Source organism: Elaeis guineensis, chromosome 1, assembly GCF_000442705.2.
Source record: "Elaeis guineensis isolate ETL-2024a chromosome 1, EG11, whole genome shotgun sequence".
In the NCBI taxonomy this organism is placed as follows: Eukaryota; Viridiplantae; Streptophyta; class Magnoliopsida; order Arecales; family Arecaceae; genus Elaeis; species Elaeis guineensis.
The window spans coordinates 14,050,019-14,122,107 of NC_025993.2; the positions used below are offsets into that span (position 1 = coordinate 14,050,019).

Genomic DNA, 72,089 nt, shown 5'->3' on the forward strand with positions numbered 1-72,089 from the left:
AAAGCAAACTAATTACAAATTTTTACCTTTTCTGGGATTGGAAGCTTCCAGTTTATGACTCCAAATACTGAGTGTATCCCACCATTGCTAAGGACTGTACCAAGAATATGGTTTTGTTACTCCATTTCCATAAAACTGAGTCCTCGTCCGAGGATAGAGATATTGAGTCCACGATGTTTTGCTACTCAGAAAGTTCTGCATAGATTCTTGAGTTGAGACAGTGATTGCTCATTATATCGGTTTGTGCCTCTTCAAGATAACTTGCTACTGAGAGCGTTGGATGCTTGGAGAAGAGGAATGCCAGAAGGAACCTTTCTTTAAGAGGATGGTCCCTGACCCACATATCATACCAAAATGCCACCTGACCACCCTTGCCGAGGTTAAAATGGCTGCTTACGTGTTTTCATGACACTTCTCCAGTAAGGTGAGGCAAATTTCAAAGACTTGTTACTTGGTTGACTGGGTGGTGCACCGGCATATTTACTTAATTTGTCACTTGTCTTTTGTGTTCTGCCCGTGCTAACTTTCTTGCGGCCTTACCATCCAATATTCACCCACCTGTATATATTTTATGGCTTAAGATATAATGGAGGGCTTGGCAAGTTTCATGCACCACTAATTATTTGGATTTATAAGCATGGGATGCCCTGAGAGCCCAGATGTTTTTTTTTTTTTTTTTTTTTGGCATGAACTTTTTTGATGGCACCTAAGTACTTATATGGTCCATGTCTATTTATATTCACATGCGATAATTTGTCATAAAATGGGTATGATCTGTTAGAGCCACTGGATTTGATCCATGACTTCATTTTATCAAGATCGCTAATTGTTATAGCCCAAAGCCCAAGCCCATCTAGCAAGACCCAAGTCCAAAAAAAAAAAACAGAGAGAAACACGGGATCGGGAAGAAGACCCCCGGTAGGAGTCTTCTTCTCCGATCAAATCTCGGAGATCGGAGTCCTAGGACTACCAGGAGTCCTAGGGCTCTCTATAAAAAGACCCTCTCCCTCCTTAGAAGCCGATCATCGGTCCTTTTTCCCTCTCTTTCTCCCTGATTTCCCGATTGGAGCCGCGGACACTCGTTTTGTTCTCGCCGTGATTGCTCACCGACGAGGTCACCGGAGGCCGAAGTAAGCCTTCCTTCCCTTCCTCTCTTCTTTCCCCTTCTTCTCGTGCCTTTGTGTGCGACTGCCGGCGACGGGTGTCGCCGATTCTTGATCGGAAAAGAAACCCCTGTTTTGGCCTCTTCTTCCCTTGGATTTTTCGACGCCGGCGATCACAACCGACTGCCGGCCTTGCCTCTCCGAACTCGAGAGAGTGACCCCCCTCTGCCATCGGGTCTGCCATGCCGGCCGTGGCCTGAACGGCCGATCAAGGCAGGAGACCCGCCGGTCCCCTGTTTCGGCCATGAAGGAGCCCGAGAGAAAAAAAAAGAAAAAGAAGAAAAAGAAGAAAAAAAAAGAAAAAGAAGAAAAGAAAAGAAAAGAAAAAAAAAAGAAGAGAGAGAAAAAGAAAAGGAAGAGAGAAACTTTCTTTCTCTACTCTCTCTCTCTTAGATTTTTAGGATTTATAGAATTAAAAAATAAATAAATAAATAAATAAATAATAAAATATAAGAAGAGTTTCCATGGATCAGTCCGAAAATTTTGGACGCTGTCGTCTAGTTAATCCATGTGGGGACATTGGATTTTAATAAATTTTAATTATTTCGATGAAATTTTGATCAAAAAAATATGATATTTGACGTACCAGGTCCAGAGAAGGATTTTCAAGATTTCTAGAATTCCTAGTTTGGATTTTCTTTTGAGGTAAGTAGTGTTTACTTTTATTGAATTTATCTGATAAATTATAAATTTTGAATTAAATAAATTTATGGTATGCTTGTAATTGAAAATATTTATTAAAAATAATTGTTGAAATTATTTATGATTGAAGTTAATTGTAGAAATTATATATGATTGAAGTTATTTGTTGAACAATTATTATGTTGATGTATGATCATAAAGAATGATATGATTGATTCGACTCGAATATCAATTATTTATATTATTTTTAAAAATAATATATGAATTGGAAGACAATATGAAATTGACAACCTGACTGTGTAAAGGACCCCGCCAATGGGGGCATATACGTTGGCAATTGATTATCCTGAGGATTTATGTCGCCAGCGAGACCAGCGACGTCGCCAGAGAGACCAGCGACAAACTACCAGCGAGATCAGCGATTCCAAAGGACTTGGCTGCCAGATGATTCGTGGCCTACCGCAAGCAGATACGCAGTATTTATGACCCGCCATAGGAAAAATATGGTCATAGTCATGGTTAGTAAGAAGAACTTAAGAAATTGATGAAATTAAGATGATAAGCATAATTTGAAATTATGATGAATTAAATTTTATATATGATTGATAGTATGATTATGATTTCATAAATTATATATTGATTTTGTTATTATCAGTAAATCGATATGTATAGTATTATTTATCTGATTTATTCAGTTAAAAGTATACACTGCTTACTGAGCTATTTAGCTCATGATAAGTTTTATGTTTTTCTTACAGATCCAGAAAATTAGCATGATGCGGGATTTCAGTTGGGAGAGCGATTAGAGATGGAGTTAGCTCATTTGATTTAGAATTTTTTTAGAATTGATTCAAGACTTTTATTTTAAGTATTGACTTTGTCAGACAGTTATTTTCTTTTGGACACTGAGTTTTTGATTTATTATTTGAACCAAGATTTGATTATTAAAAATTATTTAACTTTATGTATAAATATCATGATGAGATGCCTTGCATGCTTATGAAAAAAAAAAATTTTTATGAGTATGCGGTGGTTGCCATGACCCTCGATTCAAATCTCGGGTCGGGGGCGTAACAATTAATATGGTATCAGAGCATAAGTAGATAGATAAAGACATGTAGAATAGAGTGAGCGAGTGATGGGTAAATATTAGGAAATTGAAAGATTAGTTATGATGATTATGATTTGACCTGTCACAAGTAAGTTATAACCTTATTAAGGATAAATTATTACCTCAATTTATCATAGGTCAATATGCCTCCACGACGAACGAAGAATACTCAAGGAGCGGTAGGAGGGACATCAAATCCACTTGGCGATAACACTCCCCAATTAAATAGCGGCACAACTCAGTAGGAGGAAATCTTTGATCCTACCAAAAATACTCCGACAGTACAGGAGGAGCCGAACATGACTCAACTAATGCAAACTCTGATCGGAGTAGTTCAAACACAACAATAGTTACTTTAACAATAACATGCACAGCCACGTCAGCATTTTCCACCAACACCTGGACATAGAGAACATCCAATGTAGAGAAACAATATTATCGAGTTTAAAAAGCTAGCCCCTCCAGCCTTCAAAGGGACCATCGAGCCACTGGAAGCAGATAACTAGATTATGAAAATGGAGAAGGCATTCGCCGTGCTAGAATGCCACGATGAAGAGAAGATCCGCTACACAGCCTATTTGTTACAAGGCGAGGCATACAACTGGTGGCGTATACTTGAACAAAAATATGAACACGATAGGATACCACTCACTTGGGAGAGATTCTGAGATGAATTCTTTGACAAATACTTCCCTCGAAGTGACAGAATATAAAAAGAGCAGGAGTTCATTCATCTGAAACAGGAGAACAGATCTGTTGCAGAATATGAAGCTAAATTTATGGAGTTAGCCAAGTTTGTTCCAAGATTAGTTGAGATTGAGCAAGACAGAGTACACAAATTTGAAATGGGACTGAAGACAGAAATTAGAAGACAAGTTGTACCTTATGAGTTAACTACTTATGCCTCAGTTGTGAATAAAGCTCTAATAATTGAGAGGAAAGTTAATGAAGCACATGCGAAGAGAGAAAGGAATCAGAAGAAGAGAAATAAGTTTAGTGAAACTCAAGGACGAAATCAGAACAATAAGGGTCCAGCAAAGAAGCCAGCAATTGATAAGAATCGTGAGAATGAGACAGCTAGATGTTCGAGATGTGGCCGAAGAAAGCATGAGTCTTCTAATTGCCCATGGAATACTGGTTCTTATTTTAGATGTGGACAGAAAGGACACAAGATTGCAGATTGCCCCCAGAGGGATGAGAATAGACCCACACAAACAAATAACGGAGGTCAAAAGTCGAAAACTCAAGGAAGGATCTATGCACTCACACAACAGGATGCTCAGGCCTCTAATACTGTGGTGACAGGTATCATTCCTGTATCTGGTATTCATGCTTCAGTTTTGTTTGATTCTGGTGCTACACACTCCTTTATATCCACTACTTTTATTAGACAACATGATATAGTATGTGAACCTATGAAAATCAAATTATATGTTGAGACACCAGTAGGTGGTATTTTAAGTACCGAAAGTATGTGCAAGTCATGTAATATCAGAATAGGAGAAAGAGAATTACCGACAGATTTGGTGGTCCTAGATATGTATGATTTCGATGTCATTCTAGGAATGGATTGGCTTGCTACTTACCATACCTTTGTGGATTGTTATGGAAAGAGAGTGAACTTTCACATACCGAAAAAATTAACATTCATTTTGATGAAAGTACAGGAACCACCCCTCCACGTATTATTTCATTTGTGCAAGCTAGACAGATGCTAAGAAAGGGATGTAGAGGTTACCTAGTATTAATAAAAAATAAAGAACATGATGAATTAAAGTTACAGGATATTTCTATCGTAAATAATTTTCGGATGTATTCATTGATGATTTAACCGGACTACCATCAGATAGAGAAATTGAATTTACCATTGAGTTGGCACCCAATACCAGTCCGATTTCTAAAGCTCCTTACCGAATGGCCCCTATGGAGTTGAAGGAGTTAAAAGATCAATTACAGGATTTGTTGGATAAAAGTTTTATAAGGCCTAGTGTATCTCCTTGGGGAGCTCCAGTCTTATTTGTGAAGAAGAATGATGGTAGTATGAGACTTTGTATCGACTATAGAGAGTTGAATAAGAACACTATCAGAAATAAGTATCCTCTATCTTGAATCGATGATTTGTTTGATCAGCTGCAAGGTGCACAAGTTTTTTTCTAAAATTGATCTTCGTTCAGGATATCATCAGTTAAAAATCAAAACTGAAGACATACCAAAGACTGTATTTAGAACTCGTTATGGACATTATGAATTTCTTGTCATGCCATTTGGGTTAACCAATGCTCCAGCGGTCTTTATGGATTTAATGAACAGAATATTCAGATCCTATCTTGATAAGTTTGTTATCGTATTTATTGATGATATCTTGATATATTCAAGGAGCAGATTGGAACATGAAGAATATTTACGGTGTGTACTACAAATATTGAGGAAGGAAAAGCTTTATGCCAAATTTAAGAAGTGTGATTTTGGTTGGACAAAATAGTCTTTTTAGGACACATCGTGTCTAAAGATGGAATTTCTGTGGATCCAACAAAAGTGAAACTGTGATGCAGTGGAATAGACCTACAAATATCTCCGAGATTCGAAGCTTTCTGGAAATGCAGGATATTACAGACGATTTGTAGAAGGATTCTCCAGTATAGCTGCACCTTTGACTTGTCTTACTCAAAAAGAGATTAAATTCGAGTAGACCGAAGATTGTGAACAGAGTTTTCAAGAGTTAAAATAACGATTAGTTTCAGCCCTATCCTTACTATACCAACAGGGGATGAAGGATTCACAATATATAGTGATGCATCTAAAAAGGGACTAGGCTGTGTATTGATGCAACATAGTAAGGTAGTGGCCTACGCCTCAAGATAATTGAAACCATATGAATAGAATTATCTGACACATGATTTGGAATTAGCTGCAGTGATTTTTGCTCTAAAAATTTGGAGACATCACTTATACGGTGTGCAGTGTGAAGTGTTTACTGATCATAAGAGTTTGAAGTATATTTTTACGCAGAAGAAATTAAACATGAGACAGAGAAGGTGGTTAGAACTGTTGAAAGATTATGATTTAACAATCCATTATCATCCCGGAAAAGCTAATGTCGTTACTGATGCCCTTAGTAGAAAATTCGTGAAAAATTTGATAGTTTTAATCACACATCAAAGTCAATTATTGGAGGATATAAGAAAACTGAAATTAGACATCTGAATATATGACTCAACAGTATGATTAGCCAACATGAGGGTTCAGCCAACACTCATTGAAAGAATTACAGTTGCCCAGAATGATGATCCACAACTAATGAAAATAAGGAATTCAGTGGAAGCTGGTGTTCAATCTGAATTCAAGATACATGATGATGGTTCGTTGAGGTTCGAAAATAGAATTTGCGTACCCAATGATTCAATACTCAAGCATGAAATACTTCAGGAAGCACATCAGACCGGTTATACAGTTATCCGGGAGGTACTAAGATGTATAGAGACTTAAAGAAATGTACTGGTGGAATAATATGAAGAGAGAGATCGCTCAATTCATGGCTCAATGTTTGATATGTCAATAAGTTAAAGCTGAACATCAGAGATCTGCGGGACTACTTCAACTCTTGATATTCCAGTATGGAAGTGGGAACATATCACTATGGACTTTGTAACTGGACTACCGAAGACTCCCAGTAAAAATGATACAGCCTGGGTGATTGTGGATCGATTGACAAAGTCTGCACACTTTCTACCAATTAGAGTGGGATTTACTTTGGAAAGACTAGCAAAATTATATATGAAAGAAATTGTAAGGCTACATAAAATTTCAGTGACCATCGTATCGGATCGAGATACCAGATTTGTATCACAGTTTTGGAAGAGCTTACACAAGGTATTAGGAACAAAATTGAACTTCAGTACAGCTTTTCATCCACAGACTGATGGTCAGTCAGAGAGAACCATTCAGATCTTAGAAGATATGTTGAGAACTTGTATTTTGGATATGAAAAGTTCATGGGATGAGCATCTACCTTTGATTGAGTTCGCTTACAATAACAGTTATCAGGCCAGCATTGGTATGGCACCTTATGAAGTATTATATGGTAGAAGATGTCGATCACCGATTCACTGGGATGATGTTGGTGAGCGGAGAATATTGGGTTCCGAACTTGTTCAACAAGCAGTCGAGAAGATTCAATTAATTAAAGAATGACTTTGGACAGCATAAAGCAGACAGAAAGTTATGCAGATAACAGGAGATGAAAATTAGAATTTTAAATTGGTGACCATGTATTTCTCAAGGTATCTTCTTCAAAAGGAATCTCAAGATTTGGCATTCGTGGCAAATTAAATCCTAGATATGTGGGTCCGTTTGAGATTTTGGAAAGAATTGGTGAGATGGCTTATAGACTTGCCTTACCACCTTCACTTGCAGGAGTACATAATATTTTTCATGTTTCTATGTTAAAAAAATATTTACCAGACTCAAGTCACATCGTGGAACTTGAACCAGTGCAAGCCAGAAAAGATCTATCATATGAAGAATATCCGATACGAATCGTGGACCATAAAGAACAAGTGCTAAGATGTCGCAACATTCCTTATGTCAAGGTACAGTGGAGTCGACATTCGGAAAGAGAAGCTACTTGGGAACTAGAGGAAGAAATGAAGCAAAAATATCCCCAGCTCTTCGAGACTACAGGTATGAAAAATTTCGAGGACGAAATTTTTTTTAGGGGTGAAGATTGTTATAGCCCAAAGCCCAAGCCCATCTAGCAAGACCCAAGCCCAAAAAAAAAAATAGAGAGAAACAGGGGATCGGAAAGAAGACTCTCGGTAGGAGTCTTCTTCTCCGATCAAATCTCGGAGATCGGAGTCCTAGGACTATCAGGAGTCCTAGGCTCTCTATAAAAAGACCCTCCCCCTCCTTAGAAGCCGATCATCGATCCTTTTTCCCTCTCTTTCTCCCTGATTTTTCGATTGGAGCCGCGGACACTCGTTTTGTTCTCGCCGTGATTGCTCACCGACGAGGTCACCGGAGGTCGAAGTAAGCCTTCCTTCCCTTCCTCTCTTCTTTCTCCTTCTTTCCGTGCCTTTGTGCGCGACTGCCGGCGATGGGTGTCGTCGATTCTTGGTCGAAAAAAGACCCCTGTTTTGGCCTCTTCTTCCCTTGGATTTTTCGACGTCGCGATCACAACCGACCGCCGGCCTTACCTCTCCGAACTCGGAGAGTGGTCCCCCTCTGCCGTCGGATCTGCCATGTCGGTCGTGGCCTGAACGGCGATCAAGGCAGCAGACCCGTCGGTCCCCTGTCTCGGCCATGAAGGAGCCCGAGAGAAAAAAAAAGAAAAAGAAGAAAAAAAGGAAAAAAAAGAAAAAGAAGAAAAAAAAGAAAAGAAAAGAAAAAAAAGAAGAGAGAGAAAAAAAAAGGAGAGAGAAACTTTCTCTCTCTCTCTCTCTCTTAGATTTTTAGGATTTATAGAATTAAAATAAATAAATAAATAAATAAATAATAAAATATAAGAAGAGTTTTCATAGATCAGTCCGAAAATCCTGGATGCTGTCGTCTAGTTAATCCATGTGGGGACATTAGATTTTAATAAATTTTAATTATTTCGATGAAATTTTGATCAAAAAAATATGATATTTGACGTACCAGGTCCGGAGAAGGATTTTCAAGATTTCTAGAATTCTAGTTTGGATTTTCTTTTAAGGTAAGTAGTGTTTACTTTTATTGAATTTATCTGATAAATTATAAATTTTAAATTAAATAAATTCATGGCATGCTTGTGATTGAAAATATTTATTGAAAATAATTGTTGAAATTGTTTATGATTGAAGTTAATTGTAGAAATTATATATGATTGAAGTTATTTGTTGAACAATTATTATGTTGATGTATGATCATAAAGAATGATATGATTGATTCGACTCGAATATCAATTATTTATATTATTTTTAAAAAAATATATAATTGGAAGACAATATGAAATTGACAACCTGACTGTGTAAAGGACTCCGTCAATGGGGGCAATACGTTGGTAATTGATTGTCCTGAGGATTTATGTCGCCAGCGAGACCAGCGACATGTCGCCAGAGAGACGAGTGACAAACCGCCAGCGAGACCAGCGGTTCCAAAGGACTTGGCTGCTAGATGATTCGCGGTCTACCGCAAGCAGATATGCGGTATTTATGATCCTGCCACAGGAAAAATGTGGTCATAGTCATGGTTAGTAAGAAGAACTTAAGAAATTGATGAAATTAAGATGATAAGCATAATTTGAAATTATGATGAATTAAATTTTATATATAATTGATAGTATGATTATGATTTCATGAAATTATATATTATTTTGTTATTATCAGTAAATCGATATGTATAGTATTATTTATCTGATTTATTCAGTTAAAGGTATACACTGCTTACTGGGCTATTTAGCTCATGATGAGTTTTATGTTTTTCTTACAGATCCAGAAAATTAGCATGATGCGGGATTTCGGTTGGGAGAGCGATTAGAGATGGAGTTAGTCATTTGATTTAGGACTTTTTTAGAATTGATTCAAGACTTTTATTTTAAGTGTTGACTTTGTCAGACAGTTATTTTTTTTGGACACTGAGTTTTTGATTTGTTATTTGAATCAAGATTTGATTATTAAAATTATTTAACTTTATGTGTAAGATATCATGATGAGATGCCTTGCATGCTTATGAAAAAAAAAAAATTTTATGAGTATGCGGCGGTTGCCATGACCTCGATTCAAATTTCGGATCGGGGCGTGACACTAATCTATAATCTATACAATGGTGCATTACTTCTATACTTCATGCTTGAGAAAAGAATGGATTCAAAGTTCTCCTATTAAAATCCTACAAGTAGTAGCAAACAATTTTTACTTCTTCATGGCAAATTACAGCACAGTGCAAACTGTTTTTGGTTTACCAGCAAGCACCTAATAATAAGTATTTATTATCAGATTGGAGGATTCTTATGTTATAGTCCTCATAATCCCCACAAAAAAATTAAAATCGAGATTTATTTAGTTCGACAAAAAAATTCTTGGTTCAAGGACTGTGCACCTGTATTTTTAAATGATTTATGCATTTCCATGGTTTTACATTGCATCATCCATCCTTCGAGATGCATCATCCATCTTCAACCAGCTAACCAGCTACTAAAATCATTTACAGTTTAATTGATGATCCTATGATTAGTCTAATAAACTTATGAAAAAAGTGTAAAAAAAAGGTAAAAAGAGAAATAAATCTGCAGGTTTGTTAACTTTATCTTATCCTTCTCCTCAAATGAAATTATCTGGATTAAGAATTCCATATCTTTAACCCAACAAAATCATTCATCAACTTTTTTGGATGGTTTTTTGCTGGTTAAACAAACTACTCTCCTTTACCTTTTACTTGGCAGCATCCAAGCCCCTCCACCTGATATGTACTTGGCACATCTTATTTTTGAAATGGAATCTGAGCAAATCTAATCTTGTTAATTAACCCTCTTCGGTACTTTATTTTGATAAGCACAGGGAGGAGCCAGTTTGTACCTGCCAAGATAGTGTATTTAAGAATTAAGAATCCTCATAAATTATTACTTCCTCACTTAAATAAAAAAAAAAGAAAAAAAAAATCCAAAAAGAAGGGGACTGTCTCTGGGGTATGAAGCCGGGAACCAAGGAATTATTGCCACTGGCCATCTGGTCCGGGTATCCTTTGCGCAAACCAACGATTATCTTCAATCGCAACATAGAACGTTGGATCGATTCTTGCACCGATCGCAAAGCATCCACACAATCCTGTTGCATGATCCAACGGTGGATTCTTGCGAAGGAAGGTAAATCTTTCATTCGGGTGAAAGATACAACCACTGTCCTTGCTCTTGGCTGGATCCCACCCTATTAAAAACCTCCCTTTTTTTTTTTTTTTTCAGTTGCGTAACAGGCCGGTATAGCCCCGATTAAACCACCGAGGGCAAGAGAGAGAAATAAAAATAGAGGGAGAGAGGAGAGAGAGGAGAGAGTATTCTCCCTTCTTTTTTTCTTCTGAAAAGACCCTGTTTTACACCTCACTCTACCTCAGCTTTCAACAGCCTTCGATCGAATATCGAAGCCAAGAAAAACAAAGAAAAAGGGGAGGAGGGAAGAAAAGGGGGGAAAAAATCATTTCGTTCTCAACTTATTTCAGAAGGGAAGACCAAAAAGCGCTGCAAAATCTAACCTTTAATATCTTTTCCTGCTGCTTTTGTCATCGATTTCGAGGGCTCGAGGAGGATGAGCGAGTTCGATGTCTTCGATTCCCTTCCGGCGTAGTCGCAGTGGGTTTGGTTCTTCATGGCACAACGAGTCTATCAAGTTTGGAAGGGAAGCAATGTAAGATTTCGGCCTTTCTCCCCTTTTTTTCGTCTTGTTTTTGGTGTATTTATCGGTGTTTGGATTGTTTTTGGGTCGATTTAGAGGGGTTTTCGTTAATTTGGCGAGTATTGGTCGATTTGGGGTTTTGGGGAGATTTGGGTATTGGGTGTGGTGGGATTGTGCTGGAATATGGTGGACTTCGATTGGGGTTGTTGTCGTGTCATTGGTAATTGAATTGGGTTTTGATGGATTTTTGTGATTTTGGTGGGTTTCATTGCTCGAAAGGGTGAATAAAAATCGATTATTGTGGGTACTCAGAATTTAATTTGCTCGATGCCATGGTGTAGGAGTAGGATGTGTAAAATATTGAGGTTGTTTAGTTTGAGCGTTGGTGAAATTCTAAATGCTTAGTGTCAGCTTGACTAATAGTTGTGTACGGGGTTGTTGGCCGTTTGATGCGTTGGAGGAACAACGGGTTTCCCCTTTACTTGATTCTGTGTAACAAATGATTGGACCTTGGTTTGCTTGTAACAAATGTAGTAACTTTATACTGGTTTGAATATCTGTTGAAGTCAGTCAAGCATGTGTACTCAGCTATAAATGACATCTTATTCAAACTTATTTGCCATTGGATTTATTTTTCCGACAGTGCCACAAGTTCCTATCACATGTCTCGTTCTTCAGAATAATGTGCTCCTAATCCTGCCTGTGCTACTTCCATTCATTTTTTTTTTACACTTTCCTATCCTGCATACGTGACAGCCTTCTTATCAGGCTTCTAAGGTCTAGATTCTACATTGCTTCCTGATCAACGTTGGTTCGTTAGTTTATCATTTTGTTGTTGCTTCTCTTGAGCTTCCTACAGTATACTCAACCAGTCCTAGGATATCCGGTGCTCCCTGGATACTTGCATGGTTCTCGTAGAATCCATGATGGATACATATCTGAAATCAGTTACATGTGAGATATTCAGATGCTCATCAAATGCTTTTGCCGCAGTTTGTGAATTGGTATAGTTGGATTCTTCCGGCAACGAGTTTAACATCACTATGATAGTGTTAGAAAAGGCAGGTTTTTGTTATTTTTCGAGAACAAAAGTCATTATTTCTGAAGTCATTAAGCTAATTTGAGAGTTTGGTCAAAAACATGCATGCTGAAAGACCTTAACAAATAATATCTTTTAATATTTTTAATAATAATATATTTGTACAATATTTGAATATACTAGTTGAAATTATTCCTTTTTTCAACATATTCCAGCATCTTTCTCTTCCTGTTGCTGAATTAGATGCTTGGATATGTGTCTGAATCCAATTCTCATATTCGTGTCACTAGTTTTTGGTATCTGCTACATCCATCGTATAAATGTGTTTTCTTAATGAGTAATGGTATTGTTAAAAATGTCGAAATCTACTGTTCTAAGGCATATCACAATGGTCTTGTTGATATATGAACCTAGTGTTCTAAGCGATATGCACCTTCTCTTATGGTTTTATGCATTATTCTTTGACAAAGCTGCCTAGGCTACCAGATAGTCCCACTTTAGGTGATTTGGCAGCCCAACTACATTGGCACATGCTGTTTTCATAAACTTTAGGAAGGGCAGCTTCCCAAGTGCCTAGATTGGGATTGAAGTGGACAATTATGCACAAAGGCTGCTTAGTATTCAAGTTATTGCTTTGTCTATAGCTCACCACCTAAAGGCAGCTGTACCAAAATTTGTTCTTTCAATTTTCAAATATTGGTAAAGAGACCTTCCCTTTGCCACCTCTTGATTTTCTCCATATGATGTTTGAGATAGAGATGCAAGAAAAGTACATAAAAGAAAATGTTAACTATTTTTCCACACCTACTTGGTTAATAGGATTGCAGCCATCTATTACACACTCAGTCTCCTTTTCCTCCTCAAAATGCGGAAGATATTGCTGTGGAATTTAAAAGTAAATTGGTATACTACACTATCTGTCAAAGTCTAATGAGTTTTGCAATCTTAGCTTCATGCATCTGCCTTGCCACCTAAATACTTGGCCTAGACTATGAGGGTCAATTTGTAGGGCACTTGAAGTTTTTGCTACTTTTTAACAGTTTAATATTCCCAAATCCTGTCTCCCCCATTAGTATCATTGTTTCAATTCAATATTGGGTCTGTCCTTTGGGTCTTCTATTCATGTTATATAATGGATGTGAACATGTTACTTTACTCAGGAGATCCTTTCACTGTCTAGGAACATCGTTCATTCACACATATGGGACCATATATATAATTTTTTAACAAGTTGAGGTAAGATTTTGATTGTCCAATTCATTTTTTGATTTTTTTAATCGCTGAAGCAAGGAATGTTTTAGCGTCTTTTGACATGCAATGAATTTTTTTTGCCAACTTTGGTCCTTTCTTTACTAATTGAGCTTTACAGTAGTCTTTTAGTATTGAAACTTACTATTTCTTTCAATTATTCTTAAGATTCTTTACATTTTTGGAATTCATGATTGAGTTATTTTTCAATTTTGTTTTCCAATCTTCTGAGTTCTAACAGTTAGGGCTTTTGAAGGGTTTACCTTGAGATTTGTATGTTAGTTCAGAATTTTAATTTTTTCTGGAAGCTTTTAGTATAAAGGACCTAGACCATTGTTGAAATTGTTGATGAAGATAAATTCCTACTTCTAATCTCAAATAGCTGGAGAATCGCTTGACTATTATGTTTAATATAATTCTAACCGAGTTTCTTGATGAGATGATTCTTTTGGATTTTTTTTAAATTTAAAAACAGATATGCTATCGATAGAGTTACTGAGCTCCTAGTCTTTTGACTTGAAGCTAGGGTCTATTTATTTATTTATTTATTTATTTCATCTCAAATAACAAATCTTGGTTATCTATGTCTATGGTACATATTGATTTTGCTGTGAGATGTGATATGCAACATAATGGCTAGAAGGCTAAAGGTAGTAATAACAAAAAGGTTGATTAGTGTAAAGGTTATTGTTCTAGAGAAACCCTTTGCATCAAGGTTTGCTGTCTCGGATACCGTTCCTCATGTGTTACCATCCTATTACAGTATCGGTATATAATACAGTATGAGACGACAAGACGTACCGAACGTCGGTATAGTACGAGATGCATACTGATTTGGTACCGGTACGGTACTTCTGATATTGGCAAACCTTGCTTTGTGTCCCTTTTCAAGCTTGAAAAAAGGAAACATAATGTTTGTTGGCAACCACTATGATACTAAAAGTGCTTAAGAAGAAAGGCAACAAGACCTCTACTTTTTGTTTATTCTAATAGGTATGAAAAGAGAAATATTGTAGACCTTTTTAGCCTTGCTCAGTTACCAATTAGGGGTGTAACAGAGCCAGGCTTGATTGAGCTTGGGCTTGATCAAGCTTGGTTTGAAATTAATTTTGATCTTAAATTTTGAAATCATGCTTGATTTGTTTATGGGCATTTCAAGCTCAATTCAATCTTGATTTCAAACTGAGCTGAAAAAGAGCCTAATTGACCAGCTTGGTAATCCAAAAATTAGCTGAAATCAAATTGATTCAAGCTTGAATCATGATTAGTTCGAAGGATAAGCAAAATACCTAGGTTTCAAAATAAGGTATTTCGGGTGGTATTGGATTTTAGTCAGACCGGCATGGTGCCAATGGAATCGCTGCCAGTTTTCTGTTTTTTAAAACTGAACTGAAATGATGCTTTTGTTTTGTCTTAAATTTATTAAACATATTTGGAATGAATGATTGTTTCAAAATTATAAACATCAATTCTATAAGCGGTAGTTTTTGTGGCAGGGGCAGTGATGATGGAGGCGGTGGTGATGATGGTGGTTGGGGTCAAACAAAGCATGTTTCTCTTTTAAAAAAAAAAGTGAATCCACTTTTAATAGCTTTCACTTTTTTTAAAATACCAGGCAAGAGTTTTCTAAAAACAAAAAAAATGAAAATTACTATACCAAATAGGTTTCTATCTGGATTTTCATGTTTTAGTTCTTAAAAACTGAAAACTAGAAATTGCAGTAAGACTAGCCAAGGCCTAAGTTGAATTTGTTATTGACATAGTCAACAATACCGAGACAACTGTTTGATGAAGTTCTTATGATTTTGTGTTGAAGAAAATTTAAAGGATAGCAATTTTTTCTAATGCTTTTTATATACTATATTCTAAGATGGAGGAATATGCTGTCTATAATATTCCATCTATCAAATTCTGTGACTAAAGTATTCTTAGTATTTATTGAGAGAAAAAAATACAATGTAGGTTTAATTAATATTTCTTTCATGCACGCACAGTTTGAAGTCCAAATTTATATTCAAATTTTTTATTATGATCAAGTTTTGTTTTCAGAATGGAGACATACATTAGCTGGACTCTTAAAAAAAAAAAAAACTCAACTGAACGTCTCAACTTTTATCACACAAGACACTCAAATTAGATGGAACCCTAAACAAAAAAACTCTTGCGCTGTCTCTCTCTATCTCTCTCATTTCCCATCTAAATTCCTGTAAAAAAAAAAAAAAATCTCCCAACCCACTCCTCTTTTCTCTCTCTTCCTCCTTTCCCAACCTGTGCCCTCCCCCCTCTCTCTCTCCCCGCCTCTTTCTCGCCCACTCTTCATGTGCAGAAGTTATGTGAGAACTAAGAAATTGAACATCAGTTTTCAAAAAACTATTATTTGATTTTTCTATTTTTTATATTTCTTGTGCATTCAATTTATTTATTTTTGTTTTCAATAATTCAAGACATAAAATGTGTCATTTCTTTATTAGTTTCTCGAGATATGCATTGCACGTGCCTTAATTTTTTTATTATAAATTTTGTCTTTTAGATTTATTTTAATTTTATATCTGTTTATATTTTAAATAGAATTCAATAACTTATAACCGTATTTTCATTTTTATTAGTTCCTTTTACACGTGCAATGCATGTGCCCATATTGCTAGTTGTTTGTAAAGGTCATAGGAGCAGTTTCATTATGGTGCTGCCATACTGCAGTGTTCTAGAGCAATGATGAAGACAAGATACCTTCACTAAATGCTACTTCAAATTAACAAAGAAGGGTATCTTTTGGTTTGTAGAAATCATCTTCCGCATTTCAATCTAAACTAAAGTTAAAGATGGTTCTTATTTACATCAATTATTAGAGGGATTTTTCCTCTCTAGTTCTCTCTTAGACACACAAATAGATAGGATTATGAGGAGTTCTTGAGATATTGAAGTAGATTTGTAGCTTTTCTAGGATCCATCATAGAGCTAAAAATGTATTCACAGGCTGTAGCTGTTGCAGCTTTTTCTTCTAACCTCTAAAATTTTTGTGGGTTTATAGTTGATTTTTTCTTGGGTTAGAAGTCACAATTTAGTCTAAATTACATTCCAGACTGTAGGCTTTTACTTGAGTTATGAGAGTTCCTCTTAATAATATCTTTTTAGGTAGCTCGAATTGATTTGTAGTTCGGCTTACTGAAAGATTTCATTCCGCAATATATTTCAGATATTAAACAATCTAAGACTAGATGAAGATGTAGATATCGTGATCTTTTTTCGAGAGATATTCGCACTTTATATTGTTCTGATTGGTTTATTTGAGCCTATGATTTGTATTGCTTCCAATGCAAGTCACCGTAAGCCATATGTAGTCACGACATTTGTTGTCATTATATCATACTGTTGTCTGAAAGCTTTCTTCTTAGGTTGGACTGTGCCTTCAACTCCCAGTGGATCACCATGCCACATGTATGGATGCTGATTGTACTTCATTCTGCTTTTCTGCATATCGTTCTGTCTCACTTTCTCCCACATTCTGTTAGTAGAATGTCATGTTCACAATTTATATGCATCCATCATTTTTGGTGTTTTTTGTTATTTGTGAACCTCTTAATGATCTTGCCTGCAAGCACTACCTTAACTCATCTTTTAAATCAAGGTCTTGGCTCTCTCATCTAGGCATTTGTCATACCTGTGCCATGTTAGCAGGGGCAGAGCCATGTTGGCAGCTTGGCGCTTGGTTTTTTGTTTTCCTTTTTTTTCTTTTTTTTTGTGGGCGGGGGGTTCCTAAGTCCAGAAATTTCTAATAATTTTTTTCTCATCGTATTGCTTGGCCCTTCCATTCTATAACATGTGGCCCCTAAAATTTCAAAAGATCTCCATTTCTCAACCTGCACAACTCTAGAAACACCCTAAAATTATAAAAGATTTGCTTTGAAAAGGAAAAGAACTTCCCATAGTGAGTTCCAGTACCACTTGGAGATTGTTTTCCATTAGAGCTCCATGAAAATAGGGCATTCATATATACTGGGAATTTTTTTTTTAAATTTTTCAGAAAGCAATTACTTAAAGCTATCTATGTCACTGAGGACTCTTGAAAGATTTGTCTAAATGTCAAATAAACATCCCAAAAAAATCAATTTTGTTGAATACATAAATATCTGCTGGAAAGAAATTTAAATATGAAGTGGCTTTCATAGTTTACCATCACAGCAATTTTTTCTCTCGAATTTGCACCTCTCTCCATTTCCCTTGCTGCCCTTATTGTGAGGCTAGTCTCCCTTCCTATATAGAGAACCCATGGGATCAGCATTCCCAGAGCTTCAAATTGCACTCTAAAGGTGCAAAATCCATCCTCCTCCTCCTCTTCTGTCTTGGGGTTGTGCTGTGAAGAAACCTGTCTTGTTTGTTATCGTAAGAATATGAGACCATTTTGTTTTCATTTTCATAGTTTTAAGTCAGCCTATAAAGTTTTTATTTGTAATAGATGATATGCGCATTTTAGTCCTTGATTGGATATTCTGATTTATGGAATACCTTCATAAAAAAAAATATATATGTGTGTTGTTGATGTTATTTGCACAACAATGGTATTTTTCTTTTAACATATGATATTGCCAGAATTATTGAAATGTTGGTAGCACTGCATAGGGGAAATCAAATACAAAAGACTCAATGTTTTTTAGTCAATTGTAACAATAATGACTTTTTTTTTTTTTTTCACGAATACTTGGCCCCCTCTAAAATTGAATCCTTGCTCTGCCCCTGCATGTTAATACATTTGTTTACTTTCCCTTTTCGACAATGGATCTATGATGTTCCTCGTGATGAGTCCATCTTTCTTGGGCAAATGACACACTAACTTGAGGACTTTTTTATAAATAATTGTCTCCGGTGCATATATTACATTTTAGACATGCCATATATCCTTGAGGTGCTTGCCACTTGTATACAGTCTTGTTGTTTATATAGGTTTGAGCATAGACTGCAAGTACATGTCAGCTCTATGCTCGAGTTCTTTGTACATCATGGAGATGATATTATTTATTTATTTATTCATTATAAGGGGGCACCAACATTAATGAATAAATCATAAAATCCATGAATAAATTGTGAATAATTAAATAGTTACCAATTAGTTTGGTTATCAAGAATAATTTAGGGAACCATTCAACATTGGGAATAGTTGAAAAGTTTTCAATAATTCAGATGACATTGATCAATATTTACCTTATAAACTTAAATAATTGCCAACAGTTCACCCCCAAAAAAGAAAAAAGTGGCCTTCTTCACATGTGGACATGGTATCGCATCTGGTTTAGCATGGTGGCTCAGTCTCTGGGATGTGAGTCCTTGGTATTTGTATATACTTAGCTTTTGAATTGTCTACAAGTGCATTATGTTCTTATAATTTTTATTGCATATGTGGTTACTATTATGAATTAAGCTCTGAAAAATTATCTTGTTGATGTGTTTCAAATTGTTTCATTTAGCCTATAGATGTTTGCTTTTATATTTGAACCACAAAATGGACATATTTCTGTATATTTTTTCCTTTTATGATCTAATAAACGACACATTTAACTGGCTCCTTTTTTTCTGAAAGTTGACCATGCATCATATCTGTGACTTTTAATCCTTTTAAACAGTAAAGCTGTTTCATTTAAGTGGTGCTTGTTATATGCAGGAGTTTTAATATTAAAGTTGCCTTCTATGCTTCATCATTTTTCTACCTGACATGTTATTGCGATTATCTTGGCCTTTCATGCTCTGCCACATCTAACACTGTAACATCTAGCAACGTCTGCCTAATTGCTTTTCTATCATGTCTTGAACTTTTGGTGCAATGCTGTATTTTGGAGTCTTGGTTGTCATGATTTTAGCATGCTAGAGGGTTGAGCATGAAATATGATGGTTGCTATTTTGAAATCACTACTTGATGTATCACTTGTTCCCCTCCTTATATTATGATTTCAAAATGTCATGCATTTATTTGGAAATGATATTTGAAATGCATTAGTATAGTATAGAATAGCTAATGATGTAAAAGATTTAATAACAGATTATTTCATGACCCATAAAAAGAGTTACAGTGACCTTTTTATCCTTAATTACTATGAGATGTTTAACTTGTATGTTTGTCTTCTGCAGATATTCATCTTTGGTGGAAGGTTGATATTTGGTCCTGATGCTAGGTCACTGTTTGTCACTGTTTCACTCATCGTTGTTCCTGTTGTTATCTTCTGCGTATTTGTTGCAAGACATCTGCTCCACAGGTTTCATCCTCACAATGCAGGATATGCAGTCTTGGTGGTTGCAATAGCCTTTACAATCTACGTTAGTACTCTTTTTGCCTGTTTGAAACCTGGAACTTTAAGCCATTGCTTTCTTTGTAAAGCTTTATAGCCAGTTGCCTTATAATGCCGATAACCAGTATCAATAAAATAAACAAATTATTTTCTTATCTTTGTTGAACAAGATGTTTGTGTTTTTCTTATTACAAAGTGTGCGGACCATTACTTTTTCTTTTTCTTTTCCGTCTGATGATTAAGATTGTGCTAATTTACCAAACTGATGGGATGCCTCTTGTTGTTTATTGGTTTTGGTTACTGTTTGTCATTCTTTCTTGTTGAGAGATTAATAAAATCTTGCATGAGTACAAGCATGTTCATGAGTAAGCAGTTTCTGCCAAGGTCATGGTGTTGTCATGTTGCAGCTAAGCATCAAATATGAGCAGCATCTTTAAATTTCAGTTTAACAGCATTGTCCCCCTTATTGTCTTTTTTAATGTGAATGGAAAAAAATAAGAGAATCATGTTGTTAAATCTATCTAATTATGAAGTGAATTTTGCATAAAAAAATCCACTTATTATTCTGTCGCAATAAAAAGTTGGATTAATATTTTTTGCAGAGGGATACACTTTTATATGCATGTACTGCATGTCTGAAACCCAATTACTAGACACATGATACATGTATTTTAAGTATCTGGCGCACATTTATTTCGACTACTGTCTAGCACCTACTTAGAACCATGGACCAAATCATCTGGGGATGCCTATAGAAAAATAATAAACCTTTTCTAGCAAAATCAATAATTAAGTGGGTTTTTTATGCAAAATCCACAATTATGAATCTTTTTCTTTGATCTGTGAATTATTTGAATTGTTGAATTGCATTTTGCAGTCCTGTAACCTCAACAATTCATTTCTCAAGTACTGCAAAAAGATTTCTCTTTGTATGGTTTATTATTAAAATTTCTTCATTTCACTATCAATAATGGCTTGCAGCCTTCATTTGTAGCCTCATTTGCATACTCAATAGCTATTCTGATTTTGCAAAATTAATTTTATAGCCAGTATCATTTGGTCTTCAGCTAGTTCTTGTATGCATTATGCTTGATTTGTGAATCTTCCTGGTCATGAGACAACTTCATTAGTTCTTTATAGATTTTTCATTTTTAATAGCTTTTTCATCTGTTGACACATATATGCATGCCTTACTGGTGCTTTTTAAGAATTTTAGCTACAATTTCCATCATAAAATATATTTTTTAGATAGAGTATCAGAAATAGAATGCCTTTTAGTAGAACTAGCATGGCATCTTTTTTCAAACTCTAACATTGATAGTGGGAACAAATCCTCCATATTATTGCACACATAATATTAAATTTGAACTTTTGTGGTAAACTCTACGCATACACGCAAAATCATATCGTGACATTGTGCCAAATTCTGTCTTCTAGGTTCTGTTACTGCTACTGGTGACTTCAGCTCGAGATCCGGGTATTGTACCACGTGCTTCACATCCTCCAGAAGAAGAATTCTCTTATGATACTTCTGAGATTGGTGGGAGGCATACACCCAGTCTCCAATTTCCCCGCATTAAAGAAGTAATGGTTCATGGAATTCCCGTGAAAGTAAAATATTGCGAGACCTGTATGGTCTATCGTCCTCCCCGTTGTTCTCACTGCTCCATATGCAATAATTGTGTGGAACGCTTTGATCACCACTGCCCCTGGGTGGGACAATGCATCGGACAGGTGTGTTACATGACTTTATGAATTTAACTTTTTAAATCATGAAAACGTACAAAACACTTGCTTTAGTTCTTTGGCTATTGAAACAAGTGAAAATATGGTATTTGCTACAAGTGCATCATATTGATCAAGTTGATTGCTTCTTATGATACCTTTAACACCTAATGGAACATTTTTCTTTCACAAAAATATGTTTACAGTTGTTTCGAATGTTCAGTTAGTTTGATGGACAATTAGTATTATTACCAAAAATGCATGATACGCATTGTAGATACACTTTGTAGATTGTGAGATTCCACTTCAACAGTTATTTCAACTTTTTAAGGGAGCTTTTCTCAAAGCATATCCTAGAAGTTATTGCATTTTGCTGGGTTTTGATATATGCATTAATGTTGTTTTAATATTGCAATATGTATGACTACTGTAATAAAACTACAAAATGATAATTGTAACCCGAACCATCGTGCCCCAGCTCAACAAGTTTGCTGGGTTTCGAGCCCCCCAACCCAAAAGACAGGTGCTTTCAAGCCCTCCCCCCCCCTCATTCCCTCCCTTCCTATTCCTATCCCTCCCCTCCCTCCTCTCTCTGGTTCTACCGTCCCCCTCTCACTCCTGCTTTTTGTTTCGGAATAGGGGAGAGTGGTTTCGAACCCTTTCTTTCTTTTATTTTATTTTATTTTATTTTTCAGATTTTTGGTTGAAACTGGCACATCCTTTGGCGACTTCAGTTCAAAATCTGAAAATAAAAAAGATAAAGACAAAAACACCCTGGCACGGGTCCTGATATTGGTTCTGGGAAATTTGTTCTAGGGTTTTGTAATATATTTATTCCAGTATTATCTTTTGATTTCTAGTTCGGTTGTGTATACTGGTATTTGTCTCCTTCACGATTCTTGCACTTAAGCAACTTTTCTGTCCTTATCTTCTCATGCTTTTTAGTGGTGCATAACTTTACATATACTCAAATCTATCAAATTCTTATTTATAAGTCTGCTAATCTTGTGGGTTATCTATGTGCAGCGCAATTACCGATACTTTTTCCTTTTTGTTTCTTCGTCAACTCTTCTCTGCATCTATGTGTTTGCAATGTGTGCACTGTACATCAAGTTCCTGATGGATGAGGATCATACTACAGTATGGAAAGCAATCAAAAAGTCTCCTGCATCTGTGATACTGATGATCTATTGCTTCATTTCCCTATGGTTTGTTGGTGGTCTCACTGGATTTCATTTATACCTCATTGGTACTAACCAGGTAAGTCCTTTTCTTCCTGCTTGCTTGGGTTCATTGCATGTTATTTATTTATTTATTGTTTATCTAGGATGTCTGCAGTTTGTTTGATAAGTACAGATATTGGAATTTTGATTGTGATATGCAGGCCATATGATGCACCATTAAGATATTAACATGGGTAGAAAGTTCTAGTAGAATTATGATAAGGTGGTACATAAAACCATTAGGATTATAAAATTTGTTGAGGCATGATATCTCTGTTAACTGAGAGCTTCATTTATTTAAAATTATTTTAAGAAAAGAGAACAGATCAATTGATGTGGGAATCGTGAAAATGCATAATGTTGGTTTTAACAATACACGTTTTGCCATATTGCATCTTGGACAACTTCACATAATTTTTACATTGTAAACAATTATTCTCTTGTACAGTGGATGCGTAGTGATTTTTCTGTCTGCATTGCATTGTGCCTTTTGCCAGCTTAAAATGTATATTAAGCAGTTTTCTATTCTGCAGACAACCTATGAGAATTTCCGATACAGAGCAGACAGCAGGTCCAATGTCTATAACCGGGGTTGTCTGAATAACTTCTTAGAAGTATTCTGCACAAAGATAAAACCATCTAGAAACAAATTTCGAGCCTATGTACGGGAGGAAGTTGCAAGACCTCCCACAATCAGCCGTGCTAGGGAGGTAGAAGATGAACCAGCTGGTGGCCCACGTGCAAAAGTTGAAGATGATCTTGAGTTAGGTGGGGATCTATTGAAGATCTCCCAGCGGCGTAATTATGAAGAGGTAGATGAGGAGATGGGTGGCAGAAACAGCAATGGGATCCACAGTGTTCTGTCAGAATCTGAACTCGTGATAGATCCGGACACACAAGTTCCAGTTATTAGAAGGAGGTGAGGGACTCGAGCTTGGGTAGGACAAGCAGGAACTGGGACATCTTACCAGAGGTTCTGGCAACCAGTTCTTCAGCCACTGAAGGCGGATTGCCATTACAAAAGGATGCACGGTAGTCAATCATACACCTATTTATACTGTGAAAACCTGGGATACTACCAGATGCTCATATCCTTTAAAAGGAGGAAAAAGAAAAAAAAAATGAAGGGAAAGAAAGATAAGGCAGGAGGGCTTCTGCACTTTGACCGGTCTTTCAGGTGTAACAAGCTTCATTTGTTCTTGCAGTAGGGCATGTATGTTTGATGTTTAGTTCAGTTGAAGAAGTGAAGGAATTTGAAAACCCTAGCTGGCTTTTTTTTTTCATTTTGCTGTTTATGTTATACTTGGATCTGTGGATTTTCTGAATTGTGGCATATTCTTTCTGTAAAGCACTGTCGTAGGATGTCCGATGTTATCCATATTTTTTACCTCCTTTCTCCAAAATTAAAGTATAGGTGGTCTACGGATACCAAGAAATTCCATTTGTTGGTTTCTTCTTACCCTTTGACAGTGTCCTTTGCTTCAAGGATGCAGGATATCTCAAATTTGCAAGTTGCTGGTCTGTGTTGTAGAGGCCAGTTTCATTTGTCTGAGATAAATGACAGATCGCGTTGCATCCATGACGCTATAATTTTGCTTGCATCAGGGGGATTTGAAGTTTGTTTATCATATTGTTACGGTATTCTTGGAAGTATTTAACTGTTCTCTGAATTCAGTTCTTGTATGCCGAATGACATCTGATGCTTTATTCCTGCATGCGCTGGTTTGCAGATGACAATTTTATATTTCCACAGTTTATACTAATGATTCTGAATTCAAACAAAATGATTTGACCTTAGGACCGTAAGAAAACAATTTACTCAAAATGTAGGGCAAACAGTGAATCGGATGATGGTTAAGCTTGTGCCGCGTGCTAATGGACTTTGTTTTCCTACTAAAATTGATACAGTCCTGAGGGTGCCAACTGGTGCTGTTTGTAAGGACACTTTCTCATCTTGTTCTCAGTGAAAACCAAAAAAAAAAAAAAGGCCTTGGCATGCAGCTACCCCCCGCTACCCACCTAAGGATTGCAAGAATAACCATGCATGATGTATGGAAGACTACCTTGATATTGAAAGCAACAGTGAATGATGATTGTAGCAGTAACAGCATTCTGCAAGCAGGAGCAATGGAAGTAATTTCTCACAATCACCTCTTTTAAATCTTTGGTTGTTGCAACTGTGTTTAAATTTAATGAATCACATTGGCTAGACCTGTGAAGTTTTAAATTTACAGTTTCAGTTTTCAAAAAAAAAAAAAACTAAAAAAAACTAATCAATCCCACCACCACCAAAGTCTATTTCTTTGTCATTATGTCCCCATCTGAAGATGGCAAGAATATGAAGATGACATTACCAAAGTTCGTTATTGGCAATGTTAGATTGCAATGGAGTCTAATTCTCACCTATTAGTAAATGAATTGGAAGAGCCAATTTTCCCACCACAACCACCCATAATGATAACAACCGTGATTGGATGAGCCCTACTAACATAATGCCCCATGCGTAGGGTTGAAAGTGGGTCGGGCAAGATCGGATCAGACTTCTGCTTGAGTCTAGTCTAAAATTTTTTATCAGCTTTCCGATTGGACTTAAGCTCGAAACTTTTTGAAAGATCCAGATCCTAGTCCGATCCAAACTTAGCCCGAACCGATTGGAACAGCCCACCGCCCACATCACCTCTCTTCCTAGTTCCCTCTTAAAAATTAAAAAAAAAAAAATCTAAAGCCCTAACCCGATTGCGTTGCTCTCTAGCTCCCGCACCGCCACCGTCGGCATGGCGTTCCTGACAGTGTCGCTCCTATTGAACACCACTGGGATCTGATCTAGTGGAAACAATGCCGCAGAACCATAGCACCTCCGACATCAGTGGCCCCGTCTGCTGCCTCCGCCATCGCCATCGGAGGTTGTTTGACTTTTAGAGCCAATCGAGCATGGGGGGCGAAGAGCTAGGCGACGAGAACTAAGCAGCAGCAAGTGACCAGCAGCAGGTCTTGCCGACATCACCGAAAAGCTCGTCGGATTGGTTGAGGAGACAGCTATGTTTCGTAGACTGGACAACAGCGAATGCCGGTACAGTGTTGGTGGCCGTCCTTCTACACCAAGGTGAGCGGGAGGCGGGAGCCCTTCGAGAGGTTAGGGAACAGTTGGGGCTCGGGGTTGGGGGCAGTCAAGAGAGAAGTTTTAGGGCAAATCCCATATGCACGATGGATAGTGAGTAATTGGGAATTGGCAAAATTGAAGGGGTAGCGTTGCGTGTTATCTACCATGGGATTTGATACGCTGCAGGTGAACCAGGGCAAATCATGGAGCATAAGCACGGTGGATAGCGCGTAATCGGGAATTGATGAAATATAAGGGTAGCATGGCGCATTATGCATCATGAAATTAAAATATTGATGGGTCTAAATTGGATTGGACTTTGAGCTGAATTTTGGATTCGGATCCGAACCGGACTAAAGGTATACTCAAGTCCGACCCAGAAGATAAATGGACTCTCTAATTAAATCCAAACTCAGTCTGAACTATTTCAGACTTAGTCCGAAGCTCGATCTGAAGTCGGATCGGATGGAGCCCAGTTTCAACCCTACCCATGCATGATATGTGGCCCATCTAATCACTTATGAACCACAGGAGATCCGCACTCATTGCAGTTAGGCGAGTGTGGTGGTGCATCTTCAATCAAGAGATGATCACTCCAAGTGTATCACTCCTCCTACGGTGGTTGCCTAAGCTTTGAGTGAATCCGAAATAAGCCATAGACTTGGATCTACCAAATGATAAGAATGTCTTTGAGATTCAATCATAAACCACTTTGGCTATACGTTCGACGATTCGAAAGAAGCCCCCAACCAAGCCCTAGGGAGGCGAGAAGAACCACAAGCAAAATGTGTCGGAGTATTCCTGAAGAGTTGGGTGCCTGCCCATAGAAGAAAGGGCCAATTCAGTGATCAAAGATCGGCCCATTGGATGGAATCAACGCTCAACCGAAAAAAATAGCTAGGCTGGCATCCCTGAGATCTTGATTTTTGCCATTTCGTAGACGAACTGAATGTAAAAAATATTCTGTAAAGTATTCAGTATTGCCAATCAGCTTCTCGAATAAATTTTGTTGTGCCGTTTGAAAAGAGCGCCTCTTCACATTAAAGTATGTTATTAATGCATAATATTATTATATTTTTATAATTAAAATCTATTTATATAAATATCTTAAGAATTTAAATAAATATTATTTTATTATTTATATATATTTTTTAATCTTATCAAATTTATAAAAAAAATTATTTTTTTATATCCGACTCCGTGCAAAGCGTGTTTCGATTAGTTAGTACTTTAAAAGACAGCAAGTCACTTGAAACATCCATATGAAGCTTGTAAATAACGGACTCAACAATTATTTAGGATCTATTCAGGAACGTATAGGTAAGTTTACATTTAATATTTTTCCCCTTCTCGAGCACACGTCACTAATAAATGGACGGAAGATCCTCACGCGCCCAGGCGCCAAAATTTCAGAAGCTTCTCCCGGAAGAAACCCGCCGTCCACCAAACCACACCCTAGTTTTAAATCTCCCCCTCAACTCCATTTAAAGCACCCTTCCACCCACTCTCCTCTTGATACGATCGCTTCCTCTTCCCTCCTGCGTTCCCGTTTATCTGTTCGTGGGAATTTCCCACTGAGGAGAAAACCTAATCCAAAACCCCTCCTAGTGTTCTATCGTCGGAGGATTCGAGATGTATGTGGTGAAGAGGGATGGGCGGCGGGAGGCCGTCCACTTCGACAAGATCACGGCGAGGCTCAAGAAGCTGAGCTACGGCCTGAGCCCTGAGCACTGCGACCCCGTGCTCGTGGCCCAGAAGGTCTGCGCCGGGGTCTACAAGGGCGTCACCACGAGCCAGCTTGACGAGCTTGCTGCCGAGACTGCTGCCGCCATGACTGCTAGCCACCCTGACTACGCCTCGGTATTCCCTTCTTGTCCCATCTATTCAATGATGTAGGATGTATTACTGTTTGATCTTTTTGTTCCGATTGCCAAGATTAATTTTTGTTTTTACTTTTATTTTTTTGTGTAGCTTGCTGCTAGGATTGCAGTCTCGAATCTTCACAAGAACACGAAGAAGTCGTTCTCAGAGACGTAATGGTCTATCCCTTTTTTGGCTGTTTAATTTTGCTTTCTTTTGTTTTCCAAATTTCTTGGATTTTGGGTTTTGATGATAAAGGTGGTTTCAGGGTCAAGGTGATGTACAATCATATCAACGAGAGATCTGGGCAGAAGGCCCCTTTGATTGCTGATGATGTTTATGAGATCATCATGAAGGTGATCTGGCCTAGGTTGTTTTGTTGATTTTCATATCCTGTAATAATACAACTAGTAGTCTTTAACCAGTGCAAATATTTTGTTTTATTAAGTCACCTTCTTAAAGCCAAAGATTTAAAGCTTGTTGGTGGTTGGTATAGTTATCATTAGTTGCAATTAATATGTGCCGCCTTCATAGCCGCACTGTCTATGCTCTGATATTCAGTTTTAATAATCCTGTGTGATGGCATAATTGTCATTCATGATTCTAGCTTAGCATGTCTTGGTCTCTTTGAATTAATTGATGATTTTGTATGACTTGGATTCTAGACATTTCTCTTCTTATATTTAATTACATATGCTTGAGTGTTTAGAGTTTTCAATGATTTCCAGCAGTTATCATGTTATTCAAACAGAGTTCCACACTCTCTCTCTCTCTCTCTCTCTCTCTCTCTCTCTCTCTCTCTCTCTCGGGGGGTGTGTGTGTGTGTGAGAGAGAGAGAGCAATATCAAGTATGAACTTGACCTACAGTATGATCAAAATGCACTCTGCTGCAAAATGTTACATGTGATTATTCATCATCCAAATGCTTACCAGTTACATTTCTATTAGCTATTGTAAAAATCTATGATATAGGTTGGAGTAATTTCTTGTAATTGTATCGCTTTCAGAATGCTGCTCGTTTGGACAGTGAGATAATTTATGACCGAGATTTCGATTATGACTACTTTGGTTTTAAAACTCTCGAGAGGTCCTATCTCCTAAAAGCTTCTGGAAAAGCAGTAGAAAGGCCGCAGCACATGCTGATGAGAGTTGCTGTTGGAATCCACAAGGATGATATTGACTCTGCAATCAGAACATATCATTTGATGTCTCAGCGGTGGTTCACTCATGCATCTCCCACCTTGTTTAATTCAGGGACTCCTAGGCCACAAGTATTTTAAGCTAAACTGATATTTCCACAAATTAAATCCTGCTGTAATTTGTTTATTTATATATCTTGATGAAAATTTTCAGTTAAGTAGCTGCTTCTTGGTTTGCATGAAAGATGATAGCATTGAGGGCATATATGATACTTTAAAGGAGTGTGCTGTTATAAGCAAATCTGCTGGAGGAGTTGGCATATCTGCTCACAATATTCGTGCAACTGGTAGTTATATCCGTGGGACAAATGGGACATCCAATGGCATCGTTCCAATGTTGAGGGTTTTTAATGATACTGCTCGTTATGTTGATCAAGGGGGCGGCAAGAGAAAAGGTAATTTGGTTACAAGTCAGTAAAGGACTTTCACTTAGCTTGTAGTTCGGTATGATTTTAGATTGCTGAACTTCATTTCACGCCTAGGTGCATTTGCGGTGTATTTGGAGCCTTGGCATGCTGATATTTTTGAATTCCTTGATCTTAGAAAGAATCATGGAAAGGTATTGTTCGCAGCTTCTCAAATACCATTTTTTGTTCATCCAACTTTTTACAGTATTTTTTGTTTTTGGAATTCAGTTAATCTTTCTTCCTTCTATTTTAACAATATTTTGATACTTATCCATTACATGAGATTGTAGATGGAAGATGAAAGGTGGCTGATACTCTTTAACTCATGGCTTCATGTAGTGTCTATCCATGTTTATTCATGAAACAAATTTTGTGTTTCCTACACACGAAAACTTGCATAGGTTCCTCTTTTCCCTTTAGGTCTGTTCTGAGGCAATGGATCGTAGTGATTGAGAATCCTCATCTTTCTGAAAAAAAATGGTATTGTGCGTCAATTCTCATGCTCTGGTTCAAAATATTAACACTATTGATGAAGAATATTAATGAAATCAGGGTTGTTCTGGTTAGAAGAAAACTTAATGTTGTTGGAGGGTCTTTAATAGTATTTTTCCATTGTAATCGGGTCATTAGTTAAGTTCGAATCAAATCCAATTGCTTCACCCAACCAGTTAGTTAACTAGCAAGTTAACTTGGATTTTTCCTGTTGCTTCTTGTTTAGCACAACCAAACATAATTTTTCCTGAGCTTGGATGCATAAATAGTTCAAGTTGCACACCCTTGACATATCTAGTACACATTGGATAAAGGTACTTGTTAGGTACAACTAGGATAGGTGTCAAATGTTAAGAATCCTGATGCTAAAACAAATACAAAAAGGATTTGCATGTTTTCTAGGTAGATATAAAATACTGCTTGGATATGTACAGGTATGAGAGGGCAGGTTTCTTTTCTTTTCTTTTTGTTCTTTCTTGCTTTTGTTTCCTGATGAGTATTAACCATTTAAAGATGAATGAAATGGATAGGTAATTTTAGACTATGAGCTTTTCATGTTATTGATGGATATGGAGGATATTGATGTTATCCTATGAAGAATAGATTATGTTTGCTTAATGGATGTGTATTACATATGTGCACATATATTCTTCTCAAAAGAATATAAGTATGTACTGTTGTATCGTCGTTGTATCATCCTCTGTGTGTGTGTGTGTGTGTGTGTGTGTGTGTCTACTTCAAGATTTGTCTTATACATGTTATATCCCTGTCTCATATTTGTCTCCATCTTCATAATCAAGTTTGAATGCATTGAATGTATTTGTTAAATCTCATTTTGCAAAGAATACAAAGATCCCTAGAATATGGTGATGAATAACCGCATAGGGATGCATGATGTCTTTGCTTGAACTGTATTAGACAATGAAAATATTGAGATTCTTTTAAGATGTTTTTTCTTTTTAATGATCTTTATTTCTTCCCTTGTTATATTTGTCAGAAAGGTTATTGATTTGGTAATATTGCATTCTTCTAATTGAATCTTTTGTAGCATAATGCGCCTTGAGAAGTCACGGTGAAGATAAGGGTCTATGTTCCAAAACACATGTTGTAATTCATTCAATCAGCCAAAAACTTTATTACATCCATATGATTAAAACTTGTTTAGTGTTTAGTGCTTCATGGACATACTTTCCGGGCATTAACTTCTTTAAAAATCGTTGATGCTCGTGATAAAATGTTCTAGTTTGATATCTTATTAAATGAATAACATCTTTTCCAAAAAATATGCTATTGCTGCTTAGAGTTACATGAAGCAGTAAACCAGCTCTTATCATGCATATGTGATGTGGCTCCATAAAAGATAGCCTGTAATTTCCACCTGTGATCTGTGACTTAATTTCTAGTATTTCTTGTAGGAAGAGCACAGAGCTCGAGATCTGTTTTATGCCCTCTGGATTCCTGATTTGTTCATGACAAGGGTCCAAAGTAATGGACAATGGTGTTTATTTTGCCCTAATGAAGCTCCAGGATTAGCTGATTGTTGGGGTGATGAATTTGAAAAGCTGTATGCAAAGTACGAGAGTGAGGTAATTGGTCTTCCATGTCTTAGATTTAAATATAAATTTAGATTAAGGCACTAAGCACTTCTTCCTGCATTATGAGCTCCAGGGCAAGGCCAAGAAGGTTGTTGCAGCACAGAACCTCTGGTTTGAAATCTTGAAGTCTCAGATAGAAACTGGAACACCATACATGCTTTTCAAGGTATTTAATGAAATTAAGTCTGATACTCTGTCTAACAAAAATTAGTTTCCTGGGTAGTGCAGTTGACCTTGGTGTTATCCTGTAGGACACATGTAATAGAAAAAGTAATCAACAGAATTTGGGTACCATCAAATCTTCAAACTTATGCACCGAGATTATTGAGTTCACAAGTCCTACTGAAACTGCAGTATGCAATCTGGCATCCATTGCTCTACCTCGTTTTGTCAGGGAGAAGGTTTGTTCTCCGGATCTTTCCTCGTGGTTTCAGTGAAAAAAGTAGCATGGCTTTTCACGATCATACTGCATTCTAAAAAGAAATTGAATAATCCATTTGTAGGGGGTTTCTATAGAGTCACATCCATCAAAACTGGTTGGCAGCAGTGGATCAAGGAATAGATATTTTGATTTTGACAAGCTTGCGGAGGTGAGTTTTGATTGCTTGCATCCATGAAAGACAGGCTTGAGACAATAATTTATCTATGACTATGCTTGAATGATTTAATGTGCTTGTCATCACAGGTTACTGCGATAGTTACAGCCAATCTGAACAAAATAATTGATATTAATTATTACCCAGTTGAATCTGCACGGATATCAAATCTACGACACAGGCCAATGGGCATAGGGGTTCAGGGTTTGGCAGATACATTCATCTTACTTGGCATGCCTTTTGATTCACCTGAGGTGATTGTGAAGATTTAAGTGTTTCCCTATGAACTTTGTTTTTTTTTTTTTTTTTTACATAGTGACTTTACTTCATGACTAATTAACCATTACTACAGGCTCAGAAGCTGAACAAGGACATATTTGAGACGATCTATTACAATGCTTTGAAAGCTTCTTCAGAACTTGCTGCAAAAGAAGGCCCTTATGAAACTTATCAAGGAAGTCCAATCAGCAAGGTTTTTGTTCTACCACATGTTACTGCCCTCGAATATTTATATGCTGCACATTTGCTTTGAGCCACTGATTTCCAGTTAAGCTTGTGCATGGCATGGGGATGAGGGCGCATGCATATCTTTGCATTTGCATATGTTTTTCATGTCTGCACATGCATGCATTTATGTTTACTTTCATCAGTTGTTGAGTAGATAAAGTGCATGCCAATATAGTCTTTGGATTAAGAATCTGAAAAAATAACCTCAGTATGTTAAGTGATTTTTAAACTGAAGTCATTCAATGTACCTGCTGATGTTATACAAATGTTAATTAAGGACATTTCTAAATACAAAGCACGTACTATATTCATGAGCTTGCTGTTTATGCTGATATGCAGGGAATTATTCAACCTGATATGTGGAATGTTACTCCATCTGACCAATGGGATTGGCCTATGTTAAGAGACATGATTTCCAAGAATGGAGTGAGGAACTCTCTTCTTGTTGCTCCTATGCCCACTGCTTCAACCAGCCACATTCTTGGCAACAATGAGTGTTTTGAGCCATACACATCCAACATCTACAGTCGAAGAGTTCTAAGGTATGTCCTTTTCCTTTTTTTTCCATGTTCGTGGTCAGCACTGGCATTTCGAGACAATATGAAACCCTGCCATGATAATGCTTCATTTTTCAGTGGAGAATTTGTTGTAGTGAACAAACATCTCCTGCATGACTTGACTGAAATGGGTCTGTGGTCACCTGCCCTTAAAAACAAAATAATTTATGAGGATGGTTCAGTTCTCCAGATTCCAGAAATTCCAGATCATCTGAAAGCAATTTACAAGTAAGATACTTTGCACAAATTAGCTCTCTCAATATCTAAGATATTTTTTCCTATATGTTAATGTTAATGTTTCTACATCAGAACTGTGTGGGAGATCAAGCAAAGAACACTAGTTGACATGGCCCTTGATCGTGGATGCTACATTGATCAAAGCCAGAGCCTGAATATCCACATGGATCAACCCAACTTTGGGAAACTGACTTCCTTACATTTCTATGCTTGGTCAAAGGTGTGTCAACTTTTTATTTTTCATTAATTTTGCACCTTTAATATTTGAAGAATGTAATTAATTTTTAGATCAGAAAATGTGTTATGGAGTCTCAGTTGTAAATTTTCAAACTTTTTGATGGAAGGGTCTAAAAACTGGGATGTATTATTTGCGCACACGTGCTGCTGCTGATGCGATCAAGTTCACTGTGGATATCTCCCTGCTCAAGGTAAAGTTCTTGCCTTTCCAAATTCAAGTTTCAAATTGTTCCTTTTTACCATGGTCACTCTTTTCCTCAGTGGGATAATTTTTCTGTTGTTTGTATTGCTATATGAGGCAGAAACCCAAGCCGGTGGATGATGATCGGGAAGCCAAAATGGCACAAGTTGTTTGCTCCTTGGATAATAGAGAAGAGTGCATGGCATGTGGAAGTTGAAACTCTTGTTAGTATTAAGATAATTTTTTGTGTGATTGCATCCCCTGCATGCTCCCTTGTAAAAAGTTATGGTGTCTGTTTTTTATCTTTGGGCTCTTGTGGTGTCTTCTTGGCTTTTCTTCAATGAAGAACCACGAAAGCTTCAAGAGATGTAGCATATCCCTTGCAGTGCTGCGTCGGCTTATGTGGTGCCGTGATGCCAAATGTACTTGCATATGGTATCATAGTTGTATATCTGACTCTGTATAAATATTGTGATGATTTACATATATATTGATCCTTTTTTTTTTTTTTTTCATTTTATCAACTCACTATCTCGCTTATTTGGATGAGACAATTCAACTGCGGTCCATATGTTAAAAATCTCGATGAACTCCAGATTATGTTGACTTCATTATGCCATTATGTAAAACTACCTGCAATCTGGCCCAGAAGGTGTCCTTGTTTTCATGGAAAGACTGGTTTTTGATATTATTGCGTGACTTAAAGAGTCCCTCCTGTCCCTGTGTGATGTTACTACCAAATGCGGTTGTATTTAGTTTGGATGATTTAGCGGACTTTTGCTATAGAGTACAATTTAACTTTTCAAATCTGAAGCCTACATTTGGGCCGTCTTTCAGCACGTTAAACACAATTGCAATACTTGACATTCTTTGGTTCTTACATCAGTCTTCTGGTTTGTTCAACCTATATGATGCACTAGTTTCTGATGATTGCAGATATTCTCTCTTGTGATCTCTTGGATTGTTCTGATGCTGGCCCTCAGTAAAAGGATAACTTGCTATCAACTTTGTGAATTGTGACACAGTCAATTGGAGTGCTGCAATCATGGTTGAATGTTTGTTCTATGAAAAGCTTCCAGAAAATTAGTAAAAGATGAACATGCTTCAAAACTGCAGCTGTTTCTCATCTCTGATCCAGTAATGCTTCAACTGCTCAGACTTCAAAATCTAACTACTTAAATTAGTTTTTGCTCCATACAACTTATAGTCACCAATAAATGACTTCATTTGTCATTCTAATTATTTAGTTACTTGACTTGCTATCTAATTGAGTTAGCTAAATGAAATTGGGAAGTAACAAACTATGAGGTCTACATGGAATAGCAGTTCGAATACTGTCGCTGAGATACTCAAGCTTACATGAACTTAACATTTCAAATCAGACATGTCATAAATATCTTTATCAACATGGTTTGAAAACAAACAGGATCGCAGGATAGACATCAATGAGAAGCTAACCAGCTTATGAAGCTAATGAAACCTTGATGCTGGTCTTGCTAAAGAATTTATGACCGACAGCTCTGCCATTGTAAAAAGCAATGAGCCCGAGGTTGTGTTCGCATGTAATCGACTAACGCAGACCACAATTTTTTAGCACAATGTTTCCGTGTTCTTTGATCAGTGTCAACTAAATTGTCAACAATGATCAGTCATTGACATTGGATCAATGGACTTCTTTTTCGCAGCCTCCATTTTTGATACCTTTCATTGCTAAAAACCAATCATAACAAAAGTTTTTTTATGTCAATGGTCTATGAGGTTGATTTGTTAGTCCGGGTTGTTCCAGAGACCGATGACCATTTAAGGCCAACTAACCAAATATAGCAGTTATCAATTTGTTCTTCATTCAACATCCTAGCATTGCTAAAAAAAAATCGAACAACTCTACGGCATCTAGATTCATTTAAGAGGAATGTTAACTGTACAGTGTTGGAATAGCCATTTTAATGTGGCATAAAAGCAACACTTGCTATGTTGCTGCCAAATGCCAAGGTCTTCTCTCTCATTTGTTCGGATAAAGACAGCTTCTTGGACCCACCCCCACCAATTCCTTGACCCTCTGGAGCAATGTTGCGAGTCAGAGTGGACCTTGTTTCTTGCCAAACCCAGAAGAGTTTCGCTGGCAAAGGTGTTTATCTGATAATACGGTATTATGGACTCCTTTAGGAAATAATTGAGTTGGACTGCACAAAATTTTCTTACATGGACTGGCTTGGGACTGGCTATGTCCCAAACATAGATCGACGGTCTACCATTGAACCATAGGGGCAATGTTAGAAAAGAAAAGATGTGATATAGAAAGCATGTGATAGAGTTCCTAGGAAAGTTTTATCATATAAGTTAGAAAAGAAAGGAGTTTCTATAATTTATTAATGTGATTGAGGATTTTACTGGGAGAACTATGGGTGGTAATACGAGTGAATTTTCAGTCACAATAAGTTTACTCGAAAAGATCTAGTTTAACTCTTTACCTTTTGCACTATTTATGTATGAGCTTACTAGATATAGGATGATATAGTTATGTATAAACTATATTCCTTGGTACATGCTACTTGCAGATGATATAGTTTTGGTAGATGAAATTAAGATTGAAATTAATCATAAATTAGAATTTTGAAGGAATGTATTAGAATCTAAAGGTTTCAGGTTAAGTAGGATCAAGATGGAATTTACATAATATAGTTTTAGTAAAATTGAAAATAAAAATGAAGGTGGAACAAAAATTGAAAATGTTGAAGTTATTAAGAGGGATTTTTTTTTTTTCAGTATTTAGAATCGATTATTCATAAGAATGGAAGATTGAAGAGGATATTATCTATATAATTAAAAATGGAGAAGTGCAATTAGGATATCATACAATCATAAGTTATCTATTAAGTTGAAGGACATTATAGAACAATCATATAGCCAACTATATTTTATGGTACAAAATATCAGACAGCTAAAAAACAATATATGCACATGATATAAGAAAAAATAAAATAAGAAATGAAGTTATTTATAAAAAATTTGAGGTAGCATTTATTTAGGATAAATTAAGATAAAGATGACTTAAAATAGTTTGGATAAATACAATGTAAGTTAAGAGCTGTACCAATAAAAAGGAGAGATTTGATATATATAGAAAAAGGAGGGGGTTGAAGTAGACCGAAAATCATGAGAGATAAAATAGTTAGGAAGCACTTGATATGGCTACATTTTTCAAAAAATATGGCCCTAAATGAAGTGGAATGGAGGAAAAGGAGTCATGTAATTAATCCCAATTAATTTGGAATTAAGGCTTAGTTGAGTTGTGTTGAGTTGCATTACGTAATATTTGTTTCTCAGAGGTGGTAATCCAAAGAGGGGGATGAATTGAGTTTCTTAAAAATTATTTGAAGTAGTTATATCCAACAACAAATTTAAAAATATTTGTGCAGAGCTTGACAGTAAATAAAAGAGTAGTAGAAGAATAAAAGTAAATGCAATCATACAACCACAAACATAAAAAATTCATCATGGTTCGGTGTTCAACTCAGTATCTACGTTCACTCCTCAAGTCAACCAACTTGAAAATTTCAAGTATAATTCCACAAGAGTATAGTTCGATTATTTTCATAGATTCATAATCCAATCCGGTTGATTTTTTCTGACTCACCAATCAAAATCTTACAACCGATTATTTTTTTGGGCTCACAATCAACCTAATTGATTTTCATTGGCTCATTAACCAAAATCCTACAACATTCAATTTATGGTTTGGACCAATGCTCAAAAATTTAAGTTTCTTTTCTAAGAAACTTATCATAATAGTAAAAGAAGGATATACAATAATTTAAAACACTAATAATGAAATTTTTAAACTCTTGAAGAAGGCGGAGTAGTTGAGCTCTTGAATTGCTTTGACTTCGTCTTTGAATACTTAAAAGAGGATTGATAGAGACTTGAATGCTCTTACTCGGTGGTTGCTGGATCAATTAAGTGTGTACTTTGTTTCTTTTGAGTTGAGTAAATATAGAAAGATGAGAAATGAAAGCACTTTGAATATCCTTCCTCTCTCTTTTTGTTCTCACTTAAAATAATTTGAATATTTTTTTCAATTAATTCAATAGTCTTCAAGCCTTAGTTTTCAATTTAAATTCTTCACTTTTATGGCCTAAAAAATATTTTTAATTAATATTCTAACCATTGGAAGCTTGAAAATAGTTGTTAAAATATGGTCATGTGAAATAATCTGAAAAATTAACCATTATTCTGTCAGAAATCTGGGAGTCGGCTCATCCAAGCTCTTAATTGGCTAACTTAAAGTATTGAGTGTTGAGTCGCTAAGTGAAACTCTGAGATGGCTCGAAAACAGACGTAAATTTTTCTGCTTTCTATCTATTCTATTTGCTTGAGATTGGGTTGGCTCAGATATCCTCTTAGTCGATTAATTTTATGATTTGGTTGGCTATAATTGATTTTCTAGATCAGTTCAGAAGACTTGTAAGCTTTTACTGCTTTCTGTCTTCTTCTGCTTTTGAGGCTAAGTTAACAATCTCATTTATGTGAGTCGCTAAGTTTCTATCTTGATCGGTTATGTTGTTTTCAAGGTCAGCTTAGGAGAACAATTGAAATCTTCAATCTAAGTCTGAGATCGAGTTGGCTATGATCTTATCTCGATCGGCTCAGATAAAAACTTGATCAGTCAAAAAAACTTTGAATTTTACATCTTTTTGTCTTTTTCTTTAAACTAACACTAGGTCAATTGAGCTTGTTTCTTGGTCGCCTCAAGAAGTATGTCAGGTATGTCAAAAATAATTTTCTCTATTCTTGAATAGCTTTCTTTGTTCAAAGATATTCTATGCTAGACTTACATTCTCAAAATAATTTTTGAATAGATAGACTTGTTGAGAAGTCTTCCTCGACTCCACTTTTCTTTTTCAAATTTCTTTCATACCAAATTAGTTTCTTTGCTTTCAAAATTTGAAACTTGAAATTTGAAAACATGAGATTACTTAAATTTTGAGAGGACTTCTTCTTGAATGAAATCAAGCTTTGAGCATTATAGAAAATCCTACAATCACTCTCACAGGCATCATTGGTAGCTATAATTTATACTCAAATTTTTTTGACATCATCAAAATCAATTTTAGGGCTAACAATATTTTATATAACACTCTTGTAAGCACAATATTTTTTCATAGAATGCTATAATACCAAGTGCTAATAAATACAATATATTTTAAATCTTAGCTATTATTATCACCACTATTGTAAAGAGATAGTGTCATGCCCTGATCTGATGGTCTAAGCCGGACACATGACAGATGGTCGAACGCCTATGAGGTTTAACCCTTTAGACATGCAAAGTTTTTCTTCATTTTCAAAATATCAACAGACCATACTTAGGCAATAGTAGTAAAAGTAAATTTTTAATTTTATTGATTCAAATAAAAATAGTTCACAATAACTCATAAGGTTCATTAACATAAATCAAAATCAATATTTATTCAAAAAGTAAATATCCTCTAAGATCTTAAGCACCTCACTGCTCGATCTAAGTCCCCATATGCTCTTCTAAATCTGAAAAAAGAAAAGAAAGAATGAACTTTATGGGCTTAGTAAGTTATCAATATCTTTGAGGGATCAAGCATGATTAAATTCTTTTTCAAATATAGTAATTGATAATAATAGATATATAAATTAATATAATTTTAATTTTTAACATATATCATGTATAACAATAAATTTAAAATCTTCTCTCAATCTTCAATGACTATGGCCATAATCAACTTGGTGTAAGGTCCAGAAGAGACTAACTCCTGAATATAGAATATGCAATCCATCAGTGTGTATCGATAATTAGCCTCACTAGTTAGGTCTAGAAGAGAACTAGCTCCAATTCACATCCATGATTAGTCCGTGATAGGATAAAAAGATTAGTCTTAAAAATAAACACATGATGTATCAGCATATATCAGCAATCAATCCTAACTTGTTAGATTCAGGAGAAATTAGTTTTTAATTATGTGGCCAACGATCAGTCCCATTGGTTGGATCCAGATCATCGTCTAACTACAGAATTTTTCTCATAACCAACATATTCATTTTTATATTATAAATATTTATATTTTATTTTTAAAAATAAAATAATATTTTTACTTCAAAAATTCATGTAAGTATAAAATCATGCAATATAAAAGAGTCCTCATATTTAAAATTTACAATCAAGCCAAGTTAACACTATGCTTGATCCATAATTTTGAATGTCATAAGATACATATTTTTCCAAACTTTCAATTTCTCTAAATACCATAATTTTATATAATTTTTAAATTAGAAAATATAAGAAATATGTTAAGTAAAATCCCAAAGATAAATAAAAATTACAGTCGATCGGATATGAAATTCTACAATATTCACAACCTGATGTATAGATCATGTGCTTCTTCGATGATGAAGGGTCCAGTGCAAGCAATTTATAAATTTTATTAGCCTTCAATTCAAGAAAAAATTAAGATGAATAGAAAGAGACTCTTAGTTTAGCCCTGATCTAGGTCATGGTTTAGATCGATTCATGAGTCATATTAATACGATTTGAATTTACCTAAACTCAATTGAATTGGGGTCTAATCCATGAGATAGGTTCATCAAAAAGGCTAAATTCTTTTCTTCCCTTCTCTCTCTCTCTCTTCCTCTCTCTCTCTCTCTTTCTTCCTTCTCTCCATCTTTATTTTTTTCTCTCTCTCTCTCTCTATTTTTCTTTCTCTCTCTCTCTCTCTCTATGTGCCTTTCTTTCTTTCTTCCTTAGCCGAATCAGGGACAAAGCTTCCATGAGAGAGTAGAGTGGAGAATACCAAAGGAGGGGTGGGATCGGCGGTGGTCAGTTGTGGTGGAGCGGTGATGGCTAGAGGTGGCAGTCCAGTCGATGGCAATAGGATAGTTGAGAGAAAAAAAAGGGCACTCTCTCTTGTGCCATGGTGGCAACACCTTGGACCAAGAAGAAAAGAAAGGGAAGAGGGCTTATTGGAGATGGTGGCGACAGTGAGATTTGACTGGACGAGATAGATTATGGTAGGTATAACACCTGAAAGCTTCCTGAACAAAAGAGAAAAGAAGATTAGGCAGGAAGGAGGGTTTTTGGATAACAGCAACTTAATTATGGCAGTTTGGTGCCTATTGGAGGTGAGAGAGAAGGGAGAGAGAGGGATTTCAATGATGGATTAGCCGAGTGGATGTGGGTTTAAGAAGAAGAGGATGGAAAGGGATAAACTTATTTCATACATGGATAAAACCAGCCTTCACTAGCATAACCAATCCAAATGATCTTCGACCATTTCTTATCGATGTACAATGCTCATCCGGCCGCTCTCACAGCCTTATTTTCTCCCATGGTAGGGGATCGAGCAGGGGATAAGATTCCTCTATTCCGATCCAAAAAAAGAATTTGAATATTTTATGATGAAGTCGGCAAGCCTATCGACTTCATTCCAAATCGAGTCAGCTTGCCAACTTTATGCCAAACCGAGCCCAATTAGATTAGTTCTTAGATTCTCGTCCGTAAAAAATTTTATCCTAAAAATTAATATACTTGAGTTGAGAAATAGTTGAGGACACTTGGCTCGCATTTCTTTCTTTAATTCTCAAATTGCTTTTCGCTCTGTATGATTGCTCCATTAGACTTTGATATAAGGAATGGTGTGTTGCCTCAAAACTCGATCCTTTCTGTCAACAACTCTTACTGGTCATTTCTCATAAGATATATCTTCTTTAAGCTGAAGTAGTCCAAACTTTACCATATGGCTAGGATTTGGTACATATTTTCTTAACACGTATGCATGAAAAATATTATGTACTCCGATAAGAGAGGACGGTAAAGCAAGACGTAAGCTACCATTCTAATGCTCTTCAAGATTTTAAAAGGATCCACGTATCTAGGGTTTAGCTTACCATGAACTTCAAATCTCATCATTCCCTTAGTGGGAGACATTTTGAGGAATACATAATCTCCCACTTAGAATTCTAGTTCTCTTCTCCTATTATTAGCATAGCTCTTCTATTGACTTTAAGCTGAATGAAGCTGCATCCTAATGAGCTGGATCTTATCCATGATTTGTTGAAAATATTTAATCCTAATAGCCTTCTCTTTCCTACATCATCTCAACATATAGGAGTCCTACATTTTCTTCTATACAAATCTTCAAAGGGAGCCATTTCGATAGTAGCATGATAGCTGTTATTATATGCAAACTCCACTAGTGCTAAATGTTCATCATAGGATTCCTTTAAGTCTAATACGCATACTCTTAACATATCTTTTAATGTTAGAATTATTCTCTCTACTTTGCCATTTGTCTTAGGGTGAAAGGCTTACTGAACTTCAATTTAGTCTTCATGGCTTGATACAAGCTTGTCCAAAATTGAAGACAAATCTCATGTCCTTATTAGATACAATAGATATTGGAGTACTATGAAGTCTTGCAATTTATATATATACAACTTGGCTAATCTTTTTAAAGAGAATCTGACTTTGATAGGTAAGAAGTGTACTGATTTTGTCAGCCGGTCTATAATCACTCAAATAGCATCATATCCTCTAAGAGTCCTTAGTAACCCTGAGATAAAATCCATTGTTATGTGCTCCTGCTTCCACACTAGAATTGCAAGGGTTTGAAATGGTCTTGTATGCCTCTGATGCTCGACTTTTACCAACTGATAAGTTAAACATGATGCTACAGACCCAACTATTTTCTTTTTCATACCACTTCACTAGAAATTTTCTTTGAGATCCCTATATATTTTCTTACTCTTAGGATGTATAGTGTAGGTGGAGTTGTGAGCTTCCAACATTATTTTTCTTTTCATTTCTACATCATTTGGAATACATAATCTATGGCTAAACCTCAAAGATCCATCATCATAAATTCTAAACTTAGATGCTATATCAAATTGTACTTTTTTTTTATCCTTTATAATCTTGGATCATCTACTTGAGATGCTTTGGTTCTATCAATTAAGATAGGTTGCATACTAAGAGCAGTGGTAGGACTTTAGAATTGTATAGCTATACCTCGATGTCTAGTTTTTTTAGATCATAAAAAATTTTCACCTGTGAAGTAATTAAAGCTACTACACTACCTATAGACTTCTTGCTTAAAGCATCTACTACTATATTTGTTTATCCAGGATGGTAATTAATGATCAAATCATAATCTTTGATCAGCTCTAATCACCTTCTCTTCCTCAAATTTGGCTCCTTTTATATAAATATATACTTAAGACTTTGATGATCTATAAAAATTTTATATGACACTCCATATAGATAGCATCTCCAAATCTTCAAAGCAAAACTACTGCACCTAGCTCCAAATCATGGGCATCATAGTTCTATTTATATGGTTTAAGCTCTTTGGAGACATATGCTACTACATTCCTATTTTGCATAAGAGTGCATCCTAACCCCTTTCTAGATCTATCACTATAGATAGTAAAATCCTCACTTCTAGATGGTAGGGTAAGGAAGCTCTTATCGCATTCTTCTATCCAATTAAATTTGGTTTCACTTGTGGGTCAGCTAGGTCAAAAATACTACTATGCGAGAGATCCTTCCATAAATCTCTTATAATAACCAACTAGTCTGAGGAAACAATGGACTTCCATCACATTAGTCGGTTGGTACCAATTTACAATTGCTTCAATCTTTGTCAGATCAATAGATATGCCTTCTTTAGAGATTATGTGTCCGACGAAGGAGATGCTCTTAAGCCAAAATTGACACTTTTTTGCTTCGTATATAATTTCTGCTCTCTTAATGTTTATAATACTATCCTTAAATATCTTTCACGATCTTCCTGACTCTTGAAATACACCAAAATATTATTTATAAATACAACCACATACTAATCCAAATAAGATCTAAAAAGTCTATTTATTATATCCATAAAGGCCATGGAAGCATTTATTAATCCATATGGCATGATCAAAAATTCATACTATCCATATCAATTTCAGAGCCTTTTTTAGGTATATCATCAGCTTTGATTTTTAATTGATGATATCCAGACTGAAGATTAATTTTGGAAAGGACTTGGGCACCTTGAAGTTGATCAACAAGATCATCAATCCATAGTGGAGGATATTTATTCAAAATTGTCCGCTTATTCAACTCCTTATAGTCAATGCACAACCTCATACTCCCATCCATCTTTTTGATAAAAAATACTGGAGCACCCCATGGAGAGACATTGGGCCTAATGAAGTCTTTATCAAAGAGTTCTTAAAGTTGCTCCTTAAGCTCTTTCAATTTAGCTAAAGCCATCTGATAGAGAGCTTTAGAGATAGGTTAAGCACTTAGTACCAGATTAATTGAGAATTTTCTCTCTATCCAAAGAAGTGCTGATAGATCCTCTGAAAATATGTCAGAAAATACTCTCACTATCAGAATACTTTCTAACTTTAACTCTTCCTGCTGAGTATTTACAACACTAGCCAAGTACCTTGCACAATCTTTTCTTAACATTCTATAAGCTTGCAAAGATGATATATTTGATAGGAATATTATTCTATTGCCAGAGAAGCTAAACGGTGCCTATCTTGAAATCTGGATGGTCATCCTCTTCTTGAAGCAGTCCACCATGGCATGGTATGAGGCAAGCTAGTCTATCCTTAGGATGACATCAAAGTCCTTCATCTCTAGAATTATCAAATCAGATACAGAATCATAATCTCTAATGCTCCAAGTACAAGATGGACAAATCATGCTAACCACCATAGTAATCCCATTTGGATTAGAGACACAACTCATCCTCCAAGGGCATAGGAATAATGCTAGCCTTTCTAGCAAATTCGGATGAAATAAAAGAGTGGATAGCCCCAGGATCAAATAAAATACCAACATGTGTAGATACTACTTTGATAAAACCTATCATGAATTAAAGTTCTACTATTACTATCAATCATAATATTGAACACATAAGATTGTGTAATTAAACTAAGTTTGAAGGAGTCATGAGATACTTGATACTATAGCATTTGATGCCTTTGTATCCCACTAAGTCATTGTGTAAACATAGGCTTGGGTTTTCTATTTTGGATGTCCTCCTTGCCTTTGCTCTAAGGGTTTATCCGAATAGAAGGTTCATACTCCTAAAGCAGTTTGAGCAGGGGATAGTCTGGTTGCATTTAGGGAGGGCTACTGATATCTAGAGTTTTGGCAGTAAGGATAGTCCACAACATTGTGGCCTTACTAACCATAACCAAAATAGGCTCCAGAGAACTAGCAATAGTTTTGCTCCAAATGAAAACCCCCACATCTATCACATCGAGGTTCTTTCTTTGGATGGTCCCCATTACACTTTTGCTATTTTTCTTGGTGCTTTGATTGATGGCCAGAGTAACCACCAGATCTGGACATCTTTTTCTATTGTTGCTCTCTCTCCTACTGCATATTATCAACCTCCTACTTTATTATTTTGGCTAAGTTAACAATATCCTGATAAGAGACCAACTACATCGATCTCACTCCAGCATGGATCATGGGCTTTGGCCCTTTCTCAAATCTCTAGGTCTTGATGCCGTAAGTTGCCATGAGATCTGAGCCAAGTGAGACAATTTTGTAAATTTGATTTCATATTGGGCCACCATCATGTTCCTCTAAATCAGTCTTGTAAATTCATTTTTCTTCTCGATTCTAAGGTTATCTAGGAAATACATATCCATAAATTCCTTACAGAAGGTGTCCTAAGTGATTGGCCCATCAATCCCCTACTATCACTTGATAGCTTTCCACCATTCGAATGCTTTTTTTTGTAATTGATAAATAGTAAAGGACCTTTTCTTGATCAGTGCACTCCATGCTGGCAAATGCCTTCTCCATCTCCTTGAGTCACTTTAATGACTCGATGGGATTAGTGGATCCTTCAAAGACAGGTGGTGCCAATATCTTAAATTCTTATATTCTTCGTTTCAACCTTGAAGATGGACCATCTTTATTTTCTCGCTACTCCAAATGCTGTACAAGCCCACTTAGGGCTTGCATAAGGTTTGCCATCAAACCATTAGAACTGACCATCTCGTGATTATTGTTTGGGGCATCATCCTGCTAGCAAGAAGGGTTAGCTACTCAATTTTTGCCCTGCTCTGGTGATGGGCTGCAAGCTGACCTAGATACATTGGCTGCTTAAGAGGCACCAAGAGTTCGAGAAGTATAACCAACATTTCAAGAGGTGTCATCAGCTTGGGAAGCATCAGCTATCCGAGGGGCACCATGATTTGGAAGGCATCACGAGTTTGGGATGCACAACCATTTTGATAAGTATGGTACATAGTTGCCATATGAGAATCCTCTGTAGTGTTGGATAGCCATTTAGATCGAGTTTGAGACACTACAAGAAAATTAATTATTAGTGATGGTTAAATATCATCACTAATGATTAAAAAGCCATCGCTAATACTATTAGTGACTAAACACTATCGCCAATAAACTATTGAAAAAAATTGGACATTAAAAATATTATTAATGATGATGGAAAAAATCATCACTAATAAATTTATTTTTAGATTATTAACGACGGTAAGTCCATTGCTTATAATAATTTTTAGATTATTTTTTAATTTAAATTAAAAAAATAAAAAATATATTAGCAACTGCTGTAATCCCTCATTAATAAGCTATAGCTATCACTGATAGTTAGCGATGATATTAGCGATGGATTTAGTTATTGCTAATAATAGATTTTTTTTTAAAAAAAATTTAGTAAATATATTTACTAAAATCTACTATGATTAAATTAACAACCAACATATATTTACAGACACTATAACAATTAACAATTAACTATCACCATCATAAATAAAAAACTAATAATATATAAAAAATATAAATTATCCAATTGTACAAGATAACATTGTTCAAATATCAAAATTAAATATATTATATCAAAACTAAAAATAATCAACGAAGATCCTCCTCCTCTTGTACGTCATCTACAACAGCAGATGGATGAGAGCCAGATATCTCTATATTTTGTAATAAAAAAATAAAATATTATTAATAACTCTAGAATTAAATTAATTAAAACTGTAAAACTAAAGTAATTGATGCACCTCAAGCCTCAACCTTTACGGAGGGATATATTTTGATATATTTCTTCGATTCTTGAACGGATTGTTTCTAATATTCTATTAAGTGATATAGAGCTATAGACATCTTCGATCAATCTATCAGATGGTTAGATTAAATTTTAACTCTCTAGATACCTCCTCCTTCCCATTTAAGTCTAAATCGATACGAAGTTGTATATTTCGATATACTCTTTCGATTTTCGAACAGATTATTTTTATATATTTTATTCGATGATACAGAGCTATAGATACCATCAATCTATCAATCAGATGGTTAGATTTAATTTTGACCCCTTGGATATCCTTTATTTCGCTTGAAGCCTAAATCGATGCAGAAAAGTATATTTCGATATACTCCTTTGATTCTTAAATGGATTAGTCCTACAAATCTTATTCGATGATATGGATGTATCTACACCTTGACCCACTCATGGGATGGATAGATTGACTTTTGATCTTTAGATCTCCTTCCTCTGACTCAAGCTTAACTATGTAAAACTTCTAAATATAAAAATTTAAAATAAGTAAAAAAAATTATTAATATTACTTGACTTATCTACTGTGATGGTTATGACAACGAGCTCAGCTGATCATACAAATGTAAGTTTTAGAGAATCTTAACAACCATCTCACAGACAGTGTCTTAGAAGCTCTGAGGTCGCTGGCAAAAAAGTCTCTGTATGACCTTCTCGACATATACATCACCTCACATCTGGATCATCGAGGCTTGAGAGAAGGATGTCAAAGACCAACGAGCTGCTAGAGAGTCGAAGCTATGTCTGAACCCTATGATCTGACTCCTACTCACCCCTTCGATGGCCCTGAGCCATCCTTCGAGGTCAAGAAGGGGCTAAGAGGATGGGTCTTCACTGTGCCGCGCTATGAGGTACTTCACATAATCTGCCTATACAATTTAAAAATTCATTAGTGCTATTATACATATCAGTATATACAAAAATTTAATAAATAATATTTTAAATTATCACGATCCATCTGGACCTAGAATCTAAGTAATCATCAATCTTCCTAGACTGATGTGTAGCCTCCCACAATTGTAGTTGTCTTGGTACATGACCTATCTGCCGTACCTATAATAAGTAAATAATAAAATTAAGTTAACAAAAATTATATATGATCAACTAAATATGAGATTAATATAAGTTTAGAATTTTTACTAATCTATCTGCTATAATATGTGTGCCAACGGAGCTGTTGGTGTGCTTGATTGGATCTACTGGACAGTCTGATTTTATTAGGCTCTCTATTATCTATCAGAGTAGTCCTCACTGCTCCACTGGTCATAAAGAGCCTCCCATACATCCTCCCATATCCAGTGATCCGTGAAAGACTTTCAGTTCAATGGTAATTTGAAACTGGAGAACTCAATAGCAGACTGCTTAAGGTTGTATAGCCCATCCTGGAATCTACTTGTGGCGACCTCCTTGAAGGTCCGACGGTCAGCCTCCTTATCTTGAGGAGTCTTAAATCATAGTATTTCTATAATTAGAAGCAATCATGTATTAATAAATAAAATATAAATATATTTTAAATTTAAAAATTAAACATCTTTGACTTACCATGAACATCTCTCACGTAGCGTCACGAGCCCCCGACAGCCAACTAGAGAACTCGTTCATCGACCCCGACATCAATCGTCAAATGATCTCGATAACCACATGTGACATCCTAGGCTCCCTAAATGTCTTGCAAAATTAATTTTGAACAATAAATATTGATTCTTAAATAGCTAAACTTTAAACATATTCTTCGAAGATCTAGTACTTACGAGTATCTCTGATGTAGACGAGCTCTCTATCCTCTGATCGAGTTAGAGATACCGTGAGCCGGACGGGTCCTCTATCATGATATTGAGACTGAGAGCAGGCCACTGTGTCGTGTAACTATGGGGTCAATAGTGACCCCATGTTGTTCGAATCTGAGAGTAAGAAAACATCATAAAGAATATTATATTAAATAATAAAAAATAAAATAATCTAAAAGAGAATTTTTAAAGTGTTAGAGTTTATCGAGTAGTGTAGGTACTACAGAACTGTACGAGTTGGCACCATCAGAGCTCTCTCTCAAGAGCTCTGTCCTTTGGAGCTCTCTTCTTGACTAGCGCGGTTCCATTTTCTAGAAATAGTCATCATGTAATCTCTGAAAATAAAAATAAATAGATTCATAGATTAATTATATAATTATGGCAAGCAATGTAAGAATTGAAATGATACAAGATAAGTATGTAAAATAAATAAAATAAGTACACCATAAAGACAAAGAAAACTAGTCGTTATGCTGTCTCTGAGCTTAGGATTGACTCCAATTTCTTAGGGGTTGACTCTATCTGCTCAGGAGTCACTCTAATTATTCAGGATTCGCACCAGGGACTTCTTCCAAGGCAGTCGGATCACGCATCCCATACCGATGGGCCGCATCAGGGCATCCATGGAGGTGGCACCCCTTACCACCCCAGCAGAGCATCCAGACAAATCCCACCCCATGAGTTTCAAAGTACCAAGCAGCATTGCAAATGGAGAGGGTCAGGATGCATTTTTCATACAAAATTAAATTCAAACATCATTAATTTAAATAAACATCATAAATTTAAATTCATACATCAAAATTAGAAGAGGAGAGAACGGCATGTGACGACAGCTCTATCGCCGTCATCGCTATTGTCGCTAATACTCATCATGGGATGGGAAGAAGAGGAGGGAATGATGAGGGAGGACGGCGAGGGTGCGAGGACAATGGATCTGGCATGGGGTTGGCAATGCAGGGATTGGGGCACGGAGATGGGAGCTCTGATAAGGTTCCAACGGTGCGGTGGGGGAAGAAGAGGGGAGGCGAGGCCATGGGAATGGCAGATCCGATGCAGGGACAATGGATCCGATGCAGGGACAACGAATCTGATGCGAGGACAGTGGTGCGGGGATGAAGGCTTCAGTAGGGTTCTAGCGGTGCAGTGGGGGAAGAAAGGGGAGGCAGGGAAAGAAGGGAGGAGGTGAGGGCACAGGGATGGAGGATTTGGTGTGGGGATGGTGGTGTGGGGATTGGGGCATAGGGATGGGGCTCCGATAGAGTTTTGACGACACGATGAGGAAAGAAGGGAGCGGGGGCGTGGGGATGGTGGATCTAGTGCAAGGACTGGGGCACAAGACTGGGGCTCCGACAGAGTTTTGACAGTGTGGTGGGGGAAAGGGGGGACTGGAGGTGGGTTCACAGTGAAAAATAATCGATAAAAAATGGAGGATTTTAGGACACTGTATTAGCGACGGCGAAAGTTGCATTGCTAAAACCATCGATAATAATTAATTAAATTTAAAATAATTAAAATAAATAATAATTAAAATTTAAGAATTATAGCGACGACATAAAAAAATTCTCTATTGCTAATAGATCTTTAACGACGGTTTTCTTTTCCGTCATAATAAGTCATCAATAAATATCACCATTAGCGATGCCTTGTTAGTCATCACTAATAGCCATTACTAATAAAGAATTTCTTGTAGCGACACATCACAATCTATTTAACCGATAGAAATCAATTTTAGTATAATTATCGATTAATTTATTACTATTAGTGATTAGTATCATTCAATCATATCCTAAATTCTATCCCGTTCTCACTAACTTATACTATAGGATCTTTTAACCAAGGTTTTGATACCACTTAATCTATCGTGACCCAATCCAATAGTCCAAGTCAGAAATATGACAGATGGCCATACGCCCCTAGGATTTAACCCCGGAGACATACAAGGCCTATCTTCACTTTCAAAATATCATAATAAACCATACTTAGGCAATGGTAGTAAAAGCAAATTTCTAATTTTCTTGATTCAAATAAAAATAGTTTACTAATAACTCATAAGATTCATTAATATAAAATAAGATCAATATTTCTTCAAAAAATAAATATTTTTTAAGATCTTAAGCTCCTCAGTGCTCAGTCCCAATTCCCATATACTCTTTTGGATCTAAAAAAATTGAAAAGAAAGAATGAGCTTTACAGACTCAGTAAGCTATCAATATCTTTGAGGGATCAAGCATGCTTAAATTTTTTTCAAACATAACAATTAATAATAATAGAAACATAAACCAACATAATTTTAATTTTTAAAACATGCCATGCGTAATAATAAAATTTAAAATCCTCTCTGTCTTCGATGACTATAGCCACGATCAGCCTTGTGACAAGGCCCATAAGAGATTAGTTCTTGAATATAGAACACACTATCCATCAGCATGTACCTATTGATCAGCACAACTGATTAGGCCTAGAAGGAGCTAGCTCTGATTCACATGAGCATGATTAGCCCTATGATAGGGCAATGATTTTAGTCCTAAAAATAAATATATGATGTATCAGCTTGTGCTAGTGATCAATCTTAACTGGCTAGATTTAGAATAACTTACTCTATCAATGATCAATTTCAACTAGTTAGATCCAAAAAAAAATTAGTTTCTAATCATGTGGCCAATGATCAATTCCATTGGCTAGGCTCAGATCATAGTTTAACTAGAGAGTTTTTCTCATAACCAACATTCTCATTTCCATATCATAAATTTTTATATTTTATTTTTAAAAATAAAAAAAATATTTTTGTATTCAAAAACTCATACAAGCATAAAATCATGCAACATAGAGGAGTCCTTATATTTAAAATTTATAAACAAGTCAGGTTAACATTATGCTTGATCCATGATTTTGAATTTCATAAGATACATATTTTTTCAAACTTTCAATTTTTCTAAATTCTATAATTTTATATAATTTCTAAATTGAAAATGTAAGAAATATGTTAAGCAAAATCCTATAGATAAATGGAACTTACGGTCGATCAGATCTAAAATTCTACAATCTTCATAGTCTGATATTTAAATCCAATGCTTCTCCAATGATGAAGGCTCTAGTACAAGTAATTCATAAATTTTATTAGCCTTCAATTAGAAGAAAAATTAAGATGAATAAAAAGACTCTCAGTCTAGCCTTGGTTAAGGTCATGGTTTGGGTCAGTTCACAAGTCAAATTCATATGGTTCAGGTTGACCTAAACTCAATCAGATTGAGATCCAATCCACAAGGTGGGTTCATCGAAAAGGCTAAATTCTTTTCTTTTCCCTCTCTCTCTTACTCTCTTTCTTCCTCTCTTTCTCTTCCTCTCTCTCTCTATTTTTCTTTCTTTCTTTCTTTCTCTCTTTCTCTTCCTTAGCCTAACCAGGGATAGAGCTTCTATAGGAGAGAGTAGAGTGGAGGAGTAGTGGGATCGGTGGTGGCCGACGGTGGTGGCACGATGATGGCTAAAGGTGGTGATCTGGTTGGTGGCAACAAGACAACTAAGAGAAAAAGAAAAAAAAAAGATACTCCCCCTTGTGCCATGGCGGTGACACCCATGATCAAGAAGAAAAGAAAGGGAGGAGGGCTTACCAGAGATGGTGGTGGTGGTGAGGCTTAGCGGGATAAGGTAGATTTCAGTGGGTATAACATTCGAAAGCTCCCAAAATAGAGGAGATAGAGAAGATTTAAGAGGAAGAAGAGTTTTGGGCAATGACAACTTGATTGCAGCAGTTCGACGGTTGCCAGAGGTGAGGAAGAAGGGAGAGGGAGGGGTTTCAGTGATGGATTAGCTGTTAGAGGTGGGTTTAAGAAGAAGAGGATGGGAAGGGGTTAAACTCGATTTATCCATGAATAAAATCGGCCTTTGCTGCTGTAATCAATCCAAACGACCTTAGGCTGTCCCTTATCGGTGTACGATGCTCATCTGGCCACTCTGGCAGCCTTATCCTCTCCCATGAGAGGGGATTGCGTAGGGGATAAGGTTCCTCTATTCCAATCCAAAAAAATCTGAATGTTTTATGATGACTTGCCGACTTCATCCCAAACTAAGTTCAATTGGGCCAGTTCTCATAGATATATTCTATGATATCAGCTTATTTTATATTAATATATGGATCGAGATTTTTTACACTTTCTTACTCCTTAAATAATTATCAATAAAAAATTAAAATTAACATCTAAATTGGTCATACAATCTTGATTTTATTTTAACAACTGAGATATTAGACTATTTTGTTTCTTTTTAAAATCCCCCACCTTCCATCTCTACTAAGATGGATTAAGATCTTGATCCATCCAAGTATTGGTCGTCCAACTAGATAATTGATGTCTTAGATTTTGAAAACCATGCCTTTAGTTTCTAGTCACTTTTTTTGATTATTTGATTTACTTCTAGCAATATAAAAATATTAATTATTTTAGATTTAGAAGGATGAAAAATTTTATCATTATACAACCTGGCCCGGATATTATATAATAAACAATAGATGACACCAGAAAATTTTCAACAACTACAAATAAATATGCTCCACCACAACATTGCAGCTCCTTTTCTGTTGATACATAGGATATGTCTCAAGTTACAATCAAGCATCGAAGCAGTCCATAAGATCTTGCAAAACTTGAGATAATAAGTTGGCATTTAGATGGGATCCACAATTTGTTAAATTAATAGAGTTTTGCTTCAATTTATTTTTTATACATAATACACACACACACACACACACACACACATACATACATACATACATACATACATACATACATACATACATACATAATATATATATATATATATATATATATATATATAGAGAGAGAGAGAGAGAGAGGCTAGATCACATCCACTGAATTAAAGATAAAATTGTTTTTTAGCCTCTTGACCTATTCAAGAGATTAGGATTCTACAGTTTTAAATAATCTTGCAGAGTACTAGGATTTATTGTAAGAATTTTGACTAAACCATAACATACTATTCCATGAAAATCTGAACACCATAAATGGGGCACACAAGCTAGCTTAAGGAGAAGCTCCTTTAGAGAGGTATGTCCACTTATAAACTGGTTTGGAAGGGAGATATCAACCATGCTTTTCTGAAAAAAGGGACTATTATGGAAAGAAAATGTACATGGACTTTGTGAAGCAAGGAATTTTGCAACCATGTCTTCTTTTTGAAAATATTGAGATTGTGTTGGTGTTTTTTTTTTTAAAAATAATTTTTTTTATTTTTTTTTTAAGGAGAACAATTGAGAAGATTATTTAAAATAGAAATATTGCTATTGTATTTTAATAATAAAAATTGAAAATAAGAAAAAGGTGACAAGATCCATTGTTTATGGAAAACTGAAAATTAGAACCTCCTAGCCACCACTTTGAGGATTCATAAAGTCCTTGGGAGTATATCCCTTTATTGATTGATCAATAAGGTTTTCACAATTTACAAACTTCTAAGAATATAAAAAAATGAAATAAACAAACTAGTAGTTGTCTTCTATAATATACTCCTAGTATTAAAAAGAGTAAACATAATTTGCTTCTCAAACAACAATAGGGGCTTCTCATAATAGCAAGTTGGAAACTCTAATAAGATGCTGCTTCATCTATGTATGTTCTTCAATTTGGCTTTTCTTGAGATAACTAGAATTATACAACCTTGTTCATCACCACACATAATAATCATTCTCCACATTTTTTTATTGGTTAAGGCCAAGGTGCTCTACATTCTTTGAATCTTTTCTGAGAGAAACTGTATTGTTCAACCTTCAAATTTGTTGGATACGTCGAACCTATACATTCATCCTTCAGACCTTCAAATTTGTTGGATACGTCGAACCTATACATTCATCCTTCAGATTTTTGTTTTAGAATTAGTTTTAGATAAGGAGCTTCTATTGTTGTTTTTCAAATGCAAATAGGACATTTCCTGCAGCAATCTTTTGGCATGGACATCTCTGAATATAATTATAGTACCCTGAGATCAAGGGGCGATGCATGCTCAAAACTAGACCAAACTCAGAAAATGTCAAAAAGAGATGCGGCATGTGGGCTTTGAGAATGAGCTTTTTTGTCTGGGGGTCCAAATTCCATTAAAGAACAGTGAATTTTTTTCATAACATTGAATTTTTTTCATCTCTGAATATAATAATGTGCAATGTATGTTTAAAACTAGACCAAACCTGCAAAATGTCAAAAAGGGATGCAGCATGTTGGCTTTAAGCATGAGCCTTTTTGTTTGGAGGTCCAAATTCTACTATAGAACATCTATTTTTTTTTTTATTCTCTGAGTATAATAATAATACCCGAGATCAAGGGGCAATGCATGCTTAAAATTAGACCAAACCTGGAAAATATCAAACAGAGATGCAGCATGTTGGCTTTGAGCATAAGCCTTTTTGTTAGGAGGTTCAAATTCTGCAGGAGAACATTGAACTTTGTTGTTGAGTTTTAATTATTTTTTATAACTAAAATTCCTTTGATCCACTAACATCTCATTCCACTTTTTCCACCCAAACTCTTCTTCAAGCTGACATCAAATCCTCCCGGACCATAAACTATGACTCTGACTTTGTCTTAATGTGATGCAAAGTTCCAAAGAACCTCCTTCTTTTAAAGCTTACATATTGATTCAGTTGGTGTGATAGTAGTATTCAGTCTTCGCTTTGCTTTTTCATATATTTTAATCTATGAAAGCACCCTAGAGTATTTTTGATGATATGAACCCCTCTAGTTATCATTGCAGGGAAACTTGATTCCCATTCCAATCATCATCATCGCGAGGAAACTAGCTTGGCAATTGAGACATATTTTATTTTCTTTGAAAGTGGACAAGAAAATATTTTTCAGTAATTTTGAAGCTTCTCATAGAAATGAATTTGTCATTACAATTGGGAAAAAAATGAAGTAAATAAATAGAAAAGTTGTTGCTAACTTTAACATGTATAGAACTATGTTGTTATATTATGTTCCTGACCAATCTTTAATTTTGGTTATGGAATTATCTTGCACTTTATATCGACACTTGCACTAGTTTCCTGCAAAGGACTTCATATGTTGATGTTTTAGCTATTTTGGTGAGTGATTTAAATTAAGGTGTACTAACATTTTGTAATGATCAAGATATACATCAAAGTATCACTCATAGTAAATGATGATGATGTCAAAGCTAGGGGTGTAAATGAGCCAAGTTTAATTGGGTATGCATCTACTTGAGCTTGGTTTGAAATCATTTATAGCTTTAAAGTTGAGATCAAGCTCGATTTATTGATTGTTTAGTTGAGATTAATACTTGCCAAATTGCAAAAGGAACTAACGTGAGCTTATTTCAATCAGCTTGATAATATTTATTGAGGATATGAACAGAAAAAATATTGATTTACTCATAGGGATTGAAAAGCTTGATAACACATCAACTATATCCATTAGAGCTTTTATATAAAATTGTACTTGCAACATGCAAGGTTAAGTTCTTTTAGAGGCAGTAAATGTCAATGAAGTCAAAGCTAGGGGTTTGACCGAGCCAAAGTTTTGATTATGCTTGCATCTAATCTAGCTAGGTTTGAAATTAATTTCTAGTTTGAAAATTGAGATCAAGCTTGATTCATTAGTTTTTTAATCGAGCCTAATTTAAGAATTTCAAATTAAATGAAACTCAAGCTTATTCCAAAGTGGCTTCGTAAAAATTATTAAGTTTTGGCCATCTTTGACCTTTGTGTCGGCTTCTTGAGAATTGCCCGTAAAATTTGATGAAAGATGGATCTTGAGTTGTGCTTGGGTTATTTGTCCAAAACATAGAAGTCCTTATTCCACATTAGTTCCATAAGCTTCAAGATTTTCTCATTTCCATTCTATCCTTATTTCTGCTTTGGTCTTTATTTCTACAAATCAAAATGGTGCTATTATTGCAGTTAAGCTACAAATATAGATTCGGTTTCTCTAGAACCACAAATGTAATCTCACCCAAGTGACCAAGATTTGTTGGATCTTTCAGAGCCATTAAGAGAAGAGGTTTGAGCAACTGAAATAAAGATTGTTGATGGTATCAGCTTTCAAATCTTCTAGTCCAAGGAGGATGAACAAAGATCAAAGTGCAGTAAAAAGACCTCAAGCTTCACAAAAAGTGTCACAACCACTGCAACTAGATGAGATTGAGTCATCTTAAAAATCAATATGAAGTTATCCTGCATTTAAATGCCAAATACTAAATATGCAAATGCTGTTTATGTTTAAGAAGTGTCCTTTTTGTGTTGTGACATCTCACAAAATTGTAAGATGAGGTAGCTCGATTCTTTTTGAAAAACAAAAAGATCATATCCTTGAGATGTTGGATACCATTTTGTGCCCAATAAGAGTGAGACCTATCTTCTGCAAATGAGTTTTCCAGGCAAAGCATTTGGCAATTGACTATAAAAATCAAGGTCGGTACTCACCCAATTTTTTCTCAAAAAAAAAAAAAAAAAGAAAGAAAAATCAAGTAGATTTTTAATCCTGCAATAAAAATCAGACATGTATGCTTATTGGTTTGTTGCAAGTTTGGTTTTTTTTTTTTTTTTTATTGGTTTGTTGCAAGTTTAGGAGTGGTACTTTTGTCAAATGTTCAATGTATGTGAAGCATTTTTTTAAGGAGAGCTTGGTAAAGTGCTTTATATAACTCAACTTTTCAAATTTGAATTTCAAAAAATCTAAACTATGTACACAAGCCTAGGAATGCTGAACACTCTATTTGGCCTTAAGCAAGGTCCATATGTATAGCATTAGAAGCTGGGTACAGCAGAAAACAATTGGATGTTTAGTTAAGGACTAAAGTCAGGTTCATGCTGCAGCCATGGTATATGCTCACAAGACATATGACAAGATATTGATTATGCATTTGAGTTCCATAGATGGAAGTATTATTCAACTTATTTTAGACAAAGCTTATCTATATTTTTTTTCTTTTATCTTTATTTATTTATCTACAGAGACTATCTCCCTTTATTTAGCTAACAAGGGTCATGGTAGTTTTATCTTGATTTTAACTAGTTAAGGATGATCACATATGTAGTTATGAACAACATAGAGTCCCTAGCTTTGGTAATGTTATAAATAAGATTAGTTTTATTATAATTTTTATCATTAGCGGTCTATCTTTTTTTTTTCATGCTGTATATTGACACAACCCAATTCAAAATGAATGGGTGAAATTCTAATTTTTTTGGTTTTTCTTTGTTCTTTTGCTTCTTTTGTATGTTAGTTTTTTTCTTTTCTATTAACTGACCACAAGATTCCAAAAGTCAAACCCTTAGGGAAGGGGTCAATAATGTATATCATATTTTAATATTTTCAATTACTATCAAATAAGAACAACAATTTTCAATTCAAATAGTCATGAGTGCTGCCAACATGATGACATAACTTGTTTTTTCTCCAACTAAACTCAAATTTGACTCCTCTTCCCCTTATTTTAAGAGACTAATTACATGCAGTTCCCTTTTCTTATTAATCCTCTAATCAATAAATAGATAATGCTTGGAGAACCATTGACGTAAGCTCCACAATTTGAGCACTTTCCTGGAAGCATATTGACAAATACCGCACCATGCAGGACATTAATTAATTGAACCTTATGGTGATGAAAGAGAGAGCAAGAGGTTGAGTCCTATCCATATGATCTTATCTATTATCTGACTCCTAACCACAACATCCCTCCCATACTTTATTAAGCATGCTCTTGAGTCCTATCAGAAGGGGAATCCACACCATGTCTGCCATGCATAGACAAATGTTTGCATGACAAAGATATTGTTTGTGTTATTTTATTAAATTATGGTGGTCCATTCTGATTTGATGACGATGGTAGAGGACCAACATCATAATTAACGCATGGTGTTTTTTTCATTTTTGATAAAAAATGTAAGATATTTAGTAAGGCATGGGTGTGCTAAAAGGGCTCTGCTCGATTGCATCGCAACAAAGTAAAATTGCAGCTGATATTGTCTCGCATGTATAGCAAGATAAGAATAATCACATCATTTCATTATAAAAGGCCTCCATCAAAATTGTCATTGACTTTTATAGAACGTAGTTACAATATATAGCTCGTATTTGCTTCTGGAAGAGTGACTTGTTAGATATGTCTTCCAAAATTGACTATTTATATGTTCCCTTCATTTCATCTTGTTTCCGCAACGCTACCCTTCCTCTTAATGGGCATCATCGATAAATAACCATAATATAAGTATAAAATAAATATATCACCTATTTGAAGGTTAAAATCTTTTAGAAGCATTAATGCTAAAGAATAATAGAGTCATTCTGACAAAATGACTATTCATTAACACCATTAGCAAGAATTTTAATGGAGAGGAGTCAATGCAAAAATAGGATGAAATAGTATATGTAAAAAGATATATATATATATAATATATATATATATATATATATATATATATATATATATATGTAAATAGTATTACAATAATGATTGCCCATACTTATCACTATAATAATGATATTATAATGGAAAGTAACAAAAAACAGTGGAAGGAAATAATGATATTATTTTCTAATCATGTTTTGCCTAATAAACAATATTATCAAGGTGGTACAATTCTTTTAGTCCAAAAATTGAAATAAAATTTTGAAGTTGGAAAAAAAAAAAGAAATAGTTAATGCAAATAATGTCTACCAATTGGGTTATAACAAGCCTTCATAATGTAAAATATAAAGTACATACATACAAACATACATACATACATACATATATAATATATATATATATAATATATATATATATATATATATATATATAGAGAGAGAGAGAGAGAGAGAGAGAGAGAGGTGAACTTGTCTCTACTCGAATGAATCTCTATTTAGATTAGTCAAGTTTAGATTGGATCATGGGGCCTTATATTAATGATTACATTCATCTCTAAATCATCTCTAAATTACTTACACAAAAAAAAAAAAAAAAAAATTGGAGACCCCTAATATATGCACCAAGTCATCAAAAAATATATATAATTTAATATTATTTAGACAATCTAATTTTTTAACCACCTAAAGTAACTAGGAGTTTCTAAATTACATAATTTTAATTTGATATATAATAAATAGCTTAGAGGTATATATTTACATCAAATCTAGCTCATATCATATATATTGGATCAGAATAAAGTGTAATTCTTATAGATCCACATATTTTTTCGAAGTAGATAATAGAGATCATGATCTAAATCGTTGGATATGATCTATTGCTTCTCTATTATATAGTACTAACAAACAATATAATACTATCAAAAAAAAAAATATATATAGTACTATCAAAAAATATATAACCTGGAGACTCCTATTCTATAAATAAGCGGGTAATTTCCTCGTATTATTTAAATAATTCAACTTTTGATTACCCGATGCATCTGATTCAAATCTCTAAATTATATTATTTTTGTTAGGCAGATGCTGTTTTTTTTAATTATTATTTTTTAAAAACACGGTTGCATGGTCTATGTAGTGTTGTCACCTTTTCTTTGTCAATATTATTTTAATATTCATCAGGTGAAATTTTATCCCGTAAGTGGGGCCCGTTAGCATTTCCCTCGGTGGAGGCCTTCCCCAGGGGATTGTTGGGTAGGCACACCTTCCTCCAATGACCAAACCTCCTTAGTTGGCCAAAAGCTCAGGGGAGAAGAAATTGAGAGAGAGAGAGAGAGAGGATAGTAAAAGTATGCCGTAAGGCGTAAAGCGTTCCCGTGAGGACGTGGCATGAAGTGGACAAGGAAAGCTTCTTCAAACACGAGAGTAACGTGCATGAGCCGTGCACTTCTGCACCAGAATAAAGAAAGAACCGACGCCCAAGCACCATTCCATCTTTATCCAAATCCATCGAACAAGCTTTGATGTTCTTTTTTTTGTCCCTTCGATCGTGGATGACACATCATTAATAGAGATGAGCATGTAATGCGTCAAAGTCATCAGCTGCCAAGTAGTTGGCCAATTCCAAACAAGCATGTTCTGATCAAAATAATGTTATTAGGTGCGTTACAATGCATCAGTATTATTGAACCCATCTCTGTACAGCATTTCAGAAGGAAAGTTTGAAGCATCCTATGTCATGTGTTTCTTTATTAAAAAAAAAAAAAAGAAATATTATATTGCTAGCAAAATTAAAGCCTATTAATGTGTGCCACCACCTACTCATGTGATACTTCTCACATTGATAGAAGTACATATTAAGGAATGCAATTTATAGAACATAAGCAGCCTAATCTTAGCTAGTACAACTTGACCTTTGATTTCTTTGCAGGTGGATCGTATGTAATATGATAATAGTTAATTACTGGCTCACAACAAAATAAATGCCAGATCTGAGAAACTATACCTTCCGGTGATCCATCCAGTTGGAACCAATTAATAAGGTTATGAGGCCAGGCTATAAATCCAACGCCAAACCACACTAACATGATTGCACGGCCCTTTCATCAAAGAAATTTCTCATAGGAAGTTGCGTGCCGAAATTTCTCGCTTGCCTATCAATAGATTTGCTGACGTTTAGATACGAGAAAATTAGCATGATTTGCTGGAATCGGTATCATACATGAGAGATGGACAAATACTGAGTTATTGAATCGATATTTAGTCTATGTTGTAAAGTATTTTCTAAAGAATTTCACAAATGTAATTTTCAATTCATTAATCCAAGGCCGACTGCTGACCCTACGCAAGATTCATGCGCACGGTTTCATCTACTAAGAATATGGATGGACCATGCCTCTTTGGCATCTAGCTTAATTGTCAATCAAAACTTGCATATCTATTTGGACCAATTTTATCCATGTAAATCGCACCCCATCCATTCTGTGGTCCCAACTTGTATCAATCAATTGATAATGGCTGATTGAATGGATGGTAAGACCCATTCAAATTTCTATTTGGCGATCTCTCCCCTCCTATTGGACTAACATGGATGACGAATCTAGAGAACCCAGGACTAATCTGGATTAGACTCACAAATTGGGGGGACCAAGACCAACCTCAAGCTAACTGATCACAAACCACCTACCCCGTTCTTGGGCGTGCAACTCATCCATGTATCATTACCTTTTGACTCAAACACTATTCAAGTAGAAATTCGCACGCCGTAACTGCACAACCACCATCCAACTTGTGGTCCCTTGGTGGACCACAAGGCATTTTCCTCCGCTTGATATCGTGCTAACGGTCTTGATGATGCCCCTGCCACGCTGTAAAGTATTAAAAAAATGGCTAATTAGAGTTTTTTTTTTTTTTTTTTTGAGGGGGAGAAAAAAAGGGGGAGCCACGTTTGTGGAAGTTGACCGAGGTCAGACGGAAGTAATCTAAACCTCAATTTCGGCAATAGTGGAGGGAACGCGCCACCTGGAAGACGACAAAAGGGAGTGGGCGGTGATGGGAAGTCGACGGATAAAGCCAAAAAAATACGTGGGGACTATAAGTATCCAATGGTAGATTCCAACGCCAACTTGTCAAATTGATCCATTGGCGCGTAAGTAAGTGGGCGTAACACGGAATAGAGACCAAGTCCATGCAAAGACCAACTCACCGCCCCCACAGGGCCTCCTACATTTTTTTTTTTTCGCCTCTTTTACTTCAAAATTTGATTGTCACCGAACAAAACTTCCTAATGGAGGACTTTTTTTTTTCGCCTCTTTTACTTCAAAGTTTGATTGTCACCGAACAAAACTTTCTAATGGAGGACTGATCATTGATTTACCAATACTATCGCTTAGCTGGTAGACCATTCTAGTCCAATCACGAAGTAATACATAAGAAGAGAATAATACATATGCCTTATGATTGGATTGATCCATCAACTCAATAATAAATTTGATCCGACTAAAAATTACATCATAAATAAAAATACTAATTTAAATTATTAAAAAAAATATTCTCTTCATATGTTTATCTGAAAAAAGTTTATAGACGGTTGGTATGCATTAGAATTGCGTAGATGTAAACAATTACTTGGTCTTTATTGAAAAATTATCACAAAAATTGTACTTCAAAATTTGATTGTCATCGAACAAGAATTTCTAATGGAAGACTGATCATTGATTTACCAGTACTACCACTTAGCTGGTAGATTACTCTAGTCTAATCACGAAGCAATACATAGAAAGAGAATAATACGTATGCCTTATGATCGGATTGGTCCATCAACTCAATAATAAGTTTGATCCGACTAAAAATTACATCATAGATAAAATTATTAATTTAAATTATTAAAAAAAAAATATTCTCTTTATATGTCTACCTGAAAAGAGTTTATAGACGGTTGGTATGTATTAGAATTGCGTAGACGTAAACAATTACTTGGTTTTTATAGAGAAATTATCACAAAAATTATCTTATAAACTACTAAGACTAACTCTTCTTTGTTATCGAACAAGTTATAAGAATTAGGGCTATATGCCGGAAGTCAACAATCAACATGTAAAATGAATACCTAATTTTATTGGTGTGATTTAGGTTTGTTATGCAGGGCAAATCTTGGATTTTATAGGAGCGGGGTAAAATGCACAATGAATATGTGATTCAGGCTCAAAAGATCCCTTTATCATATTAGATAGGCAAGGGCTCTCAATTCTTTAGTTTTATTCAATTGCCCCGATCATGTGGCTTATGCCATCATCGCAATGCATTCGCCTCCTTTTGGAATCCATCTTCTTCCATCATTGTTTAGAATAGTCATTAGGAATGAAAAGTTTAACATTTTTATTTATTTTTGAAGCTTTATATTTTAATTTTTAATTAATGTGTAGATAGTCTTAAAAAATATTATGATGCGTGCGTGTGCAATGGTTTTTATTAGCCTAGTGATGTCGATCAATGCTATTATCTGTTTACTTTTTTATTAATTTCAATAACAACTATTACAATGGCATTTTTCTATCATACCAGATCTGTGTGTGTGCACGTGTGCGTGTGTGAGAGAGCGAGATCATTGGTCAGACGACCAAGATTCAACCACACACATTAAAAGCAAGCCGCCCCTAACGAGATGCTCCATGTCATGCCTAATAAGCAATTTATCGTAAAAGTAGAATAATGAGACCAGGTCTAGAATTCAATATGGCGTAAACATCAAACAGTGACAAATCTTTGTGACCCCCCCCCCAAAAAAAAAAAGAAAAAGAAAAAGGTTGTGACAAATCTTCTCTATCAAAGTGAGCCAAAAGCTTTTCCTTTCTACGATGAGAAGCTCAATTCAAATCCCAGGTCTTAATTCTGCGAGAATTTTGCGTGACAAAGTTCATGGGATCTACGAAAGAGGCCAAGGAATGGGTGCAAAACGGTATGTTTGGTGGGACCCGCACAATAAAGAATACATGTGTCAATCATGCAATTGTTTTTATTCATATGATCATCAAGAGCTAGCTTTGCATACGGAAGGAAAACTGATTTAACATTAAAGGAAAAAAAAAAAAAAAAAAGAAACTGATTGAAAATGTTTAATGCGTGTTAAGTTGGCAAAGGTTTCTAGAAACAATGTGAAAAGATGTTTTTGCTTTCATGATTGGTAAATTAAGGATGCAATAAGAGTAATAGTGGTTGATTTAGTAGGACTTTCACTACCAATAAATTAACTACAATTTAGCTATTTTTGCTACTAAGGAATTGGTGAAATTCAGAGCACCGAAAAATTCAAAAAAATTGTTTGATTTTATCGATGATGTTGATGATTTTTTTTGAAAAAAAAAATCATGAAAAATCCCTTATAATTTTTTTTAAAAAAATGATAATTAATTTTCTCATATTGCATATGATCTTCAAATAGGCAAGTGTTCCTCCTAAAGATTTGGCTCAACTCAAATATTAGGTGATAAATTGAGGCAAGAGATGTTGTTTCAAAAATCATGTTAGCATATATTATAGACGACAATAAAATAGTATATTGTAGATTGTCTCTACATCTTGTCACATGCCCGTATGCTATACTAATAGATCCTATATATCTTAATATTTAAATCTATATTTTACCTCAAGTATTGTAAATATTTTATTTTCACTGCATTGTCTTACAGGAGAAAGGTTGATTAGTTTAAAGTCTTAGCTTTTATGACTTTTTGATTAACAATATTGTTTTCGGGTTGTCATTAGCTTAGCTGGTTGGCACTCTAGGGTTCCGGTCTTACCAGTGGAATATACCGTTCGTATTATCCCAAACAAAAAATCCAAAAAGAAAAAATCTTTCAATATGATGCATATCATATTATATTTTAGAATAACTGTTTTATATGAATTTTGGTCAACACATCAACAGATGGTGACATTGTCTTCCCTCTAATCACGGGCCAGTAGTTTTCTCCAACTCGAAAAGCCCAATGGGCCGTTCCCCTTGTCGGCACCGAACAAGGAACCGACTCGGGTTGTACCTTTCGGGCGAAGCTATCGCGGCGTCAACCGCATCACGGGATCCAACGGTTGGCGACGCGAAGAAGATAAATCCTTCTTTCGCGCGTAGGATACAACCCGAACCCACAAAGAACTCAATCCAGATCGAAATTCTCCTCTCACTGTCGTTCTTTGACCTTGTCGTGCAACGCCGACCTCCATCTCTCTCTCCATCCGGAATGCCGACTTCTGCGTCCTATTCATCTTGTCCGAGTCCTAAAGCAGAGTCAAATATATGGGAACACAAATTTCCCTGCCGAATCTCTCTCTTTAAATAATTGTAAATAATTAGGCCTCTCATAGAGTGAATAGAGTTAAATAAAAAAAAAAATACGGCCACGAGATATTGAAGGAGAATATGTAAGAAAGCCATGCACCATGTCTCCCAAAGCTCTCTTAATGGAGACACTTTCATTGATGGCGGCTCTGCACGTTTGAATTGCCTTTCCTTAAAGCACATACCTTCCTTTCTCTATAAACATTCCTCTCCCTTCAGCTATTCAAAAGGGTTGAGCAACCGTTTCTTGAGGAGTTGGTCCAAGGACTTTATGTGCTTCAAACTGGCAAACGCACCGGACGGTAGCTTCAGCCCGGCAAAGACCGATGAAGTCGAAGAGGAAGGCATGGTGGGCATGATGTCATCAGAAATGGCAGAGGCTATGATGTTTTCCGGCGACCACCGGTCTCAGGAGATGTCGACTATGGTGTCGGCCTTGACCCATGTCATCTCCCGGGAGCAGGTGCCTTGTGGCACGGCTGGGGAGGTGGTGCCGGCCGGTCATTGGGGTTCGGTTAGTTCGCCGCCTTCTTCTTCGTCTTCGCAGTATTCTTGGAGTGGTCAGGGTGGCGGCGCTGGTGGGCAGATGAGAAGGAGAGAGGAGATACCACCGGAGTTGTTGATGAGTTATTATCATCATGGTTATGGTCAGTTTGGCAGCTATCATGGAGAGGCATTACCGAATGTTGCAGGTGTGTTGTTTATGTTTCTTTGTAGTATTGATTGCTCTTTAGATCTTTCTCTATTTTATGTGCTCATCTTTTCTTATTCACAGATAAAAAATATAGATGATCTTATAGATGAAATAACTGCAGGGTATACAATTCTGAACTGAAAGGTTTATTATCAAAACTAGGCAACATTTTGTGCCAGTTCTTTCAGTTTTTGAATGAATTACAGGCAAATATTAATCATTTTTCTCTTTGGATGAGAGATCTATACATCTTTCTGTGGCAGCATGTTAGAAGGTTGTTTAGAACTTCATATGGAGGATTCTGACTATGAAGTAGACATGATATTGCTGCATAAGTGTCATGCGAGAACTATATAGTTATCATCTTTTTTCATACTCTGTCATGTAAATTATCAAAAGCATTCGCCTTCTTAATAACTGATCTTATTCTGGAAATTTCTATCAGATTTTCTTGTTCAGTCTGTTCTATCTTGTATTTGGTGTTATGCCAAAATTATTTATTGCATGCCCTCGGTGTGAGAAGGAAAACAAACTCAGCATAGAAAAGAAAAGATATAATGCTATTTTCTCCACCCTCTGTCTTGCTTGAGTTTGATCCCTATATTAGTTCATTGCATGTTAACAAGATTGCAAACAGCTAAGAAATACACATACTCCCTGTCTCTCTTCTTTTTGTCTCAAAGATAGATCAAAACATAACCTAAAATTTTCTTTTTCAGCTCCTGCCTTGCATGAGCCTACTGTCATTATCCATTGCATGTCTAACAAAGTGGCATATAAATAATCATAAAAAAGTCTAGCTTTTTCTGTCTTTCTGTGTATCATTAACATACAGCAACAAGTTAGTTCCCAGATTTTCTTCTGTTTCTGTGTGTTGCACCAAGTCTCATGTTGTTTATTGTTAATATTGCATGTTAATGACATGAGACAAAGCTTCTTCCCCTCCCAACAAAACCAAAGAGGTGATAGGATAGGATCAAACTCAACCTACTCATCCATATGTTCTTTTCATTGGTGCTATCTTCTATAGCTTTGTCTTCACACCAATATAAAACTGAAGTCGTACATATCTTGAAACATTTTGGCCCCATGTTTTGCTCCACCGTTTTCCCTTTATGCAACTTGGAAACCCCTGTATAAGACCTCCGTCCCATATAACACCGTCCCCTGCGCCAACCTTGAGCAATCTCCTCTCTCTCTCTCTTTCTCTCACCACTTGTGTTTATCCACAACCTTCCAGTATTCTCTCTCATCAACTGGATAATTCTGACTTCTTTCTTTTCTATTGTTTGCAACTCCACCGCAACAGAACATAGCCCACAGAGCCTCCTAACTACTATCCAAGCTCCAGCCATGGAAGAGTCCTCCCCTTCCGCCTACCAAGAAGCAGAGAGGGAAGCTGCACCAAGGAGACGATACAGGGGAGTCCGCCAGCGCCCATGGGGCAAGTGGGCTGCTGAGATCCGAGACCCCCACAAGGCAGCTCGTGTGTGGCTTGGCACCTTCGACACAGCCGAAGCCGCTGCCCGGGCCTACGATGAGGCTGCCCTCCGCTTCCGGGGAAGCCGAGCCAAGCTCAACTTCCCCGAGGATGTCCATCTCCACTTGGCACCTCCTCCTGCTCCTCTAGCTACCTCGAATTCTCCAGCAACTCCAAGCTCTGATGCATCCAGGGACTACATAGAGTACTCAAGGCTGTTACAAGGGGTTGGACCGTACCAAAGGCTTCCACCGACCAGCCTTTTGGATCAGTATATGTCCTCCAATTATTCTTCGGCAATGGCTTCGATGATGACTGATGGTTCTTTAGCTACTCCTTCTTTCCCAACCTCCTCTGCTTCTTCTTCCCCTGTTTTTGCTCCTTCTTCTTCTTCCTCTTCTTCTTCTTCTCCTTATCCTCTGTTCTATACTTTGGAGGAGACAGCATCAGAGACAAGGGTTAGGGAAGATGGGTCGGCGTTTCAGTGGCCGTATTGGACTGATTCCAGCCGGTTTCCACCACCTTCTTCTGGGTAGAGTTGAAATTGGGCCGTTTTTTTCTTCCTCTGTTCCCTCTTTTCCATCTTACCTGCTGCAGGGGCTCACTGCTGTACCTTTCCTTTCTTTTCCCTTTTTTTTTTTTAAAGAAAATTGTGTTTCCGTTTTCTACTTATTCTTTTCAGCAAAGTACAAAATACAAGGAAACTAGGATCCTCTGTTCTATAGCTTGTATGATGGCTACTATGAGAATAATTCTATTGGAGATCACCTTCGGAAAAAGCATTGTTTGTTCTATTGCATTTTGTCATTTTTTTTTTTTACTCTATAAAGTAAACTTAAAATAATAAATAATAAATTGATGCTTTAATATCTAATCTTACTTAACAAGTTATAACAAGTAGATTGGTCAATTATGATGTTACGTTAGAACCCTCCATGATATGATACTTAAGCATATCCGAAATGCCTGTTCACCAAACTTATATTTTTTGATAACGGTATCGCTACACTACATGTATATTGATGTTTTAGTGGACGAGCGAATGACTTTGGACGGATGGTTGGTAGCGGCTATTTTCGGAATTTAATAGCTAACCAGTTGCAACCTCGTTCCTTGTTGATGACCACGTGGTTTGTTCTGTGGTCCCCGTAATCCAAGTTGGTACTGATGATGGGCGATGATTCAAGTGAAATGGCTAGGCTTCGGTAAAGGAAGAGCTTTAGAAGGTGGTGGTAGCAAACAAGCAGGCATCGATACCTGTCTCCCCCAAGATCGTACCATCCTTTTTGTGTGGAGACGAAAGCTCCTTCGACACTGCCAGAGGGGTGATCTGGATGCTCTCGCTGCTCACAGATGGCCCTGGGTGGAAGAGGGTGGCCGGCTGGAGCCCAGCAGAGGATGGGATGGGCCATCACATCATGGCTAGCCTAGATCTTGTCTTTGTTGTGACTTGTGATAAATGGTGTGGGTGTTTACACAACATCCAGATTCGGAGGCTGATACACCAAGGATGCAAATTGATACAGCAAAGATGCAAACCAAGAGATCATTGTAGTGTATATAGAAGACGTGAGAGCTATTTAGCCTAAGATGAGACCTTTTATGAAGCGGAAGCTAAGAGTGGCTAACTAGCAGTTATCACTACTTATTATATGGATAAATGGTAGTGTTATTTAGACAGCAGTTCATACGAAGCGGATTATCTTGGAAGATGATTCAGCTATCATTATTTCATAGTTTGATGGTCATCAACTTCTCCGAGATATCAGGATCTCTTTTCGTTGAACTGCCGCTGTGAGAATCCGACATATTTAAAGAAAGACGAACAGAACAACAGATTGGATGATGATTTTTGTTGTCGAGCAATCTGACGTCCGATTATGGAGGTAGGATGAAGTTTGTCCGCAAGCTCCATGAGATTTTCTGTATCTTGATTTATTGGACTGCTCTCGTATTAGATTAATGTGACCACCGTTTGTACAAAAATAAAAAATGATAGTGCTATCTAGAATATGAAAGTAGTGGAAGAAGACGATGGTCATGCATGATGATTCATATGGCACAAGCAATAAACATTGAAATTAAGTGGTTATACCTATCTTACCACTAATTAGAATATAAAAAGATTACACGATAACTCAGAATATAGCACTAGCAAAGAGAAAAAAAACTACTCAAAATATGTGTGATAACAGTGGGCTATATGGTACAAACAAATAAGGATGAGTATTAAAAGTGAGATACTCACGTCTATCCTAGCAATCAATGATAGCTACTTATAAGTATCAAATTATAATCTCAAAAATTCTACCAATCAAACAATCACTTATTATCTTTATCTTTAATTTATTATTCCTTTTATCCTTTAAAATTTCTTGCTCTTCATTATCTAGTTTGACTCTAGCTTATCCTCAGCACTAGTGGAGACTCGTGCTCTGACTATAACCCACCCTTTTCTCTTCCAGTTGATAGTATTATGGTAGTGAAAGTACTAGAACATTAAGGCACTAAGACCCATGTTACTAGTTTTTTTTCTTATCTTTCTTTCCAATTATCCAACACTGGTGGTGCACATGTGAAATTACCTAAATCAACAACAGGCTTGTTATCTCATCTCAACTGAAAAGAGAGAAACAATAGGTGGATCAGGGTTGACATTGACCACCCCACCACCTCATTTATCCATCAACGACCCAACAATCAGCATAGAGAAGCAATAATTGTACGAATTGGATTGAAAGACAAATAAGGAAAGAGAGGAGGAGGAAAAAATAAAACAAGGATTTTTATTTAATTATAACGAACCCTTGGTCATTTCATCATCCTTTTTAGTCTTCCATTTGAAAATAAACATTGGAGATCACGTAGTTGGCAGCAGGAAGCACTATTTTCAGAATCAAAGCCTCGCATCAAATCACCCCAAAATCAGAACACTATTTCATCCCATACAACAATATCTTTTAAAAGATTTGATGCATAACCTAGAGATCTTCAAATACATGTCTTTCTTTCGTATATGGAGATTTCAAGTCTTCTAAGACACATCCAGTAGATTGTATTCCAATTTTTGTTATCACTAAGCTGAATTTGATGATGGGGGTAAAGTTTTCCCTTACACCCCATGTGTATTTTAGCCATATCCATCTATTTTGTATGTATATATGTATATATTAAATGGTCATGGATTGAGGAAGCTACTCCAACAATCCAATTATATGTTACAATAAAATTGATGTTTGGAAGATGCTCCTCAATTTTCCTAGCAAGTGATCAATTAGATGAGAGTTGTATTGCATTTATCATAGTAAAATAGTTAATTAAAACTTTGAAAACTATGCTATTGTTATTAGCTTGATTTAATACTCACATGTACCTATACCCATTTATCTACAAGATGAATGTCTGGAAGATTCGTACATTGCCATACATAATAGTAAGATTCACACTTCTACTCCCCAGCTAATAAACTAATAAGTGTCAAGGTTACATTATACGGCTGTATAATAAGATAATACCAAATAAGGTTTTCATCTTGATCAAAAATCAAATTATACCACTATCTTTCATCTATATAATATATTATCCTTATCACCTCAGTTTATAAAAATTAGCACGTTCCCTATATATATCGATTCAATATCAACATTAGGGTTTTTTTTTAATCCTTAGCTTGCTAGTTTAAATAAAATTTAAGAAGTAAAATGTAAAAAAAATTATAAATTGAAATAATCAGATCTTATTTTATTATTGATAAAGATTTTTGATTAGGAACAAATTGGCTCAAAAATAATATATTATATGTTGAAAATCTTGAGCTAGAATGGGTTTTGCCCTTTAATACAGTAGATCAACAAAAAGGAGCAGCTACAAATTTCTTAAGGACGAGCAACTGAGACCAATGCTACTAGATTGTGATGAATGCATATATCTGTTGATGAATTTAGGCAACAAACAGAATGGCTTGTTATGAATTTATTGAATACTTAAATCAATATGGAATTTAGTGTTTTAATGGTTTGTGGACTTCTATTTTTTTTTAGGAATAAAAAATCTCACTAAAAAAGTCTAATAAGTTTTAATCATTTGTATGATTAGTTAGTATCTGCAATATTTGAAGAAAAGGGTGTGTGTGTGTAATTTAGGTTTTCTTTCATAATCGATACATCAAGCTCATTTAGCTGAACATTTAGTAACAACAAAATAACTAAAGATGACAAATAGTTCACTGCAAGAATACAATGATATTCAAAATTATGATTTCCATAGGTTATACATCACTTGTTGCTCCCGATCTCTACGCCTAAGGTCGGATAGCCGAGATGAAGGTGGCTAAATTAGTGCTGCCGCTAGAGCTACATTCGAGTACCTGCAAAAAATTCTCACTGGGGTGTTCTCCGATGAAGATCCTCCGATGCTTAAGATAGGAGATGGAAGAACAATAAAAAAGAGAGAGTGGGAGTGGAGAACTTACTTTAAGAGTCTCTATACTCCTTTATTTATAGAAGAGGAGTCGAAGTCATACATATTTCTACTATAAGAAATTGGATTATTAACGACGGTATTAGCCATCGCT

At 35.8% G+C, this 72,089-nt stretch overlaps 3 protein-coding genes and 1 long non-coding RNA gene across 5 annotated transcripts; 3 read left to right on the forward strand and 1 right to left on the reverse strand.

Moving 5' to 3' along the window:
- The first annotated feature begins 10,855 nt into the window (after positions 1–10,855).
- Positions 10,856–24,215, forward strand: LOC105038035 (protein S-acyltransferase 8). The gene is given in 6 exon segments (XM_073250862.1): positions 10,856–11,270; positions 19,663–19,848; positions 21,258–21,554; positions 22,572–22,805; positions 23,302–23,680; positions 23,683–24,215. Coding segments are annotated over 6 exon segments (1,257 nt in total). The 5' UTR covers positions 10,856–11,231; the 3' UTR covers positions 23,805–24,215.
- Positions 24,216–27,179: 2,964 nt separating this feature from the next.
- Positions 27,180–34,243, forward strand: LOC105038036 (ribonucleoside-diphosphate reductase large subunit). Its single transcript, XM_010913720.4, has 17 exons — positions 27,180–27,728; positions 27,840–27,901; positions 27,997–28,084; positions 28,736–28,999; positions 29,082–29,322; positions 29,410–29,486; positions 31,242–31,412; positions 31,495–31,587; positions 31,673–31,822; positions 31,925–32,011; positions 32,107–32,271; positions 32,370–32,489; positions 32,864–33,066; positions 33,160–33,309; positions 33,391–33,538; positions 33,663–33,746; positions 33,858–34,243. Exons 1-17 carry the CDS (start codon positions 27,501–27,503, stop codon positions 33,951–33,953), a joined length of 2,427 nt encoding a protein of 808 aa, XP_010912022.1. The 5' UTR covers positions 27,180–27,500; the 3' UTR covers positions 33,954–34,243.
- A 12,456-nt stretch (positions 34,244–46,699) lies between these two features.
- LOC140854710 (uncharacterized) lies at positions 46,700–52,432 on the reverse strand. 2 transcript variants are annotated; one of them, XR_012137889.1, is made up of 5 exons: positions 49,086–52,240; positions 48,871–48,976; positions 48,606–48,755; positions 48,397–48,522; positions 46,700–47,723 (listed from the first exon to the last, which is right to left on the reverse strand). It is a non-coding gene; the product is annotated as an uncharacterized lncRNA (long non-coding RNA). The 2 variants fall into 2 exon arrangements; XR_012137888.1 differs by lacking the exon at positions 49,086–52,240 and adding an exon at positions 52,250–52,432 and having other exon boundaries at positions 46,702–47,723.
- Positions 52,433–65,384: 12,952 nt separating this feature from the next.
- On the forward strand, positions 65,385–68,236 carry LOC105038034 (uncharacterized). The gene is made up of 2 exons (XM_010913718.4): positions 65,385–66,034; positions 67,346–68,236. Exons 1-2 carry the CDS (start codon positions 65,437–65,439, stop codon positions 68,050–68,052), a joined length of 1,305 nt encoding a protein of 434 aa, XP_010912020.2. The 5' UTR covers positions 65,385–65,436; the 3' UTR covers positions 68,053–68,236.
- The last annotated feature ends 3,853 nt before the right edge of the window (positions 68,237–72,089 follow it).

Bases quoted from the DNA above. Each gene is read 5' to 3' on its own strand.
- LOC105038036 (XM_010913720.4), top strand. From the start codon at position 27,501: ATGTATGTGGTGAAGAGGGATGGGCGGCGGGAGGCCGTCCACTTCGAC. The intron at 27,729-27,839 runs GTATTCCCTTCT...TTTTTTGTGTAG, and splicing joins GCCACCCTGACTACGCCTCG to CTTGCTGCTAGGATTGCAGT. The intron at 29,487-31,241 runs GTATTGTTCGCA...TATTTCTTGTAG, and splicing joins TTAGAAAGAATCATGGAAAG to GAAGAGCACAGAGCTCGAGA.
- LOC105038034 (XM_010913718.4), top strand. From the start codon at position 65,437: ATGCACCATGTCTCCCAAAGCTCTCTTAATGGAGACACTTTCATTGAT. The intron at 66,035-67,345 runs GTGTGTTGTTTA...CCACCGCAACAG, and splicing joins GGCATTACCGAATGTTGCAG to AACATAGCCCACAGAGCCTC.